The sequence below is a fragment of the Onychomys torridus genome, chromosome 12 (genome assembly GCF_903995425.1).
Source record: "Onychomys torridus chromosome 12, mOncTor1.1, whole genome shotgun sequence".
Lineage (NCBI taxonomy): Eukaryota > Metazoa > Chordata > Mammalia > Rodentia > Cricetidae > Onychomys > Onychomys torridus.
The window spans coordinates 64711081-64783169 of NC_050454.1; the positions used below are offsets into that span (position 1 = coordinate 64711081).

The window sequence follows — 72089 nt, forward strand, 5'->3', positions numbered from 1 at the left end:
TAGAGTCATGCTATCTTTGCCAGTTTGCTGGAATAGACACAGACACGGATTGGGTCACCACGAAGACATTCCTGTCTTGTGAAGCAAGTCTGTTTATTTTAGGTTTGCCAGGACTAATGAATTAAAACATTTGGACTCTCTACAACTCGCTGTTTATCAATGCTTCTGACAGGAGGAGGGTTTTTCTTTTGCTCTTGCTTTTTCTAGAAACATGACAACATCCTGGCTGTTGGAGTGGCAAGGAAAGGAGAGAGGGGCTGTGTAAGGAAGCGGAACAGGGAGGTCCCGTGGGCTGGGACGCTGGGGTCTGGGGCAGAGCAGGTAGTAGTGTGTAGCGTCGACAGCTGTCTCTGCCCCTCAGAGTGTCAGTAGCTGCTATGCAGCAGGTGCAGACTGGTCTCTCGCTGAGTCTTGACTCCACACACGCAACAACTGGCCAAGGCAGTGGCTGGCCCCGGATTACACAAGTGCAGACTCTCAACTAAGTGAGGTAAGGCAGCAGATGTGAGGCTCAACTAACCGCTCTGAGCACCGGCAACTTAACTAAGGCTCTGTTACAGTGGCCAGGAGAAGGGACCAGCAGCCGGTTTCCTCGGGAGGCGTGATGAAAAGGCAAGTTGGAGACGCAGCATCCACAGGACCTCGACATCATTCTTCCTGCAGGAGACAGATATTTTCAGTTGTGCTGTCCTTAGCTGCGTTCACCGATTTTGTTTCTCTAGCTTCAAAGCAGATCAGAGGTCTGTTTAGTAAACCCCAGCAGTAGATTTCCACCTTATGTGCTTCATTTATTGACGCAGGAAAGTGTAAAGGGATGTACCTGAAGAGGAGTGAGCTTCCCATCCCTAGAAGTCACGCTCAGGTGGACTGGGTACTGTAGGGCGCCCAGAAGAAAGACTTCTCCTTTCAGCTACAACTTTGGGGGCTTTGGTTGGTTATTCAATTTGACACAATCTGTGCTATTTCTTCAGAAACAGGTGGCTAAGAGAATACTTGATACTAAGCAGAGGAATCTGCACAGAAGTATGCCGGAGGGTTGTTTTTGTAAAAGCAAGAAGTCCTGTCTTAAGTCATGGCAAATTCAGGATATCATCTTTTTGTAACTTATAATTACATGCCATGGTGTGTAGAATGTCTGGTGCTCGAAGCTATTTGTAGGGTTAACTTCATGGGCTTAACAGAATTTAAAGTGGCTCATAAACAGTCACTGCGGTTTTTAAGCTTTACTGGATGGTTAAGATAAGCTTATTTTCTTTCCATATGGTACCTAAGATGGTTCAAAATGTATGTATATCTGAATGCACTTATACAAACATATGCCTTGAACTTGCCCACATAAGTAATTGTAAAAACAACACTCAGTGTTCTGGAGACTGTTTTTAGACACAGAAGAGCTATGGGAAAGAGTGAAAAAACCTGACCATGAGAAAATGTTCTGCTGCAGCGGTTCCCAGGATCCTGCCAAGGATGGCTAAAGACATTATTTATGTTTTGCCATTTTTGGAGACATTTTCCTTAAAATATCATGCAGGTTTTTTGCTTTTCTGCCAACATGAGATGGAGAGGAGAGAGATTAGGAGAGGCATGACCAAAAATAGAAATGTTAAATATATGTATTTAAATAATAACCATATCATGGGTTTATTATAACATATTTTTCTAGTCCCATTGAACATGAAATTATCAAATATCTTCCTCAAAGTATAATTGGGTTAATTCTCTTAAGAACAGTTTTTGCTCTTCCATCTTATGCAAAGGATGTTTTCTACTAATTATCTCTAAGTTCATTAACTAGGTAATAATTTAATAGGTAGAGCCAAACACTCATAGGATGTTTTTTTTTTGTTTGTTTGTTTGTTTTTTGTTTTTTGTTTTTTGTTTTGTTTTAAAGACAGGGCTTCATGTAACCCAAGTGGTTTCAAACTCACTATTTAGTAAATATTGTCTCAGATCAACTGATCCTTCCTCCTCATGCCCTAAGTGTTGGTGATTGTAGGTGTGTACCCTGTAGACAAGTTTTGTTTGGGTTGTAGCCTGCTGTTAAGAGGTGAAACCTTAGGCATAAATGTTTGATCCATTTCTAGGTCATTAGATAGTTAAGAATGTCATGTTCATACTACAACTGTAAGATGGTTAAAAATGGTTTGGGGGCTTACTTTAAATGATTCCATTATATTGGTCCTTTACTACTTCACAAACAAAGCATTGTGTTTAATTTAGGCATTGTATGTATGTATGTTGTGTGCCTACATGGGTGTGCAGGTGTACACATGCATGTAGAAGTCACAGGTCAACCTTTGGAGTCATTCCTTAGGATCTGTCTTACTTGTTCTGTGAGATCTGGTCTCTCACTAGTACATGGGGCTTGCTGCATTTAGGCTAGGCTAGTGGCCCTGGGGGCCCCAGAGATCTGCTTGTCTCTGTCTCTTAGTTACTGAGGTCACCAGTGTGTACCACCATGCCCCTCCATTTTACATGAGGATTGGAATCTGATCCTTCTGCTTTCATGGCCAACACTTCACCAGCTGATTCATCTCCCCATCTCCTAACTTGGCTTTTAAGCATGTTAAAGTAGCTAAGTCTGAAGCTATCTGAAAGTCTATTAAAACTGTATCTTTTTAAAAGAAATTATTTATTTTTATTTTACGCACATTGGTATTTTGCTATGGGTTTTGGATCCCCTGGCACTGGAATTACAGACAGTTGTGAGCTGCCATATGGGTGCTGGGAATTGAACCCTGGTCCTCTGGAAGAGCAGTCAGTGCTTTTAACCCCTGAGCCAACTCTCCAGCCCCCAAACTGTAACTTTTTTATATTGTCCCCATTAGAAAAAAGCAATATAGGTGACCCTCAAAGCCAGGATTAAACTTATCAATGGGAAAGGATATTGAAAATATGAAGTAGAGTTTTTAAAATCGTATTTCATTCATTCTCAATGACTATTACCAAAGTAATTTTGGTAGAAGCCAGAAAAAAAAAATGGACTAGGTATTTACGACATGGGAAAAGGCAACTTACTAACTTTCCCTTCTAATTTCTGAGGGTCTCTGGGGTGTCAAAGTACAATGTTGGGTGAAGTGACAATGGCTGTTTCTTGTCCTTACAGCTGGAAGACCCAGGAGAAGGCCGGGCCTCAGGTGCCCACATGATCAGCACAGCCAGGGTGCCTGCAGATAAGCCAGTGCGCATCGCGTTCAGCCTCAATGATGCCCCAGGTACACTTTGCTTCAGGGAAAAGAAGGGCTGCCTCCCCGACTTGCGGAATTTTCACTGCATTTTGTGATTTCCACGGAGAGTGTTTACAATTGCATGTTTGCATGACCTGATGAGAAGCGTAGGCTTCTCCACACACGGCTAGACTGTAGCTGCCAGAAACACCTCTGGCAGCTCCCCCTACCTCTTGCTTTAACTTCCTCTCCTTCCCCGTTTTTAGCTTTCTTTTAGGATCAGAACCATAGAGATGTAACCACTTCTAAGGATAGACAACGGTGTCATTGTCAAAATGGCAGGAGGAAATGGTTATTAAGAGCTGGCAGTTGGTTAGATAATATAAAAATATCACTGTCCCCATTCCAGCCACATGTGTGTGATGTCGGCTTCTCACTGGTGTTCCCACACTTCCGGCTAAATAAACAGGCTTCATCAGGAATGATGAATGGGACAGGTGAGGAGGGGCCTCTCTAAATAGTAAGGTCTGAGGTGAGCCTGCCGTATTTAGAGCCTTTCATCACGGCTCCCCTCAGTGACCTCTTAACACACATATGGAATTGCACCACCTTTGAAAGGGGCTCAAGCGGTGGGAGGTAGCGATGGCTTCGAGAGGAAGGTCTGGTTTAGAGTATCAGCGTTGCTCCAGTTTAGTGCCATCTGTTAAAATCGCCTGCTCAGACATTACCATTTAAACTTCAGGCCTTTTGAGAACCAAGTCTTATTTTCTTTCATGCTTTTTCTCTCTCTGTAATATCCACATAGGAGTGATGTTTTAAAAATTAGCGTTTCAGGGCTGGGGTGACAGCCCAGCCAGTGAAGTACTTACCATGCAAACACGAGGACCGGAGGACCCGAGGACCCGAGGACCCGAGGCCAGGTCCCTAGAAGCCTCGTGAGAAGGCTGGGCATGGTGGTGCACACTTGGTGCACACTTGTCAACCCAGCACTGGGGCGGTAGAAACAGAAGCATCCCTGGGCTCTCTGGCCCAGCCTCGTCAGTGAGTTCTAGGATAGTAAGAGATCTGCTGAAAGAACAAGGTGGGTGGTATTTGAACAATGGCTCCCACAGTTGTCCTCTGGCCTCTACACATGTGCACACACACACACACACACACACACACACACACATTTATGTGTGAAAAGGGGCAGAATCATTCCAAAATTATGTAAAGTAAGAAATTTAGGTCTGGAAATTCTGGTGTGACATAGCCATACGCTGGGTGATTATACAGCTACTCGTCACCCTAAACTTTCCCAGACCATGGTCACCGGTGGAGCATGTATTAGATTATGAAGAGATGAAACCTTGGCTCTTCATTGTGTGCTTTTTTGACAGTCTCCCATGTCCTGTTTTTGTGTACTGTCTCTCCCACTCAAGGGTTATTCTGTAAGACACTGGTGAGGAGAAACCTTCACACGAGGAAGATCCACTCCAATGTAGAAATAAACACTACATCTGATTCTCTTTGCATTAGGAACTGATCTTTCTTATTTGTGTTCATTTAAACAACCATACAAAGTAGCCATGATCCATCCTATGTGTATAGGGTGGAATTCTGAGGGCTCAAGACCACTTTGTTAGTTAAATAATGGAATTATGAGCCAGACACAAGTCCTTAGATTTACAAGTCTAAATCCCTTCATTATGTCTTGTTACTTCTCGAAAAAGTACAAGAAAATTCCTTCCAGTTTTTAATGCTCTTCATAGCTCCAAATTTCAAGGAATGGCCTGTATAATGAGTAGCCCTCAAAACACAGACATGCAATTTTATAATCCAAGAAGAAAGGAAGTGTCTAATTTTCCTTCTACTTACATCCCACAGAAGTGGGACATGTCTTGTTATAATAAACAGGTTTACAAAGAAATTTTCAGTCCATAAATCTTGCTTTATCAAGTAAAATTATTACATAATTTTGGATAAGACAAAGAAATGTACCATACCAGAAAAGAGCCACAGAAAGGTGAGTCTCATCCTTGGGCTGAGTGAATAAACTCTTCTTTGAAGTCCAAAATGGTAACTTGAGATTTGTTCGACATTGTCTTTGAATGCTCTTGATTTTAGCTGAGAGTTCTTGAACATTTTTAATCAATATATTTAAATTTACATTTTCAGTCTCTTTTTAAAATTTTAAATGTTTTCAAAATGTCCATTTTTGAAATTCATGTTTCTTAATAGATCTCTTTAAAAACAGTTTACACTTTAAGTAATTCTTAACCTCTACTTCCACAAAAAGATGCTTAGGAAGGCTTATATGGTGGCAGAGGCAGGAGGATCTCTAAGTTTGAGGCCAGCTTGATCTACAGAGAGAGTTTAAGGACAGCCAGGGTTACACAGAGAAACGCTGTCTTGGAAAAACCAAACCAAACCAAACCAAACCAAACCAAACCAAACAAACAAGAATCTACCACGATTAATTATTTTAGCCTGATGACCAATGAGTTTCAATTTGTCTAGGAAGGATGACTGCCTATAGAGTCTAGGGCAGAGGGTAGTTCTGTGTTTCTCAACCTTGCCTGGTTATATCACTTGAGAGCATCCATCAAGAACACTGTTTAGAAAGTAAAAAACCAAAACAGAAAGACATGAGATTGTGAGGGAGATTGGTTGCGGGCACTAGGGAGGCTTGGAGGGAAGTAATATTGGATGGATATGCTCAAAATAAATTGTATAAATGTGTGAAATTATGAAAGAAAAATTAAAATATTAAGGAAAAAGAACACATGTATGAATGTACTACTCCTATTCTGCTGATCTTAGAGACTCACTACTTCTCTTTAGGGAAGAAGAAAGTCCTCTTATCTGTTTATACACACTAGACATGCAACATTTCACGAGTCACTCAGAGGCGAGGACTTGGGACTTTTCCATCCATATGAAGTTGTCAGTTCACCAACGGATGCTTTGCAGATATTTGGGACACTCCCTCTGAATTCTTGAATAAGGAGTGTGTGGAGTGTCCCCACAGGCACACAGTAACATTTGCCATCATGCAAGCTATACATACCTTTTGAATTCCAGTGTGTGTATCCTGTGGACCACATATTTAGGAAGGAAAAAAAAAGCAAAGGGAAATATCCTACTCTTTAATAGCAAATGGGGGAAGGAAGCTGGCCTTTTGAGAAACGATTCCTCACTGTTGGATTTACTGTTGATGACCATGCAGAGGGAAAGGGAAAGAGAGACGTCATCACTTGTGAATTTTTGTTTCTCTTTTTGAAGATCATTCATTCTTTGACAATTTTCTACATGTATACAATGTACCTTGATCGTATCCACTCCTTTATTTCTTTTACTTATATGTATGTGCATGTGCTGCACTGGGTCTCTTAGAGCCAGAATCACAGGCATGTTCGGGACCCAGTGTGGCGGGAGTGATGGGATTAGAGCTCTGGTCTTCATGTTTGCACAGCAAGTGCTCTTAACCAGTGGTCCACCTCTCTGGCCCCCAAGAATTCACTTCTTGGGGGACTAATATAGTTAGTTAGGACTTCATTAATTTTAGAGTTTTCCAGCATGTGTTCTTGAGGCATTTAACACAGAAGTCTAGTTTTGAAGTTAGAGAAGGGTGGCTGGGGGCTCATCTGCATCATTAGCATGGTCTGGGATAAGCTACCTCTTCAGTTTTCCTTCAGTGGCATATGAAGGTAAGAGTGAAATGCCACCTTATAGGCGAAGCTTTTAGCAAAATGCTTGCCACAAATTAAATATTCCAGTTGTCCCCATCATTATGGTAACTGATTGAGGGATCGTAAGACACATATAAACTGCTAGGGATCATGTGCCCCGTGGACCTTCCACACTGTTCCCTGATGCCAAGATATACTTCACAGTGTAGCTGTCTGCTGTTGTTTGGGGGATTAGTAATCCAGTGAGTGGCTAGGGCTATATTGCTTGAGTACAGAAGCAGGATTTGGGGAGAAATATGTGGAGTCCTACAGATAAATTCACCTCTTCCAGGCCACAGTCAGAGCCCTTCACTAAATGATGCTTAGATAATTGCCCTGGGGGCAGCTATCCCTGCCTTCAGTAAGCTCAATATTATATCCAAACCAGGAATTCCAAAATGCTAACTTCCTAACTGAGGCCCTCCACTGAATTAATTTTCACAATAGCAAATGTGCTGAAAAGAAATATGAAACCTCCGCCTTGAGCTGTTGTGAGAATCACAGGCTCCTTTCTAATGGGGGAGAATTTAGAATTGGACAGATATTAGGATTTCCTTTAATTACAGAGTTTTCTTTATCTTCAATTGAGTTAACAAGGGTGGCATACTCCCATATATATTTAAACTTTCCACCCCACTCTCTCTCTCTAAGGATACTGGCCTCAGCCTAGACTAGGAGCTGTTAATATTTTGTTTAAAAAGATTAAGTTGTTAGAATTTTCACATCAAGGCACAAATTAACCACACAAGACTTAGTTTACAAAATCCAGGATCCACTATACCAGAGTCACTAAAAGTATTTATTTTCATCTCAAAAATCCAGTGTTGTGTCCAGCAGTGGGGATTCCACAGACTAGTGGAAGCAGCCGTCGCTGTGTGCACTCTAACATGGGGCAGTGGCTCTCCCGTTCAGGTGCACATGACTGTCAGACAGACTGTTGCTGATGTCCCTGCCCTTATTTCCTCCCACCAACCTTTCCTATTTTGGATATTATATCTTTCTCTCTCCTTAGGGCCCAAATGTTTCTAGTACTTTCTCCTCTCTACACTTTTAATCCCTTTTCTCCAGGAAGACTAACCACAGTAAATATTGAGACTTGTTTTTTAATCACTGGTCTGTTCATCATGTTTTACCTATTCACTTAGTAGAGAGCAAAAAGAAAGTTCTGCTAGAATTCTGGATGCTTGGCAAAGGACAGAGGCACCATGACAACCATTTTTAACATTAGAGACTCACCACACATTTATGAAATCAATAATACAATATCAATATCAATTATTATCAATGAAAATTCTTTGAGATGCAATCAGACTTTATTTGGAATCTGTTGCTTAAATTTTCAAAGAAAGGCTACAAAGGAAGTGGATGTTTGTGGAGTACATTACTGACGTTTGTTTTTTGCTCTTTTGGGGGCCCCGCCACCCAGTTCCCAAATCACACACTGAGGCTTATTCTTACTTATAAATGCCCTGCCTTAGTTTGGCTTGTTTCTTAGAAGCTTTTCTTTTTCTTTTTCTTTGTGGACTTGGAGTCACAGACACTTGTGAACTGCCATGTGGTGCTGGGAATTGAACCCAGGTCTTCTGGAAGAACAGCCAGTGCTCTTAACCTCTGAGCCATCTCTCCAGCCCTGAAATCTTTCTTCTTTTTTGTTTTGATTTTGATTTTTTTTTTCCTGAGAGGTGGTTTTCTTTGTGTAGCCCTGGAGCTACCTTTGTAGACTAGAGCTGGCCTTGAACTCACAGAGCTCTGCCTGTCTCTGCTTCCTGAGTTTTGCAATTAAAACATTCACCACCACCACCCCTTTGCCAGCTTTTCTTAACTTAAACTTAACCTGCCTGTCTTTGCCTCTGGGCTTTTCCGCTCTCCTACTTCTGTAAATCTACACTTATTCCATGGCTGGCTGTATCGCTGGGTGGCTGGCCTCTGGTGTCCTCCTCCTTCTCTGGCTACTTCCTTCCTTCTTATATTTTTGGCTGTGAGCCTAGCCTTTAACAGCTGAGCCATTTCTCCAGCCCTCCTTCCTTCTTTCATCTCAGATTTCTCCTTGGAGATAGTCTCTCTGCCTGCCAGCCCCACCTATCCTTTCTCCTGCCTCCCTACTGGCTGTTCAGTTCTACATTAGCCCATCAGGTGTTTTAGACAGGCACAGTAACACAGCTTCACAGAGTTAAACAAATGCAACATAAACAAAAGTAACACACCTTAAAATAATATTCTGCAACAGTATGTAAAATTTGTACTGGTTTCATACCATTAACAAGGCCACAGGAGACTTTGTAACCATTTGTGCAAATGTTGCCTAAAGGAACCCAACCAGCAATTAATAAATAGGGGTGCTTCAAAGCCAAGTCCTGGGTGTTTTTGTATCACTCCCCAGTCAGAGGTAGGCCCACACAAAGAGAGGAACTTGTGAGCTGCTGCATGGTTGTGTAGACCTACAGAACTCAAGGGATAGAAGCAGGAAGATTTCCACAAGTTCCAGGAAAGCTCCAGTTATATAATAAAGACCCTGTGTTTTTTAAATGCATGAATGTTCCTGACAGCAAATAGCTCCCCAGCAGTCACAGGGAGAAGGGGGAGGCTACTTCTGGTATGCTGTTGGAGATAGGAGGACAAAGAGAAGTGAAAATGTATTTGGTACTGAGTAGTAAGTGACCTCTTCTGGAAGTTTCTGAAGTCCTTGATTTCGGACCCTTGAAAACTCCAAATTCTGCAGATGCTCAAGCCTTTCACAGAAAGTGGCGTAGTGTTTACACGGCCTATGTGTATCTTCCCATATTTCATTTCAGGTTAACTTTACTGAATACAGTGTGAAGGCTGTGTAAATACCTGCCATCTTTGATTGCTTAGGAAATAGCAACTTGTCAATGCAGACATAATTCTTTTTCTCCCATATTTTCAGTCTATGACTGGCTGAACTTACAGGTATGGAACTTATATATATATATATCTGGCCAGCTCTGTGTAACACTCGGTGCTTGACGCCTTTGGATAACAGAGTACCCACCATCTGAGGAAGATCATGTTTTTATCATCATCAGAACATTCTGGTAGAAAAAGGAAAAATGGTAGAATTAGGAAAACGTCAGAGACAATAACAGGGAATAGAGGAATGCTTCTAAGAAACAAAAATAGGCTGTAAGCTGCATCAAGTCCTTCTCTGCAGAGAAACAGCATCGGTTTATTCACGTGCGGTGGCAGAGGTGATAAGATGTTTGTTAATGATAAAGAACCAACAGGGACTGGATGTGCTACTAGCTTTCTCTCTTTACCATGCCATTATTCCCACCCTATCCATGTCTCTGGTGGTGCTTTTATTCCCATGGCTCTGAAAATCCAGCACACATTACAGAATTCACACAGAATGTTCCAATAATCAGGAAGCAAAATTTTCAAAAGTATTTTGAGATAGCTTAAAACTGTGGTGCTTTTATAAGAGCTGGGGTATCTATTTTTAAAAAGGTTTTGTTGTTGATGATGGTGATAATGTATTAGAAATGTGTGGGCCATCTTCATTTTAAATAAAATGACTTAAAGAACTTTTCTATATGAGTTCAGTTTTTCAGATAACATTTCATGAAAGAAGTGTTTGCTTTGTTGGGGAAATGAAGGAGAGATACTTTTTCAATTCAAGTTTAGATGAAGAAAGTAAATCATAAGACCTGAGGTGCTGGCTACACCTGGAAAGTCCCTTCAACAGTCAGGGGAGAAGTAAGTAAGCCAGGACAGTGACCTTGACCCACACACATTCTCTTTGTTTTAGATGAGAATGTCCCCAACACTACATATGTGCACGTACACCCGTACACACATACATCTGCCCCATTTCCACACATAGGTTGGGTTTATAATGGGAAGGAATGGAAAAGAAAATCAATTCTATCAAGAACTCATTCCTGTTAATGATTATTTCCGAGATGTGATGCTTCAGGCTAAGTGATTGACATGTATATTTCTTCACCAATAACAAGTCCCGGAAACAAGCCACTCTGCCCATCTGCAGAAAGAAAACCAACTCTCAAAGAAATCACACCAGCTATTCACATCATCACACCCACTATTCACTGTCACCGGCTAAGGTAGACCTACCGTTCACGTGCAGACCCCACTCTTGCCATTCCCCAGCTAATGTGGACTTACAGTTCACATACAGACCTGTGCTGTTGTGTTCCCTGGTTGCATGCGGGTAGTCAGGAGCTCTTATAGGCAAACAGTTTTCAGGGAGATTTGGGGCATGTCCTTCAGATCTGAAGCCATTGTCTAGGTTACTTGCCCCTTGAGTATCACCTTATCCTTGCTGGCCTGCAGAACAGCCTCCAGGTCACCAGCATTGCCCAATCAAGAGAGGGTTTAGGATAGCAATTTTCAGATGTTGGTTTGCAGAACCGTTTGATAGAGTTTTCACCTCTCACTTGAAACAAAATAGAAACAGATGCCACGATGGGGTTTTAGAGTACAGGACTTTAGCATACAAAGCTAAAATTTACCAAGTACAATGACCACCATTTTCTTCTAAGTTTCATATAATTTTTATATTAAAACTTTCTCGTCAGGAGGTGGTGGCGCACGCTTTTAATCCCAGCACTCAGGAGGCATTGCCAGGTGGATCTCTGTGAGTTCAAGGCCAGCCTGGTCTCCAAAGTGAGTTCCAGGAAACGCGCAAAGCTACACAGAGAAACCCTGTCTCGATAAAACTAAAAAAATAAAAATAAAAAACAAACAAAAAAACCAAAAAACTTTCTCTCCGATGCATAGAGAAACTAAGAATGTACAGTAATTGTTTCTGAATCATCTTCACAAGCTAAATAAAAACTTGCATGCAATCTAAGGTATGGTTTACAATATTTTGGGAGAATTTGTTCTGCTTTATGTAGTATAAGTCTGGGGATTCATTGGCCAGAAGGTGAATAGCAGAGCAGTGCTGGGGAAAGAACCCAGGGCCAGGAGACACCTCATCTCACAAGGTCACTGGTCATGGCGTTTTAGAGAACCCCTCCTCCTCTCAGGACGCGTTCTTACTCTATTCTCAGTGAACTGGGCCAGATGCAGGCTCAGCCCCTTCAGTTCAGCATTCTGTCATAACTCAGATGGAGTAACTAATTCGTAGATACCAGTGAAGCTTTAGCTTACAGACTCTGTGAATCTCCTTTATCTGTTTCATGGAAAAACATAGATCTAATGGTTTAAGGGAACGTGGAAAGAGAACGTCCTTGAAAACCAACCAACAGCTGTTCAGTGGATGCTGAAATGAGCCCATCATAAAATGGACCGTGGTGTGTCAGTGTGGCTAGAATACCAACAAGAAAGTTCTATCTTAAGGATCGTGTTGGCTTAGGCATGTCACAACTGCCAAACAGGCAGTGAACATCTGTTTTAAATTTTTTTTTCTCTTTTCTTTCCAACTCATTCATTTGTGTATTTTATCCTTGCTGGAGAGATAGTTCAGTGGTTAAGAGCACTCCCTGCTCTTCCAGAGGACTTTGGTTCAATTCCCAGAACCCATGTGTAGTTCACAACTGTCTGTAATGGCAGTTTTGGTGGATTAGGTGCCCTCTTCTGGCTTCTGCAGGCACCAGGCATGCATATATGGTATAGAGACATACATGCAGGTAAAACACCCATACACAAAACAGACATAAGTGTTTAAAACTGTTTTTTAAAAAAGAAATGACTTAAGATAGATTTTGGTTGGTAGTTCTGTTAGGTTATAGGCTCTTGTGTATGTTAGATGAATATTCTACCACTGAGGTTCACCCCAGTCTTAATCTGGTCTATGAAGTCCACATTGCTTTGATATTATTTTCTCAATGCATTAAAAACTACGATAAAATGATTTTCCAATTCAGCATGGAGTCTGATTCCTTATTGTACACATGATGGACAGTAAATATCTGGCATTTAAATCATAATTAAAAATGCAGTAATTCTGGGATTTTGTCCCATTATAAATATATCTAGTAAATGTTCTTTTTCTCTCTATTAGAAAAAAAAAAACAATTAAATATGCCAAGGGGTCTCTTGGTACAGCTACCGTGCAGTCTGCTGTGTGCTTCAGGACTGTCATAGTAGACTTGCGCACTCTCGGGGACTCTCAACCATCATCACGGTGGAAATGTTTTACCATGGTTTGGCCAAATGTTTGTCCGACAGCTGTGTTACTAGCCTTCCCGAGTCACTCCCCTTCTTTTGCTTTGGCCCAATCCTGTGATTCATCATTCTGCTTTTAGAATATTCGCCTATTTTTAAAACCAGTCAAAGAAGGCAGCCACTGTTTAAAAGTAAACAACCCTCACACCAACATGGGGGAGCTTTGTAAGCAGCTTCTCAGACCCCGGAATCTCTGGCAGGCGAGGCTGCCAGCTGAAGCAGATGGCATGGAGCAGGAGATGCCGGTTGGCTTTCAGAGCTGGTAGACTCCTTGTATTTGTCTTTGGTTTTTCTTGTTTCCGCTGCTGCTTCCTGCTTGGGTTAATCCGGCTTGATCCATTCTGAAGCGAAAGTCTTGCTTCCATTCTGCTTGTCTGTAAAACATCCATTGAGTTGATTAGATTTTCCTTTCAGTCGAGGAGGTCCAATTGCAAGCCTCCATTCAGCCGCAAATTAACTTCAGTAGTCACATGTGCCCCAGCGTGGTGTGGCTGTGTATAAAGACATTGATTTCTACATTGCTTCATTCATCCTGGGTCAGCTCAGGAACTGGCTGTTTACAATATGGCAGCTAAGTGAATGAATAACTACCCTCCTCTCCCCCTACTTTTTCTTTTATAATGAAGCAAGAAAGAGTGTGACTGTACAGTGGGCACAATGGGTTACATATTAGGAAGCCCTGAGCTCCATTCCTCAGTATCTTCTAGAATTCTAGCATGCCCTGTCTGTTTGTGTTTTATGGAGGTGGTTTCTCCTTCCAATTGCCTCCTCATCTGTGGTTATCAGAGTTGGAATGCCAATGTTTAATCTGCTCCTCTTTACTGTGCCAAATCACTCTGGTCCTGGACCTCATGAGCTTAAATGATGTCTAGGCTTTTGAAACTGTGCTGAAGTAAATTAAGTGCACCAAAGACCCAAATTGGTCTTCTAAACTTTATAATGGAAGACTTCTCTACAATGTGTCAGATAGTGATAATTTCATCCAGTGTCTTCGCCAATGATGATGTGGATTGAGAAAGCCACAGGAACTGGCTAGAATTTGCTGTTCCTATTATGACAGGAAGGGACACAGGCTTTACCCTTCTCCAAAGCCCATGTTTAAGAGTATCAGTGAATCCTAGGCATCCATTCACCAACACAACTGCAGTTTCAAAGAGAGGTTCATGTTGCTGATATATTGCCATTATTTTAGGCCCTCCTTAAGTGGGAGTATTTATTTCAGTACTCTTGACCAAAATATACCAACTTGAGTGGCTAGACCCTTGAGGTGTTTGGTAGAGGTTAATACTATCCTTGTTTAAATCATCTCTCTGGTGATTGTCTTCCATGCCTTCAAAGAGCTGTAGTGCCGCAGAAGCCACAAATAGCCTGTGTATTTACTACATTTTATTTTGGACTATGTTCTCAGCGAGTTGGGAGAGATATAGTTGGCCCTGTATGTTTTTGAGTTCTGTATCTGGATTCAACTAAGGATAGGGAAAACTTAAAGCCATGTATATACTGAACTGGTATAGACTTCTTTTTGTTATTACTTAGTCTGTATAGTACAACATTTTCCACAGCAATCACATTGTATTGTTTTGGGAGTTACTGAGACATGAAAGTATGTGTGAGGATATATTTAAGTTATATGTAAACACTCCATTTCATGTAAAGGGTTTGAATTGAGCATCTTTAGACTTTTATCCATGAGGGGTCATGGAAATAAAGCTCCATGGATACCAACCATGACAGTCCTTGTCTTTTTGTTGTATATGACCTACCTAATTAAAATGAATATTAATTAGTTTTATTGGTGAATTTAATTATGTTAGTGAGAATATAAAAACTAATATATTTCCTTGCTTTATTTTGACTTGAAATGGCTTTGGTTTTAAGTGTGTGTGTGTGTGTGTGTGTGTGTGTGTGTGTGTGTGTGTGTGTGTGTTGTATTCTCAGGCATGTACTGGGGGAAAGGTTTGGAAATGATTAGTCAATGTCCCTGTGGAGCCAAAGTTCCGAGAGACAGATCCTGTTTAACGAAGCACCAAGGCTGGATTAGCAGCCTGTTCTTGAAGAAATCTGAATATCTGAGGCAACATTTCTGCCAGGTTTCCTTCCAGTCTTCCAAGAATGTCTGCATCTTTTGAAGGAGCAAGAGTTGTGTATGGTTCATCAAGCTGCTTCTGTGCTCGTTTGAGGAAATGTTTAGGCCACTGAGGACAGAGTTGGGTGCCTATTGGAAACACAGCTGTGGAGTCTGCTCCAGGTTGGCAGATTCCCTGTTGAGCTGCTGGCTGTTACCCACAGTAACCCCGGGTGATTTCTGGAGAGCTGCTTGTAAATTGTGGTTTGTGATAGGAGTAAAGGGCAACACTACCTCAGTGAGGCTACTGTTTTCACACATGTCCTTCTGCCCCATTTAAGTTCTCAGGCCTCCCCATTAGCACCTTGTTAAAGCACTTACATGCATATCATGTTTTTTTGGTTTGGGCTAATGTGACAGTATTAAGTAGCCCTTTTAAATTGCAGAGCTATTAGAGTAGACATTTGAGGACACACACACACACACACACACACACACACACACACACACTTAAAAATTTTGTGTCAGGCCAACTAAGCTCTCTGTGCCTCCATGTGCAAAGAAAATGAAGGGTGATGCACATGAGACACAGGACATGCTGAGTAATCATCGTGTTTTTGTATTTTAGATGATACACCGTCTGAAGATGCCATTCCTTTGGTCTTCCCAGAGTTAGAGCAGCAGCTCCAGGTAAGGGTTCTGAAAACATATGCCTGCTTTCTTGTAGTTCCACAAATATAGTGAGCCAAGAAGTGGCTAAGTGGGAAAGATGGGTTGATACACAGGGTAGAGGACTTTACAGCCATAAACGTTTGTGTTCCAGAGCTTCAAGGTCAGATAGAAGCAGTTATAGAATGGCCCTGGTTATCATAGTACTTGTACTTCAAACACCAAGAATAAAGTAGCTGTAGCTGAGACTATGCCTGGTCCCTCTTTCCTTTGCTGTGATGTCTCTGGGCCATTGGATTTTTACCTCCATTTTGGGTTAATGATTTAGTATTAAACCCTGCAGAGAAATCTGTCATATTGCCAAGTCTTTGGAATAATATTTTTTCCCCTGCTACCTACTTCTTTCCCAGTTCTCTGTCAACGTCTAGTACAGTGATTCTCAACTTGTGGGTCACAACTCCTTTGGGCTCACATATCAGAGTCTGTTATGATTCATAACAATAGCAAAACTACAGTGATGAAGTAGCAATGAAATAATGTTACAATTGGAGATCAACACAGCATGAGGAACTGTATTAAAGGGTCATAGCATTAGGAAAGTTGAGAACCACTGCTCTAGTGGAATGAAGAAGTAGGAGTTAAGACCTTCAGAAAGTTGTTGGTTCAGTCTATGAGAAAATAGTTCCTAGATGACCTATGGAAAGGCCATCCCAGTAGACCACATCAGTAGAATGCATCAAAGTGGTTTTTGTTGTTGGTTTTTGTTTGTTTGTTTTTTAAATGTTTTTTTTTTCTTCTAGTCAGGATTTCTCTGTGTAGCCTTGGCTGTCCTGGAACTTGCTCTCTCTGTAGAGCAGGCTGGCCTTAAACTCACAAAGATCTACCTACCTCTGCTTTTCATGTTGTGGAATTAAAAGTGTGTGTCACCACTGCCTGGCGATGCTCATTTATTTATTTTTGATTCTTTTAGATGGTATATTCTGGCATTAGGCAAAGGCGGTTTTAAATTTACATTTTTATGTATGCGGGACTTCAGCCTACATGTCTGTCTGTGTACCACCTTTGAGCCCAGTGCTGTCAGAACCCTGGGAACTGCAGTTACAGATGGTTGAGAGACACCACATGGTTGAATTGAACCTGGGTCTTCTAGAAGAGCAGTCAATTCTCTTAGCTGCTGGGGTAGCACCTCAGAACCCACCTAAAGCGGCTCAGATGTGGGGGTCTCATCATTCTCTTCCAGCAGCCAGCCCGTTTAACAGATCATGATCACTTATGCAGGTCTCACTAAACATTGCATAGCCAGCGGGAAGGTTATATGATTACCACACAGCTATCAGGAGATGGTGCTGTAATCCCAAAGATGTCCTCCCAGCTACCCATTGTATCTTCTGTTCCTCTGGGCTCCACATAGGCTCTCCGGCTGCTGACATTGAATCACACTCCCCTCACTCCCACAACGGTCCAGCATCTTTTCAGCATGGAGAACTGTTCAATACTCCTCTTCCAGGCTCCTTTTCTTTCTGTTACTCTCCTACTACACATCACATTCCTTGAGTGCTGTCCTCCGGGGGTTGTCTCTGTACATTCCACTGGTAGTAGAGCAGGGATTGTAAAAGGACCCCTCCTTTATTACACGGTCCCCTCAAAGCTGTTAGATCATCATTGAAATCATGTGAAAATGGGGTTAACATGGTCTGAAAATCGATCAGGGAGTGAGTTCAGGTTCTCATTCCCTCATGAAGTTATGGATAATGAGTTCTAAAGGTTTTGTTTTGGTTGTTGTTTTTCCTTGTGGGCGGTGTTGGAAAAAATCATTTTCCTCTTGGAATATCAGTAGTCTTCCTTAGCCTGTGGCTCAGTCTGTAGATAATCACCCCTGGTGATTATCCAGGTAATTTTCTGAGCATCATAAAGTCCATTTGAATTTTATCGCTTTAATTCTATTTGACATATATTAGAAATTAAATCTATGTGATTATTTTATTCCAGTGAGAAATTTCTGTCTTGATTGGTCTTTGATAGGGTAGACATCTGGGTGCATGGTTTCTGCCTTGGGGGTCTTGATTTTCTCCTTCAGTGTGGTTATGACATCACCTCTTCCTGGGGTGAGAGGTGAGATGAGATTGGGTTTCTTAGTAACATTTGCCAGTTGTCAAGACTTTTGGCTAGGATAGCTCCTGTCTAGAACTGTTGCTTATAATCTTCATTCTCCAGGGCATGAGTGAAAAAAAAAAAAAAAAAAAAAGGCAAGACAGCAAGGACTGAGGAGGGAAGAGCACAGTTCTGTTCCCATGCTTAGTAGAAGCTCGCACCTCTGAAGCCATTCTCCACCAGGAAGTCCTGTATTCACAGCAATGAAGACGCTTATGTACAAAAGGAATCATCTCTCTCTCTCTCTCTCTCTCTCTCTCTCTCTCTCTCTCTCTCTCTCTCTCTCTGTGTGTGTGTGTGTGTGTGTGTGTGTGTGTGTGTGTGTTTAAAACATGAAACAAGTCTTCTTTACAGTTAGACTTGAGTTCTTCATTCTTGTAATTTTATTTATTTATTGACTGTCATAACCCACTATGGGAAAATAAACACCAGTTAGAAAGAAGAGCCTTGTAGATGTCACTATACAGGAGACTCAAAACCATTTTCCTACATGTGATCTTATTTGGTTCTTGAAATAATTATAGAAGCTAACTGTTCCATCTCCACTTTCTACATGAGAAACTTGAGATCGAATTTTGGTCAAATCAATTTGCTGATCTTTCTCTTCATACTTTTTGTGGGGCACATTGGCTGTCTAAATTAGTTTGATAAATTGAGATTTGTTTTGTTTCTGGTTGGCAAGGTTACCATGATGTAGTTCTAGAACCGCCTTGTAAAACTTGCTGGGACTTTCTGATAGCCTTTACACATTCCTTGGTGATTTATAAAGTGTAGCTATAAAATATCTATTTGGTAGATGCTCTAACATTAATTTGACCCCCGCGATTTTTCCGTTGCTTTGCCAAGAATGTGGACATGTTTGAACATGTAATTCATGATGCTTCTATTTTAACAGAAGCCAAAAAAAGCCCTGGGCAAGAATAGCAATGACAAACCTTTCTCTTGATGTCTCTATTAATGCAAAATTCTGGGTCAGAGACCTCAGGGTAAGGTGGAATTAAATGAACATTATAATGTTCATTTCTAGGCCCTGAGCCTCTGCTGAAGGGCAGGTGGAGGCTAATTTTACATTCTTTTCTTGGGACTAAGTTTCCAAATCTCTTGTGGGCATCAGGAGCAATATTTGGTATAGCAGGTTTAGATTATATGAAGAGGAAAAAGGGTGATATTTACTACTTTTCTTTAGGGAATAGTGTTTTTCTTCTGTTTGGAACAGTGTTGATGGACTTCTTGACTTTTTTCTATCTGGAAAGATGATGAAATTCTTTCATGGTCCAATGCAAGACCAAGTCCATCCTACAGCCCAAGTAGAAGAGTTATGTTTTAGTCACTATGATTTAACTCAAAACTTTCTCCAAGACTCACTCTCATCAGCCCATACCTGGCATTAATAAAAGCTTTCTCACACTGTGGTGGGAATTAAGTATGGTACTAAGGAGGCCGAATAAAGTACTTGAAAAAAATTGCTCAGTCAACATAGTCTTCCTTGGTGAAATTCTTGATTGGACAAAATATTTAAAATTAAGTGATTTATGGGTTGGGGATTTAGCTCAGTGGTAGAGAGCTTGCCTAGCAAGCGCAAGGCCCTGGGTTCGATTCTCAGTTTAAAAAAAAAGATTAAGTGATTTATTTCTATATGCATAAAGCAAAACCAAACATGCATGCCTCTGGATTCCTTTGGATGCTCTCTTCATCAAGCCCAGGCACTTGGAAAACAATGATCTTAAAAAAAAAAAAAAAAAAAAAAAAACAACTAAATTGAGCAATAGCTTCAAAGCCTTAGTCCTCTCGTCAGATGGGATGGCAGTGACAGATGTCTCCGTGGTACATAGTGAACTTGCTTTTCCTCAGACAGGGTCCAGTAAGTCCACACTCTGATGTCACTTCTACAAATAGACAATTTCAGGTTCCCTTGAGTATCATAATATACTGTTATCTGGGCAGCCTCTCTAGAAACTTCTTTTAGTACTGCATTAGTATATCATTTGACACCTGGGAAATGAAATGTTGAAAGATGAAGTGAGCCCAGCATCCCTGGATTCTGCTACCCTGATATCTTCAATACCCTCCTGGAACCATAGACGGTAAAGGCTAGGGGTTGGGGGGGGGGCGAGGACTGGAAACAGCCAGTATTTTCTCTCTTGTCCACACATTGATGAGTGTCTTAGAGTTACCCTTTGAATTTGGTGGATATTCAGAGAACATATGTAGATATTTTGGAACTTTGCCAAAGTAACTTTTTGAAAGCCCAGCCAGTGGTTGTTAGGGTTATACCTTGTGGGAAAAGTCTGAGAATTCTTGAATTACTTTGCTCTTTTATGTTCTCTGGATCAACAGAAGGGATATAAATGTGTTTTACTCCAAGCTGTATAATGTGTAAGTTGCAGGGTATAAATTCCAGCACTTACTAGGAGTGTGCTGTATGTATTTTGTAGAAGTGTCACTAACTAGAATATGTTTTCAAATCCTTAAAAGTCATAAAATAATAACATTTGAGTGATCATAATTGAATGTACTCTAGATGCTCCTTCTCCAGTCTGGACTAGGTTTTTCCTCTTAGGTATAGCAGACAATGCTTGTTAATTTTGAGAGACATTAAAATGGAGTGTAACCTCTATTCTCCCCCCAAATAGGTAATCCTGAGAATCAAGGAATAAATACAAACTCCACTCAACCACTGTAGAATGTTTGGCTTTCTAAATATATCTTTTGTGTGGGAAGCTGGGGTAGGAAGAGTCAATTCTTGCATTTTTGAAGTGGATACGGCCAGTAGTCTCTGAAGTATCCAAGCAGCAAACGGAAACGCTTAAGCCGGCTTTGCCCCTCGCTGAGGGATTCTTGGCCACATGCTTTCTTCTCACAGGCTCATTTCCAAAGGATGGAATACTCTTCTGGAGGCTGTGAACCGATGGCTGAGATGGTGTGGTGTGGTTCAAGCCGCATTCTTGGATCAGGAGCCTGCGGTTTGGTTTCTCTCTTACTTCATCGTGTTAAATTAGTCCTGGTGATTGGGCTGGGTACCAGAGGTTTGTGACGGCTCCCCTGACTCTGTGGTGTAATTCAAAGCCTTTGCAAGCTCAGTTCTGTCAGGAAAGGGGGTGAAGAGGAAGTGACCGCCCTGGGCTCTGACCTCATCCAAGCCCCAATCTGTGCCTTGGGAACCTCTATTTCAAAGTTGGCTTGAAGCGAGGCTGGGAGAACATCTTGATTTACCTCCGTCAACCTCCAGTAAGAGACCTCCACGCGGAGTGAGATGGAAAAGCAGTTTCTGTGATAACACAGACACTGTTCCAGAATCTTAAACAATTGGTTTTGGTGATGGGGGGGGGGGTAGGTGAGGGTCGTGCTACCAGAGGGTGAACCCAGGGCCTCCCAATGCTAGGCAGGGGCTCTGCCACTGTCTGCTTCCCAGGCTGCTCTAGGATCTTCTCATTGTTCAGTATTTTGGGATTCCTTTGGAGTGCAGCCTCATTCCTTTGACAGGAGTGTGGACCAAGGGCATCAAAGTGTAGGACGTGCCGCATAATAATGAGAGGACAGCAAGAGCAGTGTCTCTCTCCTCTTGAAGGAAGAGGAAAACACAGACATGAAGTTGACTAACTAACTGCTCACCCACACCCAGCATGGGATTTCAATGAAAATCTCTCTAATGGAAATAGTTTAAATCAAATGTTGGGAATAAAACAGCATTAGTTTTTATCGTCGTTTTCCTTTTTTTAAAAATAGTCGTATGTAGCAGTTTTGTACTGAACTCAGTAAGTAGCCAGGGGTGGCTTTGAACTTTTGGTTCTCTGACCTTCAAGTACTGGGATTGCAAGTATGCTCCATGCCTGGCAGAAACTGTTACTTTTACTCCCCAAAGTTAATGTTTTCTGTCTAGCTATTCCAGGAATTCTTACAGATTATACTTAAGTTTTAAATTTGAACATGTGTTAAGTGGGATCAAAAACCGAATAAGTCATACATGCCTGGGTTTAAACGTTCCATTACTTAAGCCTATTGGTAGTTCTGTTTTTGCCTTTTAAATTTTATATATTTATTTATTTTTTAAACAAGCTCTGGTAAGTTTTCACTGAAAACTTTCCTGGTTTACATTTCTTCAGTGGGCACTGACATGCTTCTAAAGATATCAGAATCACCTGGATCAAGGGCAGCCAGTGTGCTCATTCTGTAGTATTTTCCACATTCTGTGTTCAGTTCAATATCCTTGCCACTGTAGTGATGGACACCAGTTTGGGCCAACATGGCATCATATTCTATTTCAGAGTTCCTCAAAGCCGGGCAGTTGGCAAGGATGGGCAATTTCATTCTCTTCCATCTGCTCATCTTCAGAGTCATGTGCAGTTCTCATAACAAGTTGGGACTTGGAATTGATCAACTCCAGAGACTTTTTCATCTTTTTTTCTGCAAACACCATCTTCCTGCCTTGGTGTGGAATGGCCCTCACCTGAGAGTTGGTAGCTCTGTTTTTAAACTATATTTTGTATATGTATAATTGGATGTTAGGAGTATATTTCCTTGGGGGGGGATTATAATTTAGTGAACATTGCTGGTCAGTTTTGAGGAACTCTAAGAAGGCCAGAGAGAGCTGCCATCAGTGGGGGGCATAACAGCAGTATATATCTATCTTATGGCAGTAGAGGGGCTGGGGTTGGAGCTCAGTTGGTACCCTGCTTGTATACCAAAGCCCTAGGTTCAATCCCCCGCACCCTGCACTGTGTACACCAGCCGAGGTGGCACACCAGTGTGGTGCCACACAGAGGTAGAAGCAAGGGAGATGAGAAATTCAAGGCCATCCTCAGCAACATAGTCAGTTCATGGCCAACTTGATGACGTAAGAGCCTATTTGACAAAACGTGGCAATGAGTATTCAGAGGCACAGAGTAGCACATCATTATTCTAAATTGCATTAGTTCTAAAACTTTCATTGATTGGAATTTCTTCTGGGATGCAAACCTCATGCACATAAACAAATTCTTCAATGAATTTTCGGGGCTGGGATAAATGCCTAGTGTCTTCAAATGACAATGGGTTCTGCTGACCATAAAACATCTTGATTTGCTCAGCAACATTTGTGGTTAAGTAGTGAATGGCTCAAAATTTTAAAGTGGTGAGAAATTTGAAGTTTCCTGGCAAAAGGATTGGAGAAGACAAAAGCTGAGTACAGATGAGGCCAGCTCAGGCAACAGACTCCAGAAGGAAGGCATCTTAGAGGGACTAGGAAAGAGAAAAGTCTCATAGAAAACTGTCTTTGCATCAACATGGATTATGGTTTTAAATAAAATAAAGCTTGCCATGGTAGTCAATTCCAAGTGTACAGTCCAGCTGCCTAGCTAGTTCCACATGCTCTTAGTAGTGTGACCAAGCTGCCTAGGTAAAAAACGAAACAAAACATCCTTTCAAATAGTGTTGAAAGCTGATATTAGTTGTAAAAACTAGGTTTCGTTATGGCATTTTCATCTGTGTACATAAAGTGCTTTGATTATAGTCACCCCTCCCATGATCCTCACCTCTTCCTCCTCCCGTCTCCCACATGTCTCATTCCTCTTCCAAAATACAACATCTAATTTCTACAATTAAGAGAGGCCAGTTAGCCAGATGCAGTGGTGTCCATCTGTAATCCCAGCTGCTTGAGGGGCTGAAGCTTGAGGAGAGAGGGTTGAGGATCACCTGGGATACATAGCGAATGAACTCAAGGCTAGTTTGTGCAATTTAGCAAGGCACTATCCAAAAATTAAAAGTGTAAAAGGCCTAGAGATGTCACTTAGTGGTAGCATGCTAAAGGGCAAATAAAAACAGAAGTAAAAAGGCCAGGGAAATGGCTCAGCCCTTGAGAATAGTCAATGCTCTTCTAGAGGATGCCAGTTCGATTTCCATTATCCACGCAGCAGCTCAGCACAGTCTGTAACTCAGGTTCCAGGGGATCTGACAGTTTCTGGCTTTTGAGGCACTGTATGCATGTAGTGCACAGGCAAAACTCAAGCAAAGACTCTCTTACTCATACAATTAAAAACAGAACAAATCAAAAGTGATGGAGAAAGACGTCCCAGTTCTTTAAAAGAATTGCAAGGTGCCGAGCAAAGGAAGGAGGAGGGAGAAACCTCCCTCGCCTGGAGTTAGCGTATTTGTGATGTTCAGTTTTCTTAAACCACAGCAGAAAGGATGTTCTGCCATGACTGCCACCATCCTTAGTCTCTCAGGCGTGCAGAACCTTTTATGGAGAAATTAAGACTCTTTGGGCTATGGTATTAGGTAGCTGCTGAATTTGCAGCTCAGGTACTTGCACATGGCAAGTAATGTGCTGAATCCTGCTTGAACGAATGTGGCTTACGTGGTGCTCATGGGGGCAAGATGGGATGTGTAATCCTATGGCTGCCAGGAGGCCAGTCCTTTAGCAGGGCACAGATGATTTAAAAGCTTGGCTGGAGAGCCCAGGGATGTTGCTTTAATGCCATTCACTATTACACCTGGTAACTTGCCAACATAGCAGGTGAAAATTGGTGAGTGTGTTGAGATTTCTGGGACACCAACTGGAGGAGCCAGGATTCTGAATTCCTTTGGCAATGGCTTCATCTCCTGGGGTGAATTAGATTGTCACGCTACTGTGTTCTGGTTTTCCATTTATTTCTGTGTTAAAAAGGATAATGGTGATAGTCGGCTGGGTTGATGTTGTGAATGTGCTCGCAGGGATCCAGGAAAAGAAGCCAGATAAAGTGGTTATTGTTAGACTCCACATGAGTTAAGTGACAATGAGGATTTCACATGAATGTAAACTTTGTCCTAATCAGAATTTGAAAATATTGTAGGACTTCTTATTATTTGATGTATTCATTGTGTGTATCAACAAAGTTCAGTGTGACATGTCAATAATGCATATGTCTATTTAGATTTTTGCTTCCTTTGAGCGAGAAGGGTCCTCTTAGTTATCAGCCAGAGCACACACTTGAATTTCTGATACTTACTGAGGAAATACAACAGCTGAAAAAAAATCTGTGTGTTTGAAGAATATAGGAGTGAAGAGGAAGCAATCCACTAGTTCACACTTTACTAGTATAAATGAGAGAGAATGGTATCTAGTCAGACACAGTTTCCCTGCATAGATCATAGTGACTGATAAAACCAAACAACTTGTTACATAACAAACTTTCATGCTTCTCCGATTTTATGTAATTTTTTTCCCCCGTAAGTAATTAGGGGATGATATGCAAACACTTTAAAAGACAATTAACTACCATTCCAAGCAGTCATGTTTTAAATCACACATGGCCGATGTAGAAATAAGAACAAAATCTCATGGCAGTTTTAGTTAAAAATGATCTCTGGAGGTAGGAGTTTTTTTTTTTTTTTTTTCATGTTCTATGTAGAAGAAAAGTTCGCCCCGTGGACCTGTTTTTCTCATAGATGGGAAGAAAGAAGAAGCTGGAATCTGTTCTCTGTTCACTCTCAGACGCCATGAGCAGGATTTAGGGGTCTGGTCCTCCTTCCCCGCCAGCACCACCCGCAGCCTAGCGGCCTGTCTCTGAGCTGAGCGGCTTCCCAGAAGAGAGCTGTTGGTAGGACTGCTCCCCACTCCGGTGGCCTTGTGTCTCAGGACCGTGGGTGTAGACAAAATCCGGGAATTGGAACAGACAACTGGAGCATTCCCCGTGATCTTTTCTACGGCACTTTGCAATTTCCAAGGGGAATCCCAAATCAATGGGAAACTTGTTTTTCATCCACACATGGCAGGTAGCTGACGGGTAGTAGGTCTCAGAGCTCCGGCTCAGGGGCGAGGATGTCCATGAACGCCCCAGGAAAGTCCATGTCAGCAGGATCATCTCACGCACGCTGTGCCGTATTGATTGACAGCGCCGCTTTCTGATGCCGTGGACTGACTGCTTCTCCTTGTCTGTGCAGCCTCTGCCGCCGCGTCACGACTCCGTAGAATCCATGCAGGTGTTTAGACAGCACTGCCAGATAGCAGAGGAGTACCATGAGGTCAAGAGAGAGATCGCCTTGCTTGAGGAAAGGAAGTAAGTACTTTGCCGCCGAGTCTCTTCCACTGAGACTGCGGTGGGTGGGTGGGAAGGGAGGGGATTGTAGGAACAAGCAACAGACTGTCTGTAGATCAAGTGGTTCTACCTATGGACTGGGAAAGAGAGCTGTGGGCGGGCTTCCCCACTCAAGACTTTATTATTTTATTATTATTATTTTTTTCAAGACACCCTGTGTTCTGGATCTTGCTCTGTAGACCAGGTTGGCCTCATAGACTCATAGAGATCCACCTGGCTCTGCCTCTGGAGTGCTGGGATTAAAGGCGTGCGCCACCACCGCCCTGCTAACTTTATTGTTTTTTTAAATGAGAGATTTTTAGAAGAAGAAATTAAAATTGCCAAAATACCATCTAGAGCCATGCCATATTCTTTCTTTATGGCTGTACCCAGAGGCCTCAGGGCACTTTGGCTTGGGGTAAATTTTATTTGATGTTTAAAGAGTAGAAGTCCCACATTAAATGAAAACTCTTTTAGAGTTATGTAAGTGTATTAGTTGATTAACTGCATTTTATAGTCCCAGGAAGTTTTTTTACCATGATAGCGTTTATTATCATTACAGGTCTGCTATGGGAAGTGATACAATTCAATTAATTTGAGCACTTTAATTTTACTGACTGTTTCACAAAACCTGCTTTAATTGCACCCGGTTCTGCCAACATCTATCCTCAGTGACTCTTGCTTTTTTTTTCTAATTCCTGAAAAGCATCAAATTAAACACCGTGTCTTCATCCACTGGCAGTTTGTTCTCACAAAGTTATTAGGAGATATGGTTGGGGCTGGAGAGATGGCTCAGTGAGTGGTTAAGAGCATTAGCAGCTCTTCCAGAGGTCCTGAGTTCAATTCCCAGCAACCACATGGTGACTCACAACCGTCTATAATGAGACCTGGTGCCCTCTTCTGGCCCACATGCATGCATACATTCACTGTATACTTAGTAAATAAATAAACCTTTAAAAAGAATGATATAGCTTCTGAAACCTACAGATGCACTTTGCTGTATCAGGCTTACCTGATGCTCTCATCAGGGTAACTAATAAGCCTGTCAACTTAAGGGTTTCTTAAAAAGAAGAAAAAAAAGGGAGAGGGGAGATATGGTGGTAGTATTTACACCTCTGGCTAAGGAGTAACCCCATTAAAATATAGCTAGAGAGGCTTTTCTCATTGTTGAGTTCCTGAAGCCTTGTCCATTATATCCATCTAAATGCTAAACACATTATTGTTAGGACATGAAATAAAACTCACAATCATGGCTTTTTTTAAACCTTATATTTCTTCGTCCCCTTCATTGTACTTCAGTGATACAATATACTTACTACTTAATTTGAAGAAAGAAGGTAAAATGTTTTGTTTAAGAAAATCTTAGGACCCTTGGGACTCAGCAGTATAGTGGCTGGATATCTATACAGTTGTGGATTTGGTAGGCAGACTACTATATTTACCAAATGTACTCAGCCTCTTCTAAATTCCCTGCTTTCTTTACTTCAAATACAAAATTTGACTTGGACTTTTGCTTATAAGGGATTAAAAACTATTAAGAAATCAGAAAACACAACTTTTAAGATCTAAGATTTCCATTTTGGTCATAGTCTTGATAAGCTGTCCAAAAATATTTGATTTGCATTTGTTAGCACAGTGTGACTTCTGAGAGTGACCAGTGTTGGAGCCACAGGAGGGCTTAGCCTGTGAGTGTATTCTCTGTACTGTGTTTACTTGTGCGTGTGTGCACATGAGCTGTGATGGCATGTTAGGGAAAAACCACCTATGTAGTTCATCTTTACTGATAAACTTTCCAGTTTGGATCTTCTGGAGGACTTATTTAATTTAACCTCAGATGTGGCATTTTTCTGGCAGTGTGAGAATTGCTCACTCTAAAAGTTTATATTTTTGTGTGCTGCATTGTAGGCAGAAGTTTCTGTTCTGCCAACAACCCCCAAATATCCAGGAGGCACTTCCCAAATTACCACACAGAAGCTTATATTAATTATAACTGCTCGGTGATTAGCTCAGGCTTATTACTGACTAGATCTCACACTTAAATTAACCCATAATTCTTATCTATGTGTAGCCACGTGGCTTGGTACCTTTCTCAGTTCGGCATTCTCATCTTGCTTCCTCTGCGTCTGTCTGGTGACTCCGGACTCCGTCCTTCCTCTTCCCAGCGTTCTTAGTTTGGTCACCAAGCCTCTACTTCCTGCCTGGCTATTGGCCAATCAGCGTTTTATTAAACCAATTCGAATGACAAATCTTTACAGTGTACAAGAGCGTTAACCCACAGCACTGCATTTTGAAACATGACAGGACAATGACATAAGAAAGACTAATGTCAGGGCTCTGAAATTTGTTCTTGCTGCTTGTGTTGAGAAAAATGATAAGTTGTGGGTATCACCGCAGCATCAAAGTAAGGAGGAGTTAAGTCAGTCTTAGAAAGAAGCAGCTAGCTTGTTAGGGGAGAAATGTTATATACTCCTCCAGGATCTCAAAGAAGTAAGGAGCAACCCCCAACTCCTACCAGGACTCATAAGGTCGTATATGTTTCTGTAGAAATCATCTTATTCCTTTATCAATTGTATCTGAATTCTCTAAATAATTGGCTACATATAGGGCAAGGACAAATATTTTACTATTTTTTTTCTCTTTCATATAGTTTCTCAAGTTCCTTTTTCTCCATTCCCAGTTCTTCTATCTGGGTTTAAGATTTTCTGCTTCAAATCTTGGTTGGTGCAATATTATAATTGTCATCCTTCCTCTGTGTGTGTGTGTGTGTGTGTGTGTGTGTGTGTGTGTGTGTTTCTTTAAAATTAGTAGCAGCTTCTGCCTCTTCCTCTCCTTCTCCATTGCTCCTTCTCTTTCTGGAGACAGTCTCATGGATCCAGGCTGACATCAAACTTACTACGTACCCAAGAATGATGTAACTCTTGATCATTCTGCCTTGACCTCCCTAATGGTTCAATCATAGGCTTGTGCTATCACACATGTTTTATGAAGTGCTGGGAGTAAAATTCAGAACCTTCTGCATGCTAGGCAAGCACCCTACAAACTGTCCTACACTTCTGGCCCTCACACCCAATTCTGGCCTGGGTTTCACAACCTACTGTAATATGCCTAGGGACTTCTATAGAACTTCCTACCTTGAGCCTGTCTCAACTGCATTAGCCAATTACCTTTCCCAGGATGGAGCTGGATTCTGTCTGTGTCTGTTCCACATGCAGCAATTCATCAAGGAAGAAAATGCTCTGTCTCTCTTGCAGGCACACACTTTAGCATCTCTTTGTATCCTTATCATCCACCATGGAGCTAATCGTAGAGGTCAACTATGAGTGAGGTTAATTTAAGGTAGCCCTTATAGGTTGCAGTAATGCTGTCTGCATAAACATCTTCTGTTTGTGTTGCTATGGTCTTGTATTTAAAATGTGGATTTGATGTCAGTAAGGGTTACTAAGATAAACTGTTAAATCACAAAGTATGGTTGGAGTTATTACCATACGGAATCCATCCTCTAAGGGCTGTTAGCAGCACTGTTTCTCATTTTGCTTTAGTGAACAGCAGTTCATTTTATCACAGATCTTTTTCTGAACAGTCTTTGTTTTCAAGCAAGATAAATCAGGCCATATGGATTTGACCCAAGCAATTAGCATTCCATTCCAAAAATGATTCTGATGAGAATTTCTCTCCCAACACTTCATAAAGTGTGGCTGACTTTGATGCCTTTGGCGACTGCCTCATGCAAGTGAAACACAAGAATTTTAGTATTTTAAAAGAGAGATTTTCTTTATTGGAATTGTTTGTCCACAGCCTGATGTTTGAACTTAAGACTGAATTTCTCTCATATCTCCAGAGGAGGTCTCCCTGGATCAAGTTTGGGAGAACTTACAGTGAAGAACTTAGGGTTGATGGAATTAGTCATGTCCATTGGGCTATAAAGATAGTCAAACTTTTTCAAGGATTGCAAACTCACTATGGGATAAATCCAATTTATTTAAATTTATTTCTGGCTTATGACCAATGATGTATACCATCAGTTCCTACTTTAGATGGAACATCTAGATCTTCCTGCATGTGATTGTATTCCTTATTGTTGCCTATATTGTAGCATGTCATATTTTTGATACATCTTATAAGAATTTTCATTCTGTGTACAAAGCTTCTTTTGTACATCATAGAGCTTTAGAAATCTAGCACCAATTGCCAGACAGAAATGATTTAAAATATACAGTTAAACTACAACCAGCTGTAAAGGGTGCTGAAGTCTAGACATGATCATATTTTGTCTGGTGGAGAAAGCATTTCCCCAATTTATATATGAACCATGCTGAGGAACTGAACAATATCAGAAAGGGGTAGTTACCAAAGATGAAAAGATACTTCTTACTGAAATTTCCTTTTTGACAGTTCAGAGCTCTGCAGTGGTTCCAGTGTTGTGTGGCTGTCATCATGGTTGTAGATGATTTTCATCAGTCCAGAAGGAGATCTTATAGTCTTGAGCAGTCCCTCTTACTGCCCTTCTTTCCTATCTATTTTAGCAAACAAACCTATTTCCTGCACCTACCAGCTTGCTGCTAGACATTTTTAAATGAACGTAATCATGTAATATGCTTTTGCTGTGACTGTGACTCACATACTATCAGAGTATAATGCTTCAAGTTCATCCATATATCACACACCAGTGCTTCCTTCTTTTTAATCTGTGGATAATATTCTATTGTCCATGTCTTATTTGCCTTTCATTGGTTAATGAACATTTGGGTTTTTGCACTGCTTAGTATCTTGAATAATGCCATTATCAACATTTGTGGAAACTTCTAATTGTTGCACATCTCTGCAAGTTCTTGGTCTGTCCTGATGATACCAACACTAGTGGTTGGAAATGATGTGTCACTGTGGTTTTGATTTACATTTCCCAGATGGCTATGATGTTGCACAACTTTTCATGCACTTTTGGGCCATTTCTATGTTTTCTTGGAGAAATATTTATTTAGATACATTGCCCAATTTTTTGGGTGATTTTGTTTGTTTTAATTATTATTATTAAATATGCTTATTTATTAAAATTTTTTTTCCATTTTACTTACCAACCCCAGTTCCCCTTCCCTCCCCTTCTCCCGCCTCCTCACCTCCCTCCCACTCTGCCCCCATCCACTCCTCAGTGTGGGTAAGGCCTCCTGTGGTAGTCAACAAAGTCTGGCATACCAAGTTGAAGGACAGCCTAGCTCCTCTCCATTGTATCAAGACATTGCCCAATTTTAAGAGGATTTTCTTTCTATAATTGAGTAAAAAAGTCATAACTTTAGTGGGTTCAGGTGAACCACTAGAAGGTTTTTCGTATTGGGAAGCCACAAACCTCACAAGACCTGCATGCTTATGTCTAATTAAAATAAAGAGTGATCATCTAGGGGAACATTGCAGTGCGGGAAGGGGTACTTCAGTTACTTGTAAAACTTTAATGTGTAAATAGCCCTCTCTTTGTTTGCGTTTGTCATTCTGAAACTGCCACCAGAGATTTCTGTGTTTAAATAGAAACATTTGTTGCTTAGATTATTGTCAAGGGCAGAGATTTTTTAAGCCAAGTGCTGGGGAAAATCTCTCAAAGTTTGGGGATGGAGAGGATATCAACAGGCCACTGTCAAAGAGCAAGCAAAGAAAGGCCAGTTTGAACGGCACCATTCCACTCAGGGCATGAGGTCTGAAAAAAAGTTTGTGTCGTGTGAGCACATGGAGAACTAAATCTCTCTCTGTACCCCAAGCATGTGGGTCTTAACACATTTACTCAGTCTAGAAATTGGTTTTCATTGTCATAAAACAAAACAAAACAAAACAAAACAAAACAAACAATAGAAGTATTTTCCCACAGGTGTTTGTAATAGTAAGTGGGCACATGGTGCAAACATCTGTTCTTTCTCTCATGAAGTCTGATGTGTGCATGTTGCCTCCTGGACAAAGTATGGCATTTGGGTTCATTTCCCAACAGTGAGGATGTGGTTCCCGAGACCAACCCACCAGCAAGAATAGACACACTGCCTAAGTAATACTTGTTGAGCAAGTGACTAGAGGACTATGACAACTGGTTGCTAAAGGCTTTGCCTGAGGAGGCAGAGGAAGGGCCAAAGGATTTCTTTCATTTAAATAGCCAGTTCTGTGTTAAATATCATATTCCAGATGTCATCTGACTGTGAGATCATACTTTTCTTTAAATGATTGGTTCTCTAATACTATCTAACCTGATGCTGTCCAGTTTCTTGACTAGAATTTCATTTCCTCATCCTCTTCCTGAGACCTTGTTAAAAGGGACATGACGTTTATAAACCCTTAATGAATATATCTTTAAGTTATTACCTTTCCCAAGGAGGCAGAGCCAATGCAATCACCAGAGGAGCAGAACAAGGAGACATCTTCCTTTCTACTTTATTCCCCACCCCAGGATCATCTCAGGGTGACTGATAGACTGAGTCCTGCAGCTTTTTTTACTTAAAGCAATGTTTCTCACAAGGGCACTCTCCTCCCCCATCTCCAACCCAGGACCTGGCTAATACCTAGAGAAATGTCTGATTTCATGACCAGGAAGTGAGGAAGTTGTATTTAGCATCTAGTGAGTGAAAGCCAAGGATGATGCTAAGCCTCCTGTAACGCCATGGTCTAGGGAAGACTCTTCAGGTCTAATAGTCAATCATACTACAATTAAACAAACCCTTGTTTAGACTCAGTGCACCCGTCCCTCCCTCCCCCGCAATGGTACAGTGCTGTCCTTTGGCCACCCTTCTGCCTCCTCATATCTTAATACATGTATGAATTTATTATTCATGAGCCTTTAGCACCATTTTCATATTGAGTTTTGGAAGCCTCAATTCAACACGATTTGTTATCTCTCCATCATAAAAAAAAAAAAGGAAGGTAAGCTCTTCAATCCTCCAATCATCTTGCAGCATCTGCTTTTTCACTCCCATATAAATATGGGCTTCTGAACATACAAGCACCACCAGCTCAAGGATTTGAATTTTTTTTAAAAATAAAGTTTACCCTATTTGCTCATCAGAGCCGAACTGTCTAGAATTTTAACCTTTTCTCAATATAAATTCTTCGTTAATTTTGCAAGCACTGAGGACCATGATAGTGGTCTTTCCACTCTTGTACATTTGGTTGTGAGCCTAAGCTTTAATGGCTGAGTCATCTCTCCAGCCCCAGTTGTGATTCTTCTAGATAAAAAAAAAAAATGTACCATCAGTGAATAAACTTCTTGGAACCTAAAGAATTTCCTCCATTTTGAAATTAATTTCCATATATTTTTAATCTTTTCTTTACTAACACATTTATTTCACTCTCTCTCTTTTTTTGCAAGTAAAACTTTTCCAGGTATGTGGCTTAGGATGGGGACATCTGATGATTTGTGGTAGATCCTAAAGTAGATCCTTCAGACTGCTGAGGTACATCAACGTAGACTGTTATACTATTGGTTCTTATCATAAAAGTAAGATTCCTATAGCTACGGCCCTCCCTCCCACATCATATGACATTGTATGAGTGATAGACATGGTAGCCTGAAAAAAAAATCAAAGTTGGGACCATATTTTACCTCATTATAAATAATGAGTTCTTCTTGGAATCATCCGTTTATAAAATAGTCTCAGTAGCTTGGTGTGCTGAGGCTTACTCACAACTTGCTAATGGATGAACATAAATATGTCTAAGTAAATAAGTCCCAAACAGGAGACAGAAGACATCTTGGCAGTTTTTATTGGCTATCAATGTAATTACTTACATGAGGCTAATTCAGAAACCTATTGGCCGAGGCTTCTTGATTGTAGTAAAGAAGAAATTATTATTGACATTCTCCAGTGCAGAGAGATGGGAGGAGATGGTCTCAACCATTCCTTGCAGTTATAAAGTTGGTGATTCTGTGGTCGGTCAACTATAAAATCAAAACAAAGGACAGACAGATGGCATCAGGGGATAACTGAAGTCAAACAAGGAGTCAAGAAGACGCCACCGGGAGATCTGGTACTACACCCCAGACCAGGCAGTGAAAGCAGAACTCTATTTAGACCTAAATGGTTTATGTGATGTAGGTAATTTAAAGGGGGGGGTACGCCAGGCACACCAGGGATGACTTGATGGGTGAAGGATTCGCCACAGTTCTCTTTTGCAACCCCATGTAGTTTTTTTTCTCATTAATTTCTTTAAGATTGTTACAAGAGAACTTTTACTAATCAATATTTAATTATCGGCATTTTCTGCTTTAACTGTGCTCAGGGACACAGAGCACTAAGCATTTAGTCAGGACAGCCTTGATTTCTGCCTTTTCTTATTAGCTGTGTGGCTTTTTTAATTAAATGGAACACTTTGAGTTAGGCTTCCTTTCTTTCAAGATATAAATGATCTTTCCCCAAAGTACTTTTTTTTCCCTTCAATTATTCATTTGTCAAGTATTTATTGGGAGCCTGTTCTATTTTAAACATCTTAGAAGATCCAGAGATCAGCTGGAGCCCAAGAACTTAGTATACATGCCCGTGTGCCCCACACCCTCCCCTTCAGTCCTGCTGGGTCCTTCTTTTACGATGCTTGGTTTTGCTCAGCCAATACCAAATTGAATCACTATTTGGCATGGGAAGAAAATACTAGAATTTCTATTTGATTTAACTTTTGCTCCTTCAGAGGTCATTTTGATGGTTTCAAAAGTACAGAAAACTCCAAAGGAAGTGTTAAAAATGCTCATGTGTCTTTTACTAGATTTACTATTAAAAGTTTCCCTAAATGTGCTTTGCTCTTCCTGAGCGATGAGGGATATTGTTTCTTGTATTGCCGAATGTTCCTCATGTTTAGCTGTAGCATGTGCACTTTGCATTGGGTAGGCAAGAGCACAGATGTAATGCATGTTCCTCACAGGGCACATGGCGCCTGTCTCCTTAGTAGTGATGACAGTGCTGTTGATTTAGGTGAATCAGTCACCCAGTGTTCTCCACTTTGCAGTTCATAAGATTTTCTGGGAGTACACATTGAGAGTGTGTGAATATATTGTTCCTCCAGATTTCCTTTCACCCACTGGTTCTAGCATCCCATGTTACCTCATTACATATCCATATTTATGATATGCTTTGTAATATACAGAATAAACAAACACATATAATTCATGAATGAATATATGGAAATAGTCTGGATTTGTGTCCAAAATTGTTTTTTTTTTTAAATGTGCGTGTGTTTTAACTAGTAGTATTTTTTACTTCTTAGTTCTTAAGATAGGGTCTCTCTCTATATAAACTAGGCTGACCACCAGTTCCTGCCTCAGGCTGCCAAGGGCCAAGATTACAGGCATGCATCTATCATATCTAATTTTTAACTAATAGTCTTAAATACTTCCAATGTCTTAGGAGATACAAATGAACAGGACAGCCATGCCATTTGCTATTTATTGATTACTGGAACATTTCAGATAGAGTTTGGGATCAAAAAAGGTTTTCGCTCTAGTAGCCCTGGACTTATTTCCAATATGAATATCAATATTATTCTTTCTTAGGAATATATTCTTTCCATTCTTCTGTTTATCTTATATAGTATCAGGTCAGTGTAAGAAGAAAAAGAAGCCGGTGGTGGTGGCACACACCTTTAATCCCAGCACTCGGGAGGCAGAGGCAAGCAGATCTCTCTGAGTTCGAGGCCAGCCTGGTCTACAGAGTGAGTTCCAGGAAAGGCGCAAAGCTACACTGAGAAAGCTTGTCTCAAAAAACAAAAAACAAAAAAAAAAAAAAAAAAGAAAAGAAAGAAAGAAAGAAAAAGGGAAGACTTTCAGGAATGTGGCCCTTCCCGTGCAGGGGTCTACATCCATGATCCAATCAACATCAGGATGCTGTGCAGCTAGGGTGTGTTTCTTGTCTCATTTTTGAAACACTACAGAACAGTATTTAAAATTTTTTTTTAATGTAGCATGCATGTGGTATTAGGCATTATAAATTATCTAGAGTTAAATATGCAGAAGGACATGTGCAGGTTACATAAAAATATTATGCTATTTTATTTGAGCATCAGCAAATCCATGAGGGTTCTGGATCCAATGCCTGATGGGTATTAAGGGTCTACTGAGTATGTGTGAGGACTAGAGAAAGACATGGGCAGTAATATCCTCAGGATCAAACCCTGGGCCTTGAGCATGGCTGGTGAGTGCTTTGTCACTGAACTCCAGCCCGACCCCTGATGAAGATTTGTTAAACTGAGATATTTAAAACAGAGGAAACTAAGCACTGAGTTACAAGGACAAAGATCCAGTAAGAGACAAAGTAGCTTTTTCCACAAGACAGTAGGAGGGGCCTTAGTGTGTGCTGCATTAGTAACTGATGGTCTTTTTATTCCTTTCTAAAGTAATAATTTCAATAGTGTGTTGCCCTTTTTTTTTTAACTTTGATATCTGCTTTCTCAGAAACAGAAATATATTGCTGTTTTGTCTTTTAAGCATTCAACACTCCATTGTTGTGCTTAACAACAACAACAACAAAAAATCATGGAGCTGGCATTTTCTTTGGGCTACCAACAAGCTCCCAAATAAAGACACAGAGACTTATTATTAATTATGAATGCTGGACCTTAGCTTAGGCTTGTCCCACTAGCCCTTTTAACTTAATTTAATCTGTTTCTACTCATGTATGTTTTGCCTCAAGGCTTTTCACCTTTCTTTTATTGTATATGTCCTACTTTCCTGCTTCCTCTGTGTCTGTCTGTCTGTCTAGCTCCTGGTGTCTCCTTTTCTTTCCTCCACAAACCTAAATTCCTCCTCCTCCTTACTCCCCCCTGCTCAGAAGTTCTGCCTATACCTCCTCCCTTGCTATTGGCCAGTTGGCTTTTTATTAGACCAATCAAGTGCTTTAGGCTGGCAAGATAAGATAGCAACACATCTTTATATAATTAAATAAATGAAATACATCTTTACATAGTTAAACAAATATTCCACAACATAAACAAATGCAAGACATCTTTACATAGTTAAACAAATGCAACACATCTTTGTATATTTAAGCAAATATTCCACAACAAGATCACAGGCCAGTGATATGACTTAGCAGGGTAAAAGCACTTGCCACACAAGCTAGACCATCAGAGTTGGATCCCCAGAACCCATAGTGGAAGGAGAGAGCTGATTCTACTGCAGACTACAGCACATGCGCATCTACACACACACACACACACACACACACACACACACACACACACACACAAATAATAAATAGTTTGAAAGATCACTGGTTTGGATGATTGAAAGGCTTATGGGTCTTTGGAATATGTTTAGCATATTGGATGTATCTAATGGAGGTGCTAAGTAAAAGATTTTAAAACTTATGATTTTGAATAAATTAAAATAAAAAAGAAGACCAATATGTAGGCACTGTAGTTCACAACTATAATTCCAGCACTTGGAAAGCTGAGGCAGGAGGATTGTGGCAAAAACTTACGATTTTGTATAAATTAAAATAAAAAAGAAGACCAATAGGTAGGTACTGTAGTTCACAACTATAATTCCAGCACTTGGAAAGCTGAGGCAGGAGGATTGTGGCACATTTAAGGTCACCTTGGGCTACGTAGTGAGTTCCAGGCCAACTTAGGTCTGTAGCATGAGACTCTATCTCATCCAGGTTGATGTGAGTGTAAACTACTACAACCACCATAGAAACTAGTGAGAGGCTTTTCAAAATGCTAAAAATAGAACTAGCCTATGACCCAGTTACCTCTCCTGGGCATACACCCAAAGGGCTCTACATCTTGCTTTAGAGACACTTGCCTATCCACGTTGATCACGGCTCTTTTTACAACAGCAAGGAAAAAGGTCCAGCCTAGATGTCATAGACAGACAGGCAAACGACAGTGAAAGTGTGGTTCATCTACACACGGACTTTAATCCGTTGTAAAGAAAAAGTGAAATTATGAAAGTTTTAGGAAAATGGCTGGAACCGGAAAACATAGCAAGCAAGATAAGCCAGGTTCAGAAGACAGACAGTGCATGTGGGTCCTAACTTCTTATTGTTAAATACACACATCCAGGAGAACATAAATGCAATAAGGCCAGGAACCTGGAAAGTGGTCCCTGAGGGTGCAAGAAAAGGCTTTAAGGGAAGTGTGGAGAAGACGATAGAAGAGAGTGGAAGTGGGACCTGGGGGCCAAAGGCTACAGTGGGGGACAGAAGGTGGGAGATGAGGGTGAGGAAGGTGAAAATCCCATGTGAAAGGAAACCTGTTGCTTTGTAAACTAATAAAAAAATAAAGATACTTAAAGGGAAGAGGGAGAAAAGAAGGGGAAGATCAAGGTATGCCATCGGCAGCCAGAAGGGTAAGCCCCAAGAGGTGAAGAGTATGAGTGTGGATTCTGGATATGTCTGCAGTGAAGCCTGTGCTTCTTGCCCTGTGCCCTGCATTTCAGGAAGGAGCTCATTGCCAAGCTGGACCAGGCAGAAAAGCAGAAGCTGGATGCTGCGCAGCTGGTTCGGGAATTTGAGGCTCTGACGGAGGAGAATCGGACGCTGAAGATGGCCCAGTCTCAGTGTGTAGAACAACTGGAAAAACTCAGAATCCAGTATCAGAAGAGGCAAGGGTCCTCCTAACTCTAGCCAATGATGAAATGTGAGCATACAAGGTTGCTGGCTGTTATGCGCTGGCCAGCAAAATTTGTATCTTCAAGGGACAGAGAGCAAAATCTATTGCTTCTCTTTATTACCCACATGGCAAATGTCTAGAATGAGTTTAGTGCTACCTTGCTTCCAGCTTGAGAGAGGGATATTTTATTTTGAGCAAGGTCATTAATGCAAAGCTATCACCAGTATATATCTTCAGAGATCAGAGTTCTTTTCCAAAGATTTATATATATATTTCTTAGTTAGAAAGATATGATCATACTACACATTAAAGTAAAAAATAGTAGAAGTAGAATATTGAGTAGTTCCACGGAAAATCATAAGTCATAAAACAAGCCAGTAGGATGTTCACTGTAGTTTCACAGCTGTGCATTTAAAATTTTTATGACTTTCCATATTTCAATGCTGCTCAACTATAAAACATAGAAATTTCTTTCCACATAGATGAAGTTGGTAGAGTCAGATGTAATTCTTCAGTGATTGATTGTACTAAGAATCAACGATTGCATAGCCGAAGTGCTTTCTCATGAAGATATTAGTAGACATTGTGTCCATGCCCAAAGCTCACTGGCCCGTGCTGACTTGCTGTGTAATAAAGACTCAAGGCTGCGCTTCCTTCACTCCGCGTCAACACCCAGTGGCTACATTTTCCTTGGCTGTGTGTGTCTTGGGGATCTGGGCCTGGGGAAAGTGGGAAGAGACCGTTCAGACACTCCCTGGTCTGTGTCTGTGGAAGATCAGTGGAATGACATCCCTGTTGCAGTCTTTGGGGTTTCTGGAAATGTGCTAGGTCAGTAGTAACTGACAGGAACATGCTCGTGAATTCCATCTCTGTTCTGTGTCTGTTTATATTCTCATGACCTCTTTTTCATTAAACATGGATCAAAAGTGCAGCTCCGAGTCTTGCTTCATTCTTAAGCCCTTTGTGCCAGGAGTTGCCCTGGTTAGAATTTATACTCAGCAGCACGTGCTGAAAAAGAAGTGAAGTCCTTTTCCAGGGAAGCAATTAGGTTCGCATCTAAAATACTCAGAGCACTAACACTGGCCACGAGGCATTAAAATACTCAGAGCACTAGTACTGTCCATGAGGTACCAAGATACTCAGAGCACCAATACTGACTGAGGTACTAAAATACTCAGAGCACTAATACTGACCATGGGGTACTAAAATACTTGGAGCACTAACATTGACTACAGGGCACTAAAATACTCGGAGCACTAATACTGACTATGAGATACTAAGTTGACCGTAGATGTTGATAGTGGTTCCCAATCAGGCATGATGGTCCCCTAGGGGATATTTGACAGTGTCTAGAGACATTTCTTTCCTTTTAAAAACATACTTATTTATTTGTGTGTTTATGTGCATGCACATGTGTGTGAGTGTGCATATGTGTGTGCTATCCAGCCCATGTGATTGTCAGAGGACAACTTTTGGGTCACTTCTCTTTTTCTACCTTGTACATCTTTGGGATTGAACCTAGGTCCTCAGGCTTGACAGCAATCACCTGCTGAGCCATCGTGCTGGCCCTTTTCTTTGGTTGCCACAGTTAGGGTAGAGGACAGTACCGGTGTGGAGGCCAGGGCCCAAGAATGATACCACACTCAGGGCAGCCTTCCCTAAAAAGAGTTATCCCATTCAGTGGTATGTCAACAGGACAAAGAGCAATGTTCCTTCATGGTGAACCAATCACTGGGGATCTTGGGCACAGAATGGGTAGCCAGAGGCTCCTTCATATGTGGTTCAGAGGCTGTGAGGCTCCCTCTTAACAGAGATGAAGCTTTTCTGCAGGTCATAATCACTGTGAAGTCTGAACACCTTTTGTTGCTTTAGTATTTGACCCAAAGCAAAAACAAACAAACAAAACAAAACAAAGCCCCTGTGATTGTGACTAGACCCCATTTTCATTGTTTGTTTTGCAGTAACTGTGAAGCGTAGACGTACTAACAGGAAAGAGATCTTGCTCACCAAACTTCCACAGTCTAGGGCTCACAGAGTGTTAGCAGTAGAGCCACTCACTAAGCTTCAAACACTGGGTTTGATCTTAGTCGCTGCATGCATTGTAGAATGCAAGCAGTTGTGACCTCATGCAGAGGATGAGGGACAGGGAAATAGTTCCCAAGTCCCCACTCTGGCAGGATGAGGATTAGAGGAGGTAAAACTGTTGGGATGTCAGCATATTGGGTGTTAACAGCTTAGATGCAAGATTGTAAAACATCAGAAGTGGGTTTGGGGATTTAGCTCAGTGGTAGAGTGCTTGCCCAGGGTTCGATCCTCAGCTCAAAAAAAAAAAATCAGAAGCAAACCTCTGCCCTCCGGGGTTCTCCCATTGTGCTGTAAGCCTGTATTTAAGACCTCCTCCCTCCTTCAACAAATGGCATTCAGCATTCAAAAAAGTGCTAGTTGGGGCTCACTGACTCTGGACTGACAGCTCGGGAACCTGCATGGGACTGAACTAGACCCGCTGAATGTGGGTGACGGTTGTGTGGCTTGATCTGTTTGTGGGGTCCCTGGTAGCAGGACCAGGACTTATCCCAGGAGCATGAACTGGCTTTTTGGATTTCCCTGTGGCGGGGACACCTTGCTCAGCCTTGACACAATGGGGAGGGGCTAGGCTCTCCTTCAACTTGGTATGCCAGACTTTGTTGACTACCATGGGAGGCCTTACCCACTCTGAGGAGTGGATAGGGGTAGAGTGGGAGGGAGGTGAGGAGGCGGGAGAAGGGGAGGGAGGGGGAACTGGGGTTGCTATATAAAATGAAAAAAATTTTAATAAATAAACATATTTAAAAAAAACTGTTGGGTTGTGTTCTAGTGCAGTGAAGAGACAGCATGACCACAGCAACTCTTAGAAAAGAAAAGCATTTCATTGAGGCTGGCTCAAAGTTCAGAGGATTAGTCCACAGTCATCATGGTGGGAAGTGTGGTGGCATGCAGGCAGACATAATTCTGGAGAGGAGCTGAGAGTTCTTCATCCAGATTGGCAGGTTCAGGAAGATAGAGAGACTGGGCCTGGCTTCAGCATTTGAGACCTCAAAGCCTACCCCTAGTGACACACTTCCTCCAGCAAGGCCACACTTCCTAATCTCTGTCAAGTAGTGTGACTCCCTAATGACCAAGCATTGCAATCTATGAGGGGCATTCCTATTCAAACCACCACAGGATGTCACTGAGGCTATGGCCCAGAATCACTGTATGAATAACACCTGTAGCCCTGCTAGTCTCAATGAGAACCTTTATCCAATGTTTCCAAAATATACATATTTGTTCCTCAGAAGAAAACTTTGCCCTGAGTGTATGTATTTTCAGTAGATTCCAGTTTATTAAAACATGAAATATCATCTACTTTATTGCAAATCTGAGAAGCCTAAAGGCAGAATTTGCCATTCATTTGACAACTTCCCACAAGCCTTACTTACCACCGCATATTATCTATCTACTACAGTTCACTGAGAATTTGCCATCTTCTCATTAGAAAGCCATGGTATAGCACTTGCCAGGCACTGAGTGAGACCCTAGGGCCAATCTCCAGCAACACAAAAAGGAAAAATAGAATGAAAGAATTCCAATATAGCAATATTGTTAATATTACAGAATGTTAAAAATCAACACAAAGGCCTTATTAGTAATAGTGTGAAGGTGCTTGCCTTAGAGCTAGAATTAAAGAATGATGAAAATCTCATTTTATATTTTACAATTGCTCTACTAACAGATCTGCTATTTGTGGGCCATTTAGTATTTGCAGACATGAAAAGAATGTAATCAAATATGGCTAGCGGCCATATCTATTGGAACTGGCAGAGCCTGTTTCTCTAAGTCACAGAGGGCTTGGGTATATTATCAATTCAGTACAAACGAGGAACAGAATGGACTTGAAATCCAAATGTGATTCACCCCCTAGATCTATTACACAATTAACAAATACAGAAGCAAAAGAGACTGCAAGAGTAATGGTGTAAAGAATTACAGCTAACTAGTCCGGTTGTAGTGAATTGATTGTCCTGAAGGGAGAGAGCAAGAGAGAGAGAGAGAGAGAGAGAGAGAGAGAGAGAGAGAGAGAGAGAGAGAGAGAGAGAGACAGACAGAGACAGACAGAGACAGAGAGAAAGACAGACAGACAGACAGACAGAGAGAGAGACACAGAGAGAGTTACAAGAAGAAATTGGTGGAGGCTCATAGGAATATGCAAAGGTAGCCATGGAAATGTATCAATAAATGGGAGGGATGGGAAATACACCAGAAGTGGAATCCACATAGATGGCATAGTGATTTAAACCTAGAAGAAGAAGAGCAAGATTCAGTGGCCTCTCTCTATCAGACTCTATGTTTTTTGTTTGTTTATTTTTGAGACATGGTCTTACTATGAGACTCTGACTGGCCTGGAATTTACTATGAAGATCAGGCTAGCCTTTAATTCATGAAGATCTGCCTGTTTCTGCATCCTTAGAGGTGGGATTAGAGGTGTGTGCCATTATACCTTGCTGTGGGATGTCTTTCTGTATGCTGTGAATATGTGTCACTCCCATTGGCTAATAAATAAAGCTGTTTGGGCCTATGGCAAGAAAGCTTACAGACAGGTGGGAAATCCAAGCAGAGAGACAGAGAGAAGAAGGGCAGAGTGGAGAGAGGCCAGCTGCTGCCCGAGGAGCAACAAGGTGTCAGCAGACAGGTAACCCCATGGCCATTTGGCAACATATAGACAAATAGGAATGGGTTAATTTAAGATGTAAGAGCTAGCTAGCAAGAAGCTGAAGCCATAGGCCATACAGTTTGTAATTAATAGAAGCCTCTGTGTAATTATTTTATAAGCGGCTGTGGGACTGCAGTTCCAGGAGGGACTGAGAAACTTCTGGCTATAATACCTGGTGTTCTACATTGTGTCTTTAAGTACAGGGTGTAATCTAGTTCTTGGAGAAGTTTTACAAGTTCGTTATGCTATATATTGCACAACAGAGACATCTTTGAAATAATTTTAAATTAAACACAAAATACTGAGTTTATTATGATATTTTCCTATGAACTAGATAAAGCATTTATTGTACTCTGCTCATATTTACTTCCCTACCCTGCTCTCCTGTGGCTGGCTGGCCCCCTTCCTACTCCAAATAACCCCTCTTGTGTTTCATGTCATGAAACACAATACCTCCACATATACACTTACTATGTAGCTGTGAGTATACACAACTAAATCTAGATTCTGTAATTAAGAGAAAATGTGTGTTCTGTCTTCTCCTGTAACTTTCTTTTGCTGTCTCTCTCCTTTAGACACCCTCCCCCTTCGAGTCCCCTTGTACTTCATGCTACATGCATAGAAATTATATCTGCCATATTGGATGCACCATGCCATTTGCATATGTCCCTACCAAGTGGCTATATTTATGCTTGTTTACTCAAACTAGAAAATTAAAGTTTCATAGTGTATACAACATTCTCTAGATCTAGGATTCATTTACATAGATATTACTTCCACTCCCCTTCATGTCCTTCCCACATACCCCCATCTCTCTGTCCTTCCCATCATATGTACTTTCAGGCTTTGGGCAGAGAATAGTGGGAGTGGTGTGTGTAGGGGGTCCTATTCCCAAGAAATTCTTAGTCTAGGAAGGAAGATACATGTTCACTTAAGTAATCATGTGGGGCAGTTCACAATATTTCTAAAAAATTCCCTCAAAAAGTGGAAAGCAATTCTTCTCCCCGATAGTATGAGTCTGATTTAGAATGTGTTTTTAAGTGTGTCTGTAGGGAGGGGCCAGAATGGAAGACACAACACAGAAGGCATTGGTGTGGCCTCCCCATCTTTGTCCTTTCTCCCGGGTGAGCATGCTGCTGGGCTGTGGGGAGTCAGGCTGAGAGTGGGGAGGCCCAGGGGTTAGAACTGATGTCCTTGACAAATGGCCAAATAATTGAGCCAGGCAGAGCCTCCAGCCCTAGGCAGGAATTCAGGTGTCTACAGGCTGCCAGAAGCTCATCAAAGACTGAGCCAGCACAACCCTGGCAAGCTGCTTCCAGCTCCTAGTTCCTGGGAATTTTGAGACAGTAAATACTTGTTGCTTTAAGCCACTAAATTTTGGGGTGATCGTTTAATCGGTAAAAGATAAGGAATATGCCAAATGGGATGAGAGCCAAACAGGAAAAAGATATCGTTTATGAGTGCATATAAAAAGGGAGTTGGGATGAGATGAGGAATCTTTGATGCTTTGGTAATGAGTAATGAGATAAGATCTGATGGATGAGTAAGAGTTATGGAGGCAGAGAAGGCAGGTGGAGAAGCTCTAGACCGCAACAAAACAAAGCAAACCCAAACCAAAAAACCCCACATCCATGCACAGGCCCCGCACTACTTTAAAGAGCTGGTGGTAGGCCAGCATAGATAAGAATTAAGTCAAGAACTAGAGGATTGCATTAAGTCAAGTGGCCTGAGAAGCCATTGGTAACAGATGGCTGCTAAAGGGAAGTCAGTTTTCTCCAGAGATGTGTCCCCAAGAGGCCATCCAGGCTCCAGTAGATGGTTCCACACCGTGTGCACACAGGCAGCCCTGAATGGACTCCTTGCTTTGTTTGTTTGCTTGTTGGAAGTTGGGAGGGAAAGGAAGAACTGGAGGGGAGGGAATGGGGGGTAGATTTGACCAAACCACATTTTATATATGAGATTTGTTTGTTTTTTGTTTTGGTCAAAGTGGCACTGTGCAAGAATTTTAAGTGTGTTGTTACAAGGGTAACATCATAGTTACTGCTAGGAGAGTGGACTTTTAAGGGTTTTCTTTGATAGTTGACCTCACTTTAGGTTACTGAGAAGGCTGTGTAGAACTTTTTGTGCTATATATATTCTGGTGGATAGATGGAGGGATGGATGACAGACAGAAGATGGAACTGATGTACAGTTTGTAAAATCAGTTAATGAGTACACTTGTTAGAGAATAGACGGGCCTTTAGCAACACCCCATTGCCTAGCAGAACAGAGAGTCTTGACTTTCTGTTTTTTCCATGAGCATGCTACATGTGGAGATATCCATAATCCTGCTGTTCATAAAATCTCCTGCCTCACTTTCCCAAATTTGGGGATTCCAGGCTTGCGCGCGCGCATGCGCGCGCACACACACACACACACACACACACACACACACACACACACACACAGAGAGAGAGAGAGAGAGAGAGAGAGAGAGAGAGAGAGAGCGAGCGAGCTGTCATCTTTGCTGTCTTTGAAGCAAAGGTGGAGGTGAGTTGGAGGTCAGCCTGGGTCAGTGAATTCAAGCCTGCCTGGGCTAAGGAGACACCCCAGTGCTGGCAGCATTGTTCCTCAGTGGCTCTGAACCCCTCCCTGTTCCAACCTCTGTTCTTACGAAGTGGGAATATGCACTTTTATTTGGCATAAGCAAGTTCTCTTCTTGGGGAAGAGGAGAGTGTTGCTGTGAGAGGTTGGAAACACTGTGTTCAGGTCTCTCAAGCATGTCCTGCTCCAGCAGCTCAGAAGGTAGGCAGATAAGAGGTCACTTTTATGAGGGCTGTTTCCTGAGTGAGGCTCTGATTGTGCCACGAGGTGATCACCTGAGTCACGCACCCTGGAACACAGAGTTTTTCCCTCAAGAGTCGGACTTTCACGAACTTTCACCAGGTGCTATGGGCAAAGAGGATCAGGAATGACATTCTAAGCATATGTGACTGAGTCAGGGTATCTTAAGAGGAACCAAGATTTCTGTAGCAGAGACAAAATTCCAGGATGGCCGGTGACTGCACCACACATGTCTGGGTAGTGGCTCTTCTCTTGGGTCAGAGTCCTGAGAAGGGAAAGATAAAGGGATTGGGACGAGGTACAATTGCATGTGAAATACCCTCACCTTCCCCTCCATCTTCTTCCCACCCCCAGCACCTTAATTGCTGTTCACATCTCATAAATGGATGATTGCTGAACTAGCTGTCTTTCCACATCATTCCTGTAAATACGGATATGACTCACAGTCCCAGCAATTTTGCAAATGCCACAGATACTACGGTGATTTGATTATTTAAAAATAGCTGGTTTTGGGGGAGAGTGGGGGGGTAAGGGGAGAGTTTTCCAATGGCTTCTTCGTTTGTTCATCTCAGTTTTTTCATGTAAATTGCCTCATGTCTAAGTGTTCTGTGGACAGCTTCACAACCACACCTCAGGGCTTTCTGGGCTTTCTGAGTTCCGACAAGGGTCACTGAATTTTTGCTGGTCTGATCTCAGACCCCAGGCATGAGACAAGGCTCACCCTCCTGCCCTGATCCTTGCCTCCAGCCTGTCATGCGGTCCACAGGCAAGTATTCTCCTTCTCTGTGGAGATGCTCACTGAGTTCACTTAAAAACACTGGTCCCCAGCCGGGCAGTGGTGGCGCACGCCTTTATTCCCAGCACTCGGGAGGCAGAGCCAGGCGGATCTCTGTGAGTTTAAGGCCAGCGTGGGCTACCAAGTGAGTTCCAGGAAAGGTGCAAAACTACACAGAGAAACCCTGTCTCAAAATACCAAAAAACAAACAAACAAACAAAAAACCCAATACAAAAACACTGGTCCCCACTGCCAAGGCGATACCAACCATTCAATCTAAATGTAGTATTGAGGATGCTGGTGATAACACTGGCCAGCATCATAACAACATTTGACATTAAGCTTATGCAATGGAAAGGGCTTTTGTTGGTCTCTGATTCATTCAGAAATGGTGGGGAGGGGGAAGCCTTCTTCATGGTTATGGAGGTGCTGGAACCCCGTGTGTGTGACTTTCAGCCAACACCAGGAGCGATTTAGGATTGCGGTTGAGACTGGGAATCGCAGCTGTGCATCTGTCACATCAGGAAAGTCGGGGTCCTGAGAGGGGGAGAAATACAGTCACAGAGCGGTGATCCAGGACAACCCCAGGGAAGGACTGTTTAAAGAACAGGGCGTAGAGTCAGGGAGCTCAGAAGGGCTGTGCAGGGAAAGCTTCTTGGCCTTCAAGGGCGAACAAAGGAGGAAGCTTCATGAGGCTGTGCTTGAGCCGTGTCTATGGGCGAGGCTCCCGGCCTCCAGAACGTGACCTTGGGTGGAGCAGAGTCACAGCTTATCAGGGGTTTGCAAAGAGAAAAGGAGAAGATGAACATCTGTCTCACTTCTGCCCTTTGAAATCTTCTCCGGGTCGTTCCCATTGGCCAAGCCCGACCAGGAGCCTGGTTGTTAAACCCAAGCAGTTTCTCTGCCGGGTACTGAGCAAGGTAAAGGAGAGATTTGCAGAGGCCATGGTGAATCTCGAGCACAGACCAACTCCAAGAAGTGGACCCACCATCTTCAGTGGCAAGGAACCACAACACGAGCCAGCTGCAGCCAGCAGTGCCCATTTGAATCCCAGCACCATTGAGGCTGGTCAGGAGGCCGAGTCAGGAGTATCACCAGGGGAGGGAGACACTTGCAAAAAGCAAACCAAAACAAACAAAAAGTCAGGATGCTCAGACTTGTCACTTTTGATCCTGTGACAGCCTTTAGTACTAAGCATTGTTACACACACAAGTCTGAATGAAGAAGGTAAGCAGCTCTTGGGGTGATCAGTGGCGGGGTTGGCAGAGAAAACACAGCCTATTCAGTGAAAACAAAATCCCAGGATTCACATTGACAATAGCTAATGCCTTTCGTATAATTATGTCCCCAGTCTTGCCCGGGATAAATCTCTACTTTAAGATCTTACTTTTCATTTGAAAGCCAATTTTAACTGGCTGGTGTACTATGAAATCAAACAGGAAAATATAACTGGTATGAAGGTTAAGAGTTCTGTTTTCGGTTAAAACAGTTAAGAATAAGTTCCTGTTTGTCCTGTGTTTGACTCATCTGCACCAGATGTGCTTGATCAAATACTGAAGGGTGGTACTTATGTCAGGATGTACGCTTGCCCTTGATTGGATGTAGGTGGGAGGTATGCAGGCAGGAACTATGTCAGGATATATGCTTGCCCCTGATTGGACCTAATGGGAAATACCTTGTGGTTTTGCCTTTTTTAAGCCTCTGCAAAAGGTGACCCGTGGACATTTCCTGGCCAGAGCCCATCCTCCTGGCCAGCATTTAATTTTTTGTTTTTTGTTTTTTTGAGACAGGGTTTCTCTGTGTTGTTTTGGAGCCTGTCCTGGATCTCACTTTGTAGACCAGGCTGGACTCTCAAACCCACAGAGATTCACCTGGCTCTGCCTCCCAAGTGCTGGGATTAAAGGCGTGCATCACTGCCGCCTGGCATGGCCATCATTTAATTAAAGCTTGCTTCAAATTTGGCTCAAAATTGTGGTAGTTGTCTTATTCTCAATGAGTGGGATTAACAGTACATTTTAATAAACATAAGCAATGCTAATCAGGGGCCAGTGTGGAGAAGGTTCAGTCATCATGTCTGTGTCCCTGCACAGCCCTCCTATGTTTGGCCCTGTGCTGGCTTGTGCTTGGTGAGAAGAAAGTCCTTTGGAAGTGGGTATGGTAAGGGATTTCTGAAAATGTGTGTTCTCAACACCAGCGCCTAAAATATTGATATGAATATTGGAAAGAAGAAAAAGGAGGAGAAAGAAAGAAAGAAAAAAGCAAGTCCTGTTTTATGGTCAAATAAAAACATCACATAAATAAAAAAGAGTTCTTTCAGTGTGAGAAATTCTGGGGCATTTAATATTAACATGAATCAGAGTATTAATAATTATGTTTAATTTGTTTGAAACCCAAACGTTGGGGCTATCACTCAGTGGTGAGCCAAACAGTAACAATAACTCACATAGCAAACAAGCAGCAGGCTTTACCATGTCTTTGTTTTTCTGTGACCATAGGTCTTCATTAAAATACAATTTAAATTGAACATAGTCACTTTGGCATCCATCGTGCTAAAGTAGAATTTTATCTTCATCTTCTAATCTTGCCTTAAGGCCTTATGTACATGCATTAAAGATGCTTTAAAAACTCACCATAAGAGATTCCAAAGTGATAGCCTGCCATTTAATAAGATATTAGATTGTTTGCTTGATACAGAATAGCTTTGTTTATCTTAATATGAGGAATCAATTAAAACCCAATTATTGTCAAAACAGGGACAATCATCAACACTTCAGAAAGAAAAAAATGAGAATAAGAACACTGAGCTGTGGGAGGGATGGAGAGGGAGAGCAATAAGAGATATCTTGATATAGGGAGCCATTAGAGAAACCTGGAGCTAGGGAAATTCCCAGGATTCTGCAAGGATGACCCCAGCTAAGACTCCTAGCAACAAAGGACAGGGTGCCTGAACTGGCCTTCCCCATAATCAGATTGATGATCTACCCTAACTGTCATCATAGAACCTACATTTAGTAACTGATGGAAACAGATGCAGAGACCCACAGCCACGCATTGGGCTGAGCTCCTGGAGAGCAGTTAAAGAGAGGGAGGAGGGATTCTATGAGCAAGGGGTATCAAGATTATGATGGGGAAACCCACAGAGCCAGCTGACCAGAGCTAGTGGAAGCTCACTGACTTTGGACTGACAGGTGGGGAGCCTGCATCGGACCGAACTAGGCCCTCTGAATGTGGGTGACAGTTGTGAGGCTTGATCTGTTTGTGGGGTCCCTGGCAGTGGGACCTGGACTCACACCAGGTGCATGAACTGGCTTTTTGAGCCCATTCTCTATGGAGGGATACCGCTCAGCCTTGATGCAGGGGGGAGGGGCTAGGCTCTGCCTCTACTATGCCAGACTTTGTTGACTACTTACCCTCTCTGAGGATTGGATGGGGGATGGGAAAGGGGAGAAGTAGGGGGATGAGGAAAGGAGAGGGAGGGGAAACTGGGGATGGTATGTAAAGTGACAAAAATTATTTTCTAATTGGAAAAAAAAAAAAAACACCAGCAGCTCTTTATAGTCATCTTTGAGACTATATGAAATGATGTGACGGGCTGTGTATGTGTTACTACTGTGCTGTGTATAGTTGGGATACTCCCTCACTAGACAGTCTTACTTTTTCTCTATATTTGGTCACAAGTTGTGATAGTTCTAATTGTCACTTTATGCAACCAAGAACCTGGGAAGGACAGCTCATCTTAATGAGGGCTTATCTAAATCAGGTTGGCCTGAGGGCATGTCTCAGGGAGGACTCTCTTAATTTCCCAAGACCCAGCCTGGTTGGGGCCTTGGACTGTGTGAGAGGAGAGAGAGCTGAGTACTAAGCATTTGTCTCTGCTTGTGACTGTGGATGTGATGTGACCAGCTGTCGCTAGCTCTTGCGGATTTGACTTTCCTATATTGGTGGACTGTAAACTGGGATTCTAAGCTAAAATAAACCCTTTCTTCCTTGGCTTGCTTGTATATATATATATACACACTCACACACACACACATATATATATACATATGATATATATATATATATATACATACATACGTACATATGATATATATACATACATACGATATATATACATACATACATACATACATATATATAAATATAATATCACAGCAACAGAAATGAAACTTGAACAGAGGTATTTCTTCTAGTTTGTTGTCCAGTCTATAATTCTGTTTTGTGGGCAGTGGGAGTCTTGAAAAGGAATGAGGGTTAGCTGTGAAGGGCAGTGTTCTAAACAGGTAGTGCTTCTTGGTTCTCTTATGCACATGAGAGGGATGTCAAGTCCTGGACCAGTCTTCAGGTTGTGCTGCATCAAGTCTTCAGGGCTTGAAGTACCTCTGCCTTTATTGAGGGATGTCTGTCTCTCTTACCATCCCAAGTTAGCTGCACACCATCCAGGCCTGAAAGGGAGGATGGAGAAGAGTGGGACAGCTGTCTTGTCAGCTGCTGCAGGTGCCTCCAGAGACACGGTTTTGATGCTTAATTTGAAATGTCAGCTTCACTGAGCTACGATGTACACACATTATTTGGTCAAACGACATTCTCTAACGTGTCTCTAAGAGTACAGGGAGTGCTCATCCAGTCAGCTGAAGAGTTGAATAAAGCCATTGTAGAATCTTATGTGAGTAGGACACTACCTGTTACATACAACCTTCTAAAATGGCACCAGTGGCTAGGGACCAAGTGTTTGAAGAAGAGCCTGTGGGGAACATTGCACTGACGGGTGATGTCGCTCTGTATGCTGTGAATATGTTGCTCTGATTGGTTGATAAATAAAATGCTGATTGGCCAGTAGCCAGGCAGGAAGTATAGGCGGGATAAGCAGACAAGGAGAATTCTGGGAACAGGAAGGCTGAGTCAGGAATCGTCAACCAGCCACAGAGGAAGCAAGATGACAGGGCAAAATTGAGAAAAGGTACCAAGCCATGTGGCTAAACATAAATAAAAATTATGGGTTAATTTAAGTGTAAGAGCTAGTCAGTAATAAGCCTGAGCTAATGGCCAAGCAGTTATAAATAATATTAAGCCTCTGAATGATTATTTTATAAGCAGCTGCAGGACTGGGGACAAGAAAAATTTGTCTGGACTGTGGGGGGCTGGGTGGGACACAGGAAAACGTCCAACTATAAATGGTACCCAATGGCTCGAGTTTCCACCTGAAACATGAGAATACTTAAGCGATTCTAGATGGAGCCAAAAACAGGCTCCTGCTTCATGTCTCATGTGGGCTGTGAGACACTGCAGCATTCAGACTTGAGCACAGTGTGGTGGATTCCCACCTTGGTACACAGTGGCATCTCCAAGCTACACAAAGCATTGCATGGCAGATTTAGCCTTTGCTAGTACAGGCGAGGGATGGGGGGGGGGGGGGGTAGGGGTGGGGGGGGGGGGGAAGGAAAGAAAGAAAAAGTTTTTGGGCTACACACTGCTGGATGGAAGCATAGATCCACTGCCTCCCAGAGTCAGCAAAGAGCATGGTTCTCCCAGAGCTGGCAGTAAACAATGTTCTAACATGTTGGAAAGTGAGGTGGGTTGAGCCAGCAGCCAAAGCTGCTATTTTAAGTCCTAATAATGCTGCAGTTTCGTAATTAATATAGGCCTCTGTGTGTTGACTTGGGGTATGAGAGTGAGAGAGATTTGTCCCAACCACCAGCTGGCTGGGACACAGGAAAACTTCCAGCTATAGTCCACATTCAAACTTCAACTCTTTCCCTCCATGTGTATGTGATGAGTGGATTTCACACCCTTCAGAGTAGCCATGAGTAGTCAGCTGTGATACTTGAATATTCTCTTACTTTTAGGAGATGGTTGAGTCTGTCACCTTAGAAGTCTGAGCTTCTACCTATCACATCAGGTAGCAGTGTTGCCTTGTGATCCACCATCAAAGTCATAAAGTCATCATTTAGACCTAGACTCCCCCATTTTTACTGTACATCCAAGGTACTTAAAATACAAACATCTCTACAAAGATAAAATACTGTCTCTGGCTCAGTGATATAATTGTGTGTAGCATGGAAATAGGCTATTTGATCTGCCTTCAGCCTGGTGTGGCATTAAAAGTGATTGCCTCTGAATATCAAGTAACACACACATACACACACACACACACACACACACACACACACACACACACACGTGTGTACCAAATTTTTACTCCTTTTATTGTTGCTAGAAGTTTGTCAGGTGAGAAATGACAAAGAAGGTTTGGACATTATTGCCAAATCACTCACTTTCTAGACTGGGGACTTGGAAGGCATTTCACTAACTAGTGGCAGATGATGTCACTCCTTGGTTTTGGAAACAGCCCTCTATACTCTTGTAAAAAGGGGGGAATAGGTACTCCAGTCCTTCTCATATCTGCACAAGGCTAATTGGACATAGCTCCTATTGGTGATTTCTCATGGCTGGCTGGCTGTTCTTCCTACTGTGGAAAGAATGAGGAGACTGTGAGACCTCAATTTGCTTTGCAATTAGTAGGCCATCAAACTCACTATGAGATGGAAGGCTGAATAAACTTCCAGTGCAACACAGAAAAATTAGATCATGCAGCTCAGCACAGTGGCAGAGCTTTTGGCCATTCATGACCCATCTGACTATAGTGCATCTACAAAGTGATGCTGTTCAGTGAAATGCATTTAGCACCCAGATCCCATTGAAGTCTTTACTCTGCACTGTCCCCATTCCTCCCCATTGAGTTCTCAGTTCTTCATCCTTTTCAAAACCTTTACTTCTGCAAAACAAACAAACAAACAAACACAAAAAACTATCATGGACTGTGAGGTCTAACGAGAAAGTCTCAATTAGCTTTACCCAGATTTTTTTCTATTGATTTTTGAATATCAGAACTCACAGATATTGTCCTGTGTTTTGACTCCTTCAAATACAACTCTACCCCTAGCCTACTATGAAGTCTTGGGTATACATGTGGTAATTATTTATTTGCCTATTGTTAGAGGATTGCTAAGGATTAAGTTAATTAGAAATATTCTTCCAAAGTCCTTGACATTGAATATGGAAATAAAAATGACCCATAGAAATGAAATCATCTGCATTTAGTGTAGGTGAACACTGGGAGAAGCCAAGAGAGATAGGTATATCAGAATAAAAAAGGCTTTGTCAGTCAAATTAAAGACCAGTTTTCTAATCAAGGTGGCTTCTGATTGCTTTGCTTTCAGCAAGATTGCATAAGGGTTCTCCAGAAATAAAACCAATAGGGTATATGTGTATGTGTAAAGATATAATATCTATCTATCTATCTATCTATCTATCTATCTATCTATCTATCTATCTATCTCCATCATCATCATCATCATCATCATCATCATCATCATCATCTATGTGGTGGTTTGAAAGAAAATGGTTCTGAAAGGGAGTGGCACTATTAGGATGTGTGACCTTGTTAGGGTAGGTGGTCTTGTTGGAGGAAATGCGTCACTGTAGAGCCAGTCTTTGAAGACTCATATATGATCAAGCCACCTGCAGTGTCTCAGATCACTTCCAATGCTGCGGAATGGTCTTTCTGTATGCTGTGAATATGTATTGCTCTCCTTGGTTGACAAATAAAGCTGATTTGACCTATATCCAGGCAGAATATAGCCAGGTGGGAAAACCAAACTGAATAGAGGGAGAAAGAAGAGCAGAGTCAAGAGACCTGAGCCAGCTGCCCAAGAAGCAGAATGCCAGCAGACCTGTAATGCCATGGCCACATGGCAATACATAGATTAATAGAAATGGGTTAATTTAATTTATAAGAGCTAGTTAGTAATAAGCCTAAGCCATTGGCCAAACATTTATAATTAACATAAGCCTCTGAGTGATTATTTGATAATGGCTGCAGAATGAGGTGGGACAGAGAAAAGCCTCTGATTATAACTTCCTATTGCCTTCAGATTAAGATGTAGGGACTCCCAGCTCCAGCACCATGTCTCCTTGCATGCTGCCTTGCTTCCTACCATGTAAGTGAGTCACTTAATTAAATGTTTCTCTTTATAAGAATTGCTGTGGTCATAATGTCTTTTCACAGCAGTTGAAACTAAGACTATCTATCTACCTATCATCTATCTATCTATCTATCTATCTATCTATCATCTATCTATCTATCTGTCATCTACCATCTATGTGTCTTACATATATAAATTTGTGAAAAGGATTTAGCTATAGATATTAAAGTGCTCAAGCCCTGCTGTGTGTAGAGTTGTCAACAGCTTGAGACTGGGGAGTGCCAGAGGCATCATCCTGTCTGTAGACCGGGAGGCTTAAGACTCAGGGGAAACCCATGGCTTCTATGAAGGCAGCAAGGAGGAAGTTTTTATACACACAGAGAACAGTCAGCATTTTTGTTTTGAACAAAGCCGACCACCCGGGACAGGGCACCCTGCTTTCCTCAGCCTATTTAAATACCAGCAATTTCATGTGAAAACACTCCCCCATAGAAACATCCAGAATATTGTTTGACCATCAAGCTAACATGTGAAATTAACCACCATAGACACCCTCTTCTCACAAGTTCTTCAGAGCACTTAACATTCCTGGCTTCACATGTTCAAATGAAAGTACCTTAGACTAATTACATTTAGCACACCAAAACAAAAATCAACTGATTCACAAATTGGGCAGCAGCTGCCACAGTCACAGCAGGTTTAAAGAACTCTCCCAACAATGTGATCCGAAAGCATTTATGGGAAAACAGAACCATGTCACAGAAAAATAACTTAATTGGTCCCAGCTTAGTCAGCCAATCACACAATTGATTACAGCCTAACCTGTTAATTATTTATAGCTTCATTAGTTAATTGGCTACAGGTCCTCCAGAAGCCAAATAGAGTCTAGTTGCTGTGATTAGATTCTAAACTGATCAGCTTTACCGGGCTCTGTGTAAGACCTCAATTCAAACCCTGTAAAATTTTGCTCAACACATAGTACAGAGCGCAGATCATTATTTGTTTAATTCTATCACGTGGCCATCACTGAACATTAATTATATCAACACTTAATTAGGACCGAAGATTTAATTACATGTAAATTCTTGCATCGGCAGCTTCACGGGTGCTGTTTTTGTGCTGGGCACAGGTCAGTACTGCAAAAGTGAGAAAGGACAGCTGGCTCATCCCAAGGATACTGTCTAGGAAGTGCAATTTAACAGGTTTACCTGAGAACTTCCTCCTGTACTTTGTGTGCCTCTCATTAGGGAAGGCCTTTATTTTCTCTTGTGACTACAGTTTTAGAGTGGGAACCTACAAATGTCATTGTCAACCACCGTTGCGATATGGGTTTTTTGATGCAGGGAATGCAGAATGAAAGGTGAACAGTGCCGCTCAAAAGATCAGAAGGCTGCAGTAGAATCAGCTTCAACCAGGCCACAGGAGGTGGAGGGAGTAAAGGAAAACAAGAATCCAGGATAGAGCCGTGAGGGGAAGATGGATGGAGAGAGGCAAGGCCCGGAAAGACGCCTGGTAGCATTCAGCCCTGCATCCCTGAAGATGCCAAGGCTGTAGGAAGAGAGAGAAAACAGCCCTGTGCTCAGAGAAGGAAGATATGAAAGGCCAGAAGAGCCATCATTCTGGAAGCACTTGAAGAAAACAACAAATAAGAGCCTGAGGTCTCCAAGACAGTGAGTGATGTCCCAAGTCAGCGCAAGCTTGAAATGAGAGGAAGCTGGGTTCATTCATCATTGGTGCTCTCATTGCGAGCTTCCATCATGCTTTTCTCTCTGCCATTTCTCAGGTAAACCACCATGAGTTATCAATCTCAGCCTGATGCTCTTCCCTCCTAGAAGAGTGCAGTGGGTGTCTTTCATCTGTATTCTCGTCACTCTGTTTGAGAAGCTCACCCAGTGATGGAAGAGCTCTGACCGATCTGCATTCCTGTTGGAGCTGGGAGCAACCTGTTGATGCTGGATTTTGTTGAAAGTTTTCTCTTCAGAACCAGCCCAGTGCCTGGCAGCTGGACAGATGTTAGCAGTTGTTTCTCAGTGCAAAGGAGTGGAAGAATGAATGGGCATTCCGTCCCTGCTTCCCCAACGTTTAAGATGGTGTTCCGGGAATTCAGTGAGTGAGATCGGAGCAGTGAGGAAACAAGAGTTCCTGGCCTCAAAGAGACCATAGTAGTATGGCAATATTTACAAAGAATGATGCTACGCAGGACAAGTTGCCTAATATTATTCCACAGCAAGGGGCAACAGTAAGGCTAGATTGAGCAAGTAAAAATGCAGAGTGCCAAATGAAACTTGAATTTAAATAAGTAGTACATACATACTATCTTGTGGAATATCTGAGACAGACTCATCATACACACTATTTATCACTTACTAGAATTCGCATGTGAACGACCTATATTTCACCATTCCTAGAGTGAAGGAGATGGGCTATAAGACATTACTTCTGTTCTTTTTTTTTTTTCCTCTCCCTTCCAGGGAAGGGTGGCATAGTGGTGAAGAGTAGGTGACTCAATAAAGACTTGCAAAGATCACAGGACAAAACGCAAGGAAGGGTGGTTCTGGGAGAAGAACTCCTGTGTGACAAGCACCCAGAATGGCATGTTCAAGACTGGCTGATACCTGGCTTGACAGGTGTGTGACAGGGGGTGACCGTGAAGCTGAATGGTCAGGCAGGATCTGGCATTGCCCCCACTCTGCAGTCTTGGCCTCCTGAGCACCACTGCCTCCACCCCTTTGCTGTCTTCACAGACAGGCAGAACTAGATCTTTCTCCCTGGGCAAATATTTTCTCCTAACTTAATGAGGCTCGAACAGTAGTCTCTCATTGTAAACAGCGAACAGGGAAGGCCAGAAACATTTTGCAAGCATTATAAATTGCTCAATGTTTGTGTGTGTGTGTGTGTGTGTGTGTGTGTGTGTGCTTTTAAACATTGGTGTCAGAACAGCGAAGCTGAGGAAAAAGTGAATTCTAACGGCAACTTAGCAAATGAAGATGTGACAATGTGAGAGATGTGAATCTTAGGATTCTTGTCATGTCACTGGTACCCGTTTTCTGTTATAGAAACCACCTAGCTTTATACAGTAAATACATAATGATGAAGACATGGACTCAATGATCAAAGCATATTTGTGTGGAAGTACCCTCATGAAACACATGCCATTACAGTTAAAGATATAAAAACATATATATGTGTGTGTGTATTTACATATATATATATATATATATATATATATATATATATATATATATAATGTAATACGTTAAAACGCTCACTGATGATTAGGAAAGAGAAGGAAATGCTTAAATAACCTTTATTGATCACTTATTATATTCCAGATGGCAACATGGCATTGCCCTTGATCTTCACAACAATATTATAATGCCATTATATAATATGGTAACACTATAACCTTTTTTTTATTTATTTATTTATTTATTTATTTATTTATTTATTTATTTATTTATTTTGTTTTTCAAAACAGGGTTTCTCTGTGTAGTTTTGGTGCCTTTCCTGGAACTCACTCTGTAGCCCAGGCTGTTCTTGAACTCACAGAGATCTGCCTGCCTCCACCTCCTGAGTGCTGGGATTAAAGGCGTGCACCACCACCGCCCAGCTAACTATAACCTTTTAAATGCACCTCTTGTTGAGATTCACAGTATTGACTTATTATCTATAATCACCCAAAAAGCAATTCGTTATTTTGGAATCCAAACATGGTGTGGTTCCACATCTATATTGTCCCCCAAATGCCACAATTTTTTGTAGTAGCAGATATACCGGGAGCAGAAAGAAGAACATGTACGCTCTGTCTGTGGACACTGAGGATGGCTTTGTAGAAGGGGGACGTCTGAGGAGTGTTGACTGTGTCATCTCACTGTCTAATTGCCTTAGTAAGAGGCAGTGAATGACAGATACTCCTAAGTAGATAGCAGACAGAAGAGATGGCTTAGTGTTCAAGAGCTCATGGTACTCTTCAAGAAGATCTGAGTTTGGTTCCTAGCACCTACATCAGGTGGCTCACAACCACCTGTAAATCCAGCTCCATGTGATCAGATGCCTCAGAGGGTGTCAATGCACACAAGTGGCACACCACACACACACACACACACACACACACACACACACACACACACTTAAAAAGCTCTTTAAAAAGAAATATCAACACATTAACAATCAATTAAATTATTGATAATTTTATAGTTAAATAATTAAAATAGACATGATAGGACTTTCTAACTATCAAAAGCTTTCCATCCTCTTCCATTGAGTGTCCCGCACTGAATGCACAGACAGAATTCTGGTGGTTTTTTTTTTTTTTTTCCCTATCCAGCATTCCCTAGAATCACACACTAGTTGCATCACTAAATAATGATCATTTAGAATCAGCAGCTATTCATAAAATTATAACTTGGTGTCTTTCTTGTCAGAAACACCACACAGTCATGTAGACATATATTTTAAGTTTCTTTATAACTGACATTTAATGGTTGAATGGACAGGCTAATTAAATTCTTCCTGTATAATTATTTCAACTGCATATAATGTTCCATAACTAGAATGACATTATAGCTGGAAAATGTTAAGTTCTGTAATTATATAAGATTTAAAGTTTAAAAACAAGGACTCAACATTTCAGCAACATGTTGCCTAGGGCAAAGTTTCTGGATCATTCTTTTTTTTTTTTTTTTTTTTTTTTTTTTTGGTTTTTCGAGACAGGGTTTCTCTGTAGCTTTGTGCCTGTCCTGGAACTCACTCTATAGACCAAGCTGGCCTCGAACTCACAGAGATCGGTCTGCATCTGCCTCCCGAATGCTGGGATTACAGGCGTGAGCCACTACTGCCCAGCTGATCATTCTTTTTCTGTGATTTTAAAAATGCAACTGTAATGGTAAAGTGTGAACCACAGAGGAGTTCTGATATTTTCACTTTCTCAAAACAGAGCTAAGACTTTGTTTTGAATGCTGTTGTGATGAGCTGATATGACTTCATCCTTTAGATAAAGTCTGGCTTCTGACTCCTCTTTGCTAGGTGGCCTCCTTCCTTCAATGCTCATGGCTTACCTATGTCCCCCGAGACACTTAGAAGCATTGCCGTTGTTTTTCTTGTTTAAGGAAATGCTTAATGATTGGCAGGGTGTAGCTCTTTATCCAATAAACTTAGTCACTCGTCTTTGACGGACAGATTCTCTGATGACGATGAATACTCAGAAGCTTCAGGAAGGAGGACACTGCTTTTGACCTCGGAGAGAAAGTGACTGTGTTTCTGAGTGAACCATGTAAGTCTGATGGCTATTTAGGTCAAAGGTGTCCACACTTTGGACATTGTGACATAATGTTGTCATCTAATAGTTGGGCAGTTGGGCCCACATTCATACCTATCCTGGGACACATGTGGTCTATAGGTCACAGGCTGGGGTATTGCTGATATGAAAATCCAGTTTTTATTTCTTCACAGACATTATCTATATGACAATCAAAAATTTCCAAATTATGTTTGTTTTTAGTTTTTCAGAATTATTTTGTTTTATATAATGAGTATTTTGCCAGCATGTACGTGCACCACTGTGTGCCTGGTGCTGGCAGAGGCCAGAAGAGGGTTTCGGATTCCCTGGAAGTGAGTTGCAGTCAGTAGTAAGCTGCCAAGTAGTTGCTGGGAATAGAATTTTATAAGGAGAACCAGTGTTCTCAACTACTAACTGTCTCTCCAGCTCTAGTTTGTATATTTAAAGGGCTGCAAAATAGTCTAGTAGAGTGAATACTCTTAGGAAGCCCACACATATCAGCAATTACTTAGTACGTTTGAAATTCTTTTACTTCTCTCTTTTGTGAGATAGCATCTCACTATGTAAACCAAGCTGGCTTTGAACTCACAGAGTTCTTGTGCATCCGTGTGTGCATTTGTGTGTGTGTGCATGTGTGTACACATGTGTATGTATATGCACCTGTGTGTATGCACCTGTGTGTGTGTATTCACCTCTGTGTGTGTACACATGTGTATGTATATGCACCTCTGTGTGTGTCTGTGTGCACACATGTGTATGTATATGCACCTCTGTGTGTGTGTGTACGCACCTGTGTGTGTGTATCCACCTGTGTGTGTGTACACATGTGTATGTATAGGCACCTCTGTGTGTGTATGCACGTGTGTGTGTGTGTGTGTGTGTGTGTGTGTGTGTGTAGGCCAGCAGAGCATATTGGTTGTCCTGTGCTATCACTTCCTTCATAATTTCTTTGAAGTAGTGTCTCTCACTGAACCAGAAGCCAAGAGGGTGCTCAATAACCATCAGTGAGCCTCCTGTCTCTGTTCCCCAGAGCACTGGGGTTACAAATCTGCACATGGCCACACCCGGGTTTTTGTGTGGGCACTGGGATCCAAGTCCAGGTCCTCAGGCTTGTGCAACAAGGGCTCTACCTACTGAGCCATCTCCCACAGCCCTTCTTTCACAGTTTTATTGTAATTTTTCTTTACAGGATACTCTCAGTGTATCTTATAGTTTTGCGATGTTAACTAAGACAGAAATTAACTAATAGATTTAATTGTTGGGGTTTATAGGTGATAAACCTAAGTTCCTCTTTATACTTCAGAGTGCTTGGCTGGGTCAGATCTGTAAAACAAGAGACACACCAACAAGAAAACAACAGAAATTTAATAGTATATTAGTATACATTTAATATAGTATCAGTATATTATTAGTGTAACAGCAACAGTATATCTTGTGTATGCATGGAGAATACTCAGAAATTCAAAGATGTGGCTTTGTATTCATGTTTAGCTGCAGTTCTGCTGAACCAGAATGCAGAGGTAACTTATAGCTTAAACTGTGCCTCTTCCACTAATCAGAAGGTCTGATGATTTAGCCATTCTTTCCTGGTACAAAAATGAAGATTTCACACTGGCCCTAAAGCACCAGTGGAGATGAGGCTTACTTTAGTATTATTATTATAACTGAAAATTCTTTTCCATACAATGTATTCTGATCACACTTTTCCCTACCCCAACTTCTACCAGATTCTCCCTCCCTTCCTCCTCATACAACTTCACACTCTTTTTTTCTCTGTCTCTTTAAAAAACAAACAAAATAACAAAAAGAGGCATATTTGAGGTGGCTGTATTCTGGTCTCCTCTAGGTCAGAGACACTCACAATAAGGAATTCCTACAATTAAAAAAAATACATTCAGGAATGTGAAGTTGTAATTATTTTTAGATAATAATAAAGATTCCTTTGAGGGCATGGCATTAGTTATAATTTGGTCCAAAACATGAGTATTACATTTCCCCCACATGTACCAATATAAAATACTCTACTAAAAGAAATAAGAAAATCATTTATTCAAAGCCAATCATGAGTGATCCAGGAACACGGATCCACACCGCACTGAAGGACGTGCTTTACTGTGGAAGGTGTTACATGAATCTGCATAGTCGCAGAACAAAGGAAGTAATAAATCAGTATGCTTCTCAGTTACATTGGTGGATCATCAGGGTTACAGCCAAATGAGAAAGTTTGTTCTAAAGCTGTCAGATGTTAAAACATTGCTTAGCTTTATGTTGGTAGAGGAGAGACATCTGCCAAGCTCTGGATAACTAACTGCCTGAAAAGTTTATCTATTAGTTATAAAAATGTCCGTGAAATAAAAAAAAAAAAAAAAACCAAAACAAAACAAAAAAAAAACAAAAAAAAAAACAAAAAAAAAACAAAGGCAACTGGCCACTGAAGGCCACAATGTGGCCCAAGATGATTATGATACAAGGTCTACAGAATGTCAACTCTCTGCCATCATGATAGTCTATGCAGCCAGGGTCAAACAACCTGTGGGATCTTTGATACAGACAGAGCTTCTTCATAGAACTTAGTTTGTCTGTGGGCACGAGGTCAGTTGTAAGCCTTCTGAGCAGTCTGGGAGAGTTACACAGCCACTGAAAAGCCTTTGTAATTCATAAATCCACCTCTATAGTTAAGACAACGAGAAAAAGCACAATAACAATAGCACCCACGTCCCTTTGGTCCCTTTATAGGTGCCCACACTGCAGTGGGTGTTGCACACAAAAATTTTAAATGTAATTTCCCCTCTACCCACACATAGCTTGTTTACGAAACAGCATTTTACAATTTCCTTGCTCTCCGCTTTTCTTTTCAACAAAGAGCGTTTAAGCAAGCAAATTTTACTGAATGAGCTCAATAATAGCATTTCCAAAGCAGCATGGTTCCATGAGGTAAAGAGCCATTCTGTTTTGGCTGTGGTTTCCTCAACAGCTTGGATTCTTTTTGAATTATGGATGGATTGATATGATATAATTGCTGATGCTTAATCTCTGGTGATTTGGAAGCCTCATGAGGTATAAAAAGCCCAATTATTCCTCTGCCTGTGAGTGGTTTGCTTTCAGACAGATTTAGTGTCTGGAACCATTATCTTCTCTAGCTGTCGAGAGGGAAAAATTTCAGAAAGTCACAGGATGAAATTGCAAATCAAACCTTGCTTGTGTGGGGGGGGACTGAGAGGGCTCCCGTGCTCACTAGGTTGCCGAGCTAATGGAGGCTAACCTCTTCTTCTCCCTCTCCTCTGTCCTGTCTTCTTTGTCTGGTCTCTTTAGCTGCCTCGTGAGCTTTGAGGTTCCTTTAGTTCCTGGCTTCCCAAAGAGGAATTGGTTGAGCTTGGCTCTTTTTGTAATTGTATCTACACAGTGGGTAACTAGTTTTAAAATGTGTTGAACTGATCTCAAAGATGGCTCCTGTTCCTGCTGGGGTGAAAAGGTTCGATTCTTTTACAAGGGTCATGGCTGACATTCCTGTAACAAAGGCAAAATAAGAGACAAGCACAGGAGGTTTCTTTAATATGAGTTTTAGACTCAGAAAAGATGGCTCTGTGAGTGTGTGTATGTGATGTGTGTGTGTGTGTGTGTGTGTGTGTGTGTGTGTGTGTGTGTGTGTTTAGATTCAGTGCAGAATGGATTGATGTGTGGAAATATACCAAGTATGGAGACTCACTGAGACCTGCCTATTGGGAGTCTTCTTGGATGTGTATCATCCCTCCCTCCTGGGCACACGGCAGGCCCCTTCTGGAGTAGAGCTCTTACAATTTGGTAGGCTAGTGCCTTTATTTATGTCTCACTCCTACAGAGAGCTTGGAGACGGCTACTGTGCTATCCTGTGCTCTATGCCTTGCCTTCATAAAAATTGGTTATGGTTTCTACCACCCATCGTGGGGCAGAGGAATTCTCATTTTTAGGATATGCTTCAGGGAAGAAGCAGGGAGGTGGGAGCTTCTGAGACTGCTTCAGAAGGCTCCCAGCATCCTCTAGTTGGAAGTACTTAGCGTGGCACAGCACTTTGAGGAGACATTTTCCAAGCACTAAACCTGTCGTGGCTCTGAACCCGCACCATCTCGCTCTGCAGTTTTAGTTCCTTGCCCGGCAAGAAGAAATCAGAAAGTCCTCACCACACCAAGGCCGCCCTTTGAATAAGAGCGCTTCCTCAGCCTGTGCGAGTCTTCTCCACCCTCGCACTGGAAAGGACTAGAATAAGGAAGTGGCATGAGTCATTTGGTGTCGCCACACCTCAGGAAAGCCCCCGTCTCATCCTTCCTCTTGTGCTGGGGTGGCATTTTCTAGCTCTGGGTCACATGAGCTAAGTTTTCTGTCTACACCCCCAGAGCTTTTCTGTAGGTATCCATTCATCTAAAAATAACAACAATGGAGTTAAGGACAGACATCAGAAGCCCTCGGCTGAGTCAGATAACACTGGTTGGTTACTGGGAAATGGGCGTGCCATTTCTGTTTTCTGTGTATGCATCCTTTATGGGGGTGTCTTCTAGTTTACTGTCTGTTGCTGTGATAAATACTGTGACCAAAAACAACCTAGGCAAGAAAAGTATTTGTTGGTTTACATTTCCAGGTCATAGTCTATCACTGAAGGAAGTCATGGCAGGCGCTCACCCCATGGAGAAATTCTGCTTATTGGCTTGCTCCCTCCAGCCTGCTCAGCTAGCTTTCTTACATAGCCCAAGCCCACCTTCTGGGAGATGGTATCGCCTACAGTGGGCTGAGCCCTTCTATATCAAAGAGCAGTCACAAAATGCCCCCCAACCCCATTCCACAGGCCAATCTGATGGCGGGTGTGTGTGTGTGTGTGTGTGTGTGTGTGTGTGTGTGTGTGTGTCAATTTTTCAGTTGAGGTTTCCTCCTCTCCGGTGACACTGGGCTGGGCCAAGTTGACAGTAAAACCTCACTAGCACACCAGTCTATGTGAGCATGTGCTTGTGTCCATGTGGAAGGACAGGATAGATTAAGCTTTACACTTTTGTTTTCAGGGATGTTTTAAATCACCATTTACTGAGGTTCTAAAAGATGGTGTGAGGTGTCCCTGTAGCCAACAGAAAGGTCTTCTGGAGGTGACAAGACTTGGCACAGTGACTGCTGTGGTGAAGGGGAAGGTGCATTAAGCCCCTTGACTGGATTATCTCTCACTAGGGTTAGGGAAATAGGGAAAATGGGAAAACATGGGAAAAGGATGGTCTCAGTGGTGAACAGGATGAAGGTGTTCTAGTTGACAGTTTTTTCTTCTAGCACTCTGCCTATATTACTCCACCTCCTTCGAATATCAGTGGTGTCTGACAAGAAATCATGTGTTAGTCTTTAACTACTTTTTACTTAAATTATTGTGTACATGCCTAGATGTGACTAACATGCCTGTGAGTGCAGTACCCGTTGAGGCCAGAAGAGGGCAACAAGTTGCCAGGAGATCTTGTGAGCTGCCTGACATGGGTGCTAGGAACCAAACTCAGGTCCTCTGGAACAGAAGTGTTCAACCTTAACTGCTCAGCCATTTCTCTAGCCCCGAACTGTTAGTTGCATTGAGAATTCTTTGCATGTGATGAATCCTTCTCTTCCACTGCTTTAAAGATTCTGTCTTTCAGTACTCTGATTGCAATTCCGTCTCATGCCAAATCTCTTTGAGTTTATTTTACTTTTTAATTTATTGAGATTCCTGGATGTGTAGGTTAGTATATTTCATCATATTTGGAAAAATTTGAGCCACTATCTTCTTCAAGATTTTCCTTCCATTTTGAGACAAGCCCAGGATGGCTTCAAACTTAAAATCTCCATCCCCCTAACTCCTGAGTTTTGAAACTATAGATGTGTGCCACCATACTTGGCTTATTTCTTATCTTGTTGTTGTTGTTTTTATTATTATTTATTAAAATCCATTTCTTGCCTCTGGAACTGTCATAAGGTACAGGTCTCCAAGGCTGGTTTTTCCCGTTTTGTTCTCTCTGACACATAATAATCTCAAGTACACTATCAAGGTCATTGATTCCCTTTTCTAGTAGTTCACATTTTTGTTAATACAGTCAAGTGACTTAAAATTTTTATTAGATTCACTCATTGTATGTGTATAAGTGTTTTGCCTGGTGTATGTGTATGTTCCGTGTGTGTGTGTGTGTGTGTGTGTGTGTGTGTGTGTGTGCTGCCTTCAGAAGTCAGAAGAAAAGGCTGGATCCCCTGGGACTGGAGTTACATATGGATGGTTGTGACTCACCATGTGCTTACTCTTCACAGATCATTACGGACCTCTCTTTTCTCAGTTGTGCACTGGCCAGCTCCCTCCTGGTGCCAAGTAGCATCACTGTCTGGGGCAGATGCCACACGAAACAGTTGTCACTGGTGCTTGATTGGTTGTTTGTCTGTTGAAGATAGGTCTTAATATGTTGCCCAGCCTGTTTTCAAATTCTTTTTTTTAAACTTTCTATTTTTTCTTTGTGTCTTTCACAGCATGCATTTTGATCCCATTCATTTCCCATCCTTCCATATCTGCCCTCTGCCCTTGCAACATCCCCCCCCCCAAATAAAATGAAATAAAATTTGAGAAGAAAGAAAAAGAAATAAAACAAGGAATAAAGGAAAAATCTTGTCATGGAGGCTGTAGTGTGACACAGTGAGTCACGCAATAAACCCCTTTATCCATATATCTTTACCTGCAAATGTTCATTGCATAGAATCATTGGTCTGGTTCAAGGCCTATGATTTCTGCTATACTACTGATGCTGGGCCTTCATTGGGACTCCTCTTGGGTGTCCTGTTGTTGCCCTGTGTCATGGAGATCCTGCAGCTTTGGGTCTGCAGGACTGGCCCCTTCACATGCTCCAGCAGATCATAGATAAGGTGGGTCAACTCATAACCCTGGTTTTGGACCTGGATAGGTGCAGGGTTGGTCAGCCCTCCAGCTCTCCCTTGTCCTCACCACCAGAATAAGTTCTCCAACATTGCTCAGGCTAGTTCACCCCTTCAGGCAGTGGTAAGCAAGGGATGGGGCCAATTCTCCTGCTTTCAGGCCCCCAGGGTTAGCTCTCCCACACCTATACCTTCAGGGCCAGCTCTACTGTGTTGGCCAGGTGAGGTGCAGGGCCCATTCTCCCAAGTGCTGCAGGTGGTGAGAGGCAGGGACAGCTCTCCCACTCTTATGACCTCAGTGACAGCTCTCCCACCTGCTGCAAGCTCTCCCTTGCACACACTACCATATGGCAGATGAGAGGTGGGGCCAGATCTCCCATGCTCATGTTCTGTCAATAGGGTCAACTCTGCTGTGCTACCCAGATGAGGTGCAGGGCCTGCTTTCCTGAGTGTTGGAACTGGTCAGCTTTCTCACCATCTGGAGGTGGTAGGGGCAAGGGAGGAGGGCATCTTCCCCTCACCCCCACCACCACACTGCAGAGAGAGGAGTAGTAGCAGCTATGTCCCTCTCATTCCCTCAGGGCTGGCTCACCCGCACGCCTATCTGCAGGGTCAACTCTACTGTGCTATCCAGGTGAGGTTCAGGGCCCATTCTCCTGAGTGTTGCAGCTGGTGAGGGGTTGGGTCAGGTCCCCCACCTGCTGCAGGTGTCAAGGGGTGTAGTGGGAATTCGCTCTGCTCATGACCTTGGGCTATCTGGTCTGATATGTGACCGCTTCTTATCTGCCTACTTGACCACTTGAAAGGGAGGAGAAAGGGGGTCACACTCTTTTGGGTGGTGAAGACTGGATCAGGCAGTGGGAAGAAGCATGTGATCGGTCCCCAGCTTTTCAAGGACTCTGCAACTGGATTTACCTTATCCTGTATCAGTGAGTCTGTTTTCCCCATAGAACCCTTTAATATATATATATGTGTGTGTGTGTGTGTGTGTGTGTGTATGGATGGATGCATATAAAGGAGAGAGGAGAGGAGAACATCTTTCTCTCACCCATGCCACCACATGGCAGGTAAGAGGGGTGCAACCTGTTCTCCCATTCTTACCCCTCCCAGGCCAGCTTGCTCATGCCCCTGTGAATAGAGTCAGCTCTATTGTGTGCCCAGGTGAGGTGTATGACCCTTTCTCCTGAGAGCTTCATCCAGTGAAGGGCAAGCAGAACCAGTTCTCCCTAGTGTGGTCCAACTCTGTGCAGCCCTATCCTCTTGGCCTTTGGTGGTATCAGGAGCCACTGACAGCATCACAGACCACGGTTGCATCAGGGACATGAACTCAGATATGGGCCCCAGCAATAGCATACCATGGCCCTGGGTAGCAATCAAGTCACCCACCTCAGCCTGCTTCTCACCACTTTGACCTCTTCAGATATACCTCTGTCTGTCTGTCTGTCTGTGTGTCTCTCACCACAACATATGTTTGCTCATCATAATAGTGCCCATCTTCCTCATGCTGCAAGGTACCAGGTGGCTCATGTTTTCTCCTTGGAGCTCGGGGTGGACTACCTGTATGTGGGTCTTTTTGTCCCACTCAGTCCATCACCTGTTCTCAAATTCTTAAGATCATGTGTTCCCATCTCTGCTGTAGACTATTATTTTAGGTGTGTTACTTTTGTTCATGTTGCATTTGTTTAACTCCGTGAAGCTGTGTTACTGTGCCTCTCTAAAACACCCAATGGTCTAGTAAAGAACTGAACAGCCAATAGTAAGGCAGGAGAAAGGATAGGTGGGGCTGGCAGGCAGAGAGAATATATAGAAGGAGAAATCTGGGAAGCATAGAAGGAGCAGGAGACTGAGGAGGACTCCAGGGGCCAGTCACCCAGCTACACAGCAAGCCATGAAATCAGAGTAAGATTTACAGAAGTAAGAGAGTGGGAAAGGCCCAGAGGCAAAAGAAAGATGGGATAATTTAAGTAAGAAAAGCTACTAGAAAGTAAGCTAAAATAAGGCAGGGCATTCATAATTAAGAATAAGCCTCTGTGTGTGATTTATTTAGGAGCTTGGTGGTAGGCCGCACAAAAGAGAAAAAACAAACAACACAGCATCATGTGTAGTTGGAACTAGAAGCATCTACCACTCAACTTGGCTTGCCACTGATTTTTTTTCTTTTTGCTGAGTTGGCACAGGAAAATGTTCTGAGTTATCTAAGACAGACAAGCCCTGAAATTGGAAATTTTCAACAAGCAGCTGCATAGGTCAACTTTTGTCCATTATGGGGCTTTTGGAGAATTTCAAATCTACTCTTTTCTCTCCAGTAGCTGTTGACTACCTGTTCTTATAGCTATTTTGATTTGGGCTATCGACTTGACACAAGCTAGCATCACTTGGGAAGAGGAAGCCTCACTTCCAGACTGGCCTATGGACATGTCTGTGGGGCACCTTCTTCATTGCTAATGGTTATAGCAGGACACAGCCCATTGTGGGCACTTCCATACCTAAGTAGATGGGCCTGGGTGCATCACAAAGGTAGCTAAGGACTCCTAGAGGTTCCTGCCTCAAGCTCCTGTTCTGGTGATAATAGACTGTAATCTGTAAGATGCAATAAGCCCTCTCTGATTGAAGTTGCTTTTGGCTGGTGTTTTATCTCAACAACAAACACAAACCAGGAGAGCTCCCACATCTTCGAGGATCTTGGTTTATAACACTCTTTGCAGCCAGGGAGTTAGGGGGAAGAGAAGGGTTTGTGTTAAGTAAAAATGTCACAAAGCATTCTTCTTACCAAGAATCAGTCATTTTTCATAAATACACACACAATGCAATATTGCAACACTTTAATTTCTAGAGCTCAAATTTGATAATCTTTGCCAGAGATTCCATGGTTTTTATGGAAAAGCAAGTGATAGACAATTTCTTTTCCTGCCATTCAAGAATGAATATAGGAGAATATAGAATGTTGGAGGATTATTTTTAATAAAAAGTAAAGTCGTAAAATACAAAATTATAAAAATATTTAATGAATCTATGTCTAAGATCTTATTTAAGAAATTCATGAGGAGTGCTTATAAATTTTATAACTTACAGATTGTTTATAAGTCAAAAGACAATTAAAATGAACATACACACAGGCAGTAAGAGTGCTGACATGGCAGATTTATAAATAGGTGCATATTTGGTAGCACTTATAGCCAAATATACAACTGTAGTTTTTTTTTTTAAGGTATAAAGAAAAATGGTACTTTTCCCCTCAGTGTCGGAGGCTTGGGGGGCCGATGCTTGGCTGGTGAGGGCTCTTGGTTGAGTCACACCATGAGTGACATGATAGAATTACAAGAGAGAGGCAGAGGTCATGGGGCAAGACAACCAGTATGCAGGGAGGGACCAGGCATCTTCTTTATGCTCACGGCAGTTTTGGGAACAACTAGTGACCCGGGAAAGCTCTGTTAATGTCTTTTGAGAGCAGTACCTACAATGGCCTAAATAACCTCCCTTAGAACCCTGCTTCCTAAATCCATTACTCTCATACCACCATACAGAGGGCCAACCACCCCGACACACGGACTCTGAGTGCTCAATGACACATTCGCACTACATCCAAACTACAGAATTCTCTGGTCTCATTCCACTGTGATTAGTAGGAGATTGTTCCCCAAAGATCAGTATATCCTACTTCCAAGAATTTGAGGATATCATGTCACAGAGAAAGTGAGATAATGCAGATGGGATCAAGTTAAGAACCCTGAGATGGGGACCTCTGCAGCTCACCGAGGGTCTGTTGCTGGCTCTGCAGCTAGGGTCCTGCTGTCTCCGATCCCCGGGGGGCAGTGGGTGGGCGGAGACAGAATCAACAGCACATATTCTGGGAGAATAGCAAGCAACTCCGTTTATTAAACAAAGGACTGAGGTGTTTACGTGTGTACTTTTTGGCGGGCTCTACTTCCAGCTGCCGTAGTGTTTCTTGGTTTGGCTCTGGGTCTTATCGGCAGTTGTCATCCTGGGGGTCTGGTTTCAGGCTCCTCTGAGTCAGGATACTACTGCGCATGTCAGAGCTCTTGTTTGCATCAGGTGTGGCCCAGCGCTGTTGGCCTTACCTGCCTCAAGGGTCCGTTGTCACCAAAGGGTCCTCATCAGAAGGAGGCTCAGCATCAGAGAGTGCGGGGGTGGGGGGGCTGTGCTGTTGGCTTTGAAGATAGAAGAAAGGGCTGTAACATAAGTGATGTGGGACCTCCAGAAGCTGCAATGGGCAGGGCGTAGATGCCTCCTGGAGCTTGGAGGACAGATCAAAGGCACTGCTGATGTCTAACTTCGACTTCTCCAGTTTTAAGAGGGTGGATTTTCACAGATGTATGCTGTTTGTGGTGGTTTTCCCTAGAAGATATAGGAAACTCACGTGGAGTTGGGGGTGTAGGGCTGAGAGCTCACATCATGGTCCCATGGCTCATGTGTCAAGTCAGCCCTGCAGGGGGTTTGCCTGTGGCCGAGTTCTCACTTGAGGCTCAGAGAGCCCTGAAGTTGGGGGTCTTCCTTAGGTATGCGGCTCAGGTCTCTCTAGTCTGTCCCCATGGAGCCTGTGGTGGTTGGGCCTCTGGACAAGATAGACTGGAAGCTTCAAGGCTGCAATTGTGGTGTTAAAAGTTATTATCTCTTACAAATAATTTAATAAAAACATGTCTCATCTAATTCCCTGGCAACAGTTGCTTTCATATTGGTCACTGTAAACCAGCTGGGCAGAACCTGGGCCTCTAGCCAATTGCTTTTTAAGGGTTCAACTCATTCATTTCTTTGGAGTCACATTCATTATTACCAGTTCTAAGAATTTACAGAGCTGTAAAATAGGGGAAAGACTCCTAAAGGCAGCCTGGAAGGCTAGACAGGGGCACGGTAATCTCTGTTGCCCCTATCAAAGTCTCTTTGTTTTTCCTGATAAGGGACTGGAGAGGGTGATCATGTGGGAAGGATCCACACACCACAATTTGAGGCTGAACTCGTGACGGAAGCGGTGGAGGGCAGAGCAGAGTACAGGGATCACAGTCAGGACTTACAGTCCAAGGAGCTTGACTCGATCCAAACTCATCTCTGCCTCAGACTCTTCCATCTAAGGTAAAGGATGAAGGCCA

The 72089-nt window shown here is 42.2% G+C and overlaps 1 protein-coding gene and 1 pseudogene across 1 annotated transcript; one reads left to right on the forward strand and one right to left on the reverse strand.

Annotated features, from left to right (window-relative positions):
• The first annotated feature begins 247 nt into the window (after positions 1-247).
• Positions 248-39416, forward strand: Map3k7cl (MAP3K7 C-terminal like). Its single transcript, XM_036203903.1, has 5 exons — positions 248-490; positions 3107-3215; positions 15721-15782; positions 25809-25924; positions 38334-39416. The coding sequence occupies exons 2-5, from the start codon at positions 3146-3148 to the stop codon at positions 38512-38514; spliced, it is 429 nt and encodes a 142-aa protein (XP_036059796.1). The 5' UTR covers positions 248-490; positions 3107-3145; the 3' UTR covers positions 38515-39416.
• LOC118594213 lies at positions 17081-22329 on the reverse strand (annotated as a pseudogene).
• Positions 39417-72089: the final 32673 nt, after the last annotated feature.

What these genes read in the sequence shown, in the direction of transcription:
- Map3k7cl (XM_036203903.1), top strand. Translation starts at nt 3,146, where the DNA reads ATGATCAGCACAGCCAGGGTGCCTGCAGATAAGCCAGTGCGCATCGCG. An exon ending in AGTTAGAGCAGCAGCTCCAG is followed by an intron (nt 15,783 to 25,808) that starts GTAAGGGTTCTG and finishes TTGTCTGTGCAG; the next exon opens with CCTCTGCCGCCGCGTCACGA. An exon ending in GCCTTGCTTGAGGAAAGGAA is followed by an intron (nt 25,925 to 38,333) that starts GTAAGTACTTTG and finishes CCTGCATTTCAG; the next exon opens with GAAGGAGCTCATTGCCAAGC.